This window comes from Dermacentor albipictus, chromosome 1, assembly GCF_038994185.2.
Source record: "Dermacentor albipictus isolate Rhodes 1998 colony chromosome 1, USDA_Dalb.pri_finalv2, whole genome shotgun sequence".
Taxonomy (NCBI): domain Eukaryota; kingdom Metazoa; phylum Arthropoda; class Arachnida; order Ixodida; family Ixodidae; genus Dermacentor; species Dermacentor albipictus.
In genome coordinates, this window is record NC_091821.1 from 244,307,313 (window position 1) to 244,379,401 (window position 72,089).

Consider the following 72,089-nt stretch of genomic DNA (forward strand, 5'->3'; position numbering starts at 1 on the left):
TTGAGCTAGATGTTGTCCAATACGCGGAATAATCTTGTCCACACAAAACGTTATCGCGCAGACACTTTTGGCACTGGCTTCAGTTCTCATAGGCCCTGGAGACGACCGTGTAAGTCGGTATCACATAGAAACTTCAAAAGTGATCTTATGGTGCGTTGGACATGGTCAACTCTTTTGCACGTGCCTAAAATATTGATATGTGATCCATTTTCTCGGGAGCCGGGAGTGTGACAGACGACAGTCAGGGTCACGTTACCCTCCAGTCTTATGAAGGTATCGGCGAGTGTACGCCACACTGAGCCGTAATCGATGGATGAGTGTTGCCTGCAGCCTCTCCGCAACCGAAGTGGAAGCCGGAATCGCAAACCAGCGTCAAGTCTATGGAGGCGATCTTGCCGATGTTCGGGGTTGTACCATCGTCGCGCTATATATATTTTGATGGAGATATGAAGCAAGGCGTTGATGTTATACCGGGAAAAAGTAAGATTTATAATCTTCCCGTCAGTGTGTGCCTTTTTTGCCTCCGCGTCAGCCTGCTCATTTCCCGCTATTCCACAATGGCTCCATTGCGGCAAGACGATATGCCCGGATTGAGACGCCTCAGCAAGCAGAGTCATGATGTCGAAAACCAGGTGACTATATGCGGTTCTGTGTTTCATATAATTGCTTATGAGTTGCAGCGCCGGTTTTGAGCCACAAAACACTGTCCATTTCGTGAGGCTTTGTTGCAGTATGCAGCGGAGTGCTTCCCGAACGCCTGTCGACTGAGCTGCCGTTGACAACGTTCTGTGTCCTATCTTGAACCGTCGTGTAATCCCCATTCGAGGTACCGCGTAAGCTTCCGCGGAAGAGGTCTCTGTTACCGAACGATATGCAAGAACATGTTCGCCATATCCATACATGTAAGAAATGTAGGATAACGCGAAATGCTTGAGCACAGCAAGCGGCATTTTCGACTTCTTCGTTATTCCGGGGATGGAGAGTCTCACCATGGCTTTGCCACTGTCCACAGTGGAACTTCCGGTATGTCAAGCGGTGCGAATTTCGACTGCAGTAGATCTTGTTGCGTCAACACGGCTTCTGAGTAGGCGACGTCAGGTCGTATGCTTGTGACGTTTGTCAGTGGATGATTCCTGTGCCTATAGTCGGCAGCCTTAGATCTAGATGCACTCGCACTAGCTCATGTTGCAGATAAACTCGATCTGGGCAAGCGTGCGTCTGCAATAGTGTCCCATGTAGAAGAGCATCCTGGTAGTCCTAGGCAAATTCTTAGCGCGCGCCTGAGTACTTTCAAGTGCGCACGGCAGATGTACTAATCTGATTAAGTACAAGCACACTGTAGCGGAGGTATCCAACAAAAAGTGCCTGGTAGAGCTGCAGAAGAGATTATTTGGATGGCCTCCACGATTTTCCAGACATATGTCGAATGATTTGAGCAAAGCTGTCTACTTTGACAAGGTAAGTCACGGTCGATGGTGACTCCAAGAAACTTGTAGTGGGATAGCGAAGGTATAACCATCCGATCAATCATAACGGTGTAGCAGGCCATTGACTTCCCTGTAAATGTCATGGCTACGCTCTTTGTCAGTGAGAGCTGTAGTCCACGAATGTTTAAGTATGTCGGCGTTATTGACAGTTCACGCTGTAGCTTCGTTTGTACTTGCAAGTGCGTTAAGCTCGTGGACCATATGCAGATGTCACCTGAGTACACAGAGACCATGACTGTGCCTACGAGTTCTTTGATGAGTCCAACTAGAAAAAAAGTTTAAACTTTGGCTCAGGAGACCTCCTTGAGGCAACCGACGATAGACGGGATCGTTCCTTGTGTCACCGTCTAGAGTTGTCATAAATATCGTTTTCTCTTCGAGATAGCTGGCCATCCACTGATGCAGACGGCCACCAATGTCATATTCTTCAATGACATTTAAAACTGCATCATGTAAAACATTGTCAAATACACCCTTGATATCAAGAAAAACAGCAGCCGTCAATCGACGGCGGTGTGTGTGTACTCTTCAGCCTCTATGGGGCACGTTGTTTGGAGTCGTCTTGTGAGGTGGAGTCTGTGGATGTGACACGCAGTGGGAAATACTGGAAAGTGTTGCAGGGTGTCTGCGTGGCTGCATATGTGTACGAATATAGCGTAGGATAGAGTCTGTGCATGATTATTCCGTTTACATAGACGTTTTTCTGTAGGCGGCGGAGGATGACTCCTTCCTCTTAGCTTAGGTTCTTGTGTGGTGAAGGGTTCGTTCCTCTTCCGATCGCGAGTCGGTAGTTTTGCGGAAGCTACGAGTAATTTAGGGTGATGTCATCAACGTTGGTGGCCGGTCTGGTGTGGGATATGGCAGGAAAGCCCAACTGATATATGCATGCTTGATCACAGAGGCAGATCATCAATCCTAGCAATAGACATAAAGGACGCATTAGATGACGTGAGCCGCGAAGCCATCCTCCACGACATCGAAGATACAGGCTGCGGAGAGCGGATCTACAATTACATCAGCAGCTGTTTGACACACCGAACAGCAACAGCAGGCGTCTGCAACCCCGCAGTGATAATTTCGGCTACTCAAAAAAGAAACCCCACAAGGATAAGTTATTTCATCCCTGCTTTTCTACATCGCAATGATCATGCAAGCTACCAAAACCACGCCATCCCAAACTTACGTCATGCCCTTTACGCCGACGATACCACGCTCTGGACCAGAGCACCTACTACTGGCAACAAGAACGCAATGTACAAGAAGCCGTCGATGCTATCGAAACGTACCTCCGAGACAGCGGTCTCAATTCGCACCCGAAAAGTCGGAGTTTCTCGTCCTCATAGCACCGATACGAGGAAGACCATCCAACTATATCGAACCCGATCCTAGCGTCTTCAACGGAACCAAGATCCGTACAGTCGACTCCCTTCGCGCACTTCGAGTTCACATCCACAAGGACGGATCAGGGGCGGCCACTGTACCGCGTCTCCATCGCACAGTGCCACAAGTTATACGCACCTCGTCAAGAGAATCACAAACCAAGCTGGAAAAAAAAAAACACACACACAGAGATGAAAAAAACTGGCACAATATGCGGTTATATGAGTGTATAAGTAACACCTATAACTTAAAAAAAGGAATTTGTTTAAATAATCTTCTCTAACAAGCCAGCTAGGTAATTAGTACATAAAATTATACTGGTGACGGAAGCGGACTGGCGACCTAACGAGATATCGTACCTTTCGCCATCTTTTTTTATCGCCTTGGCTAACATTAGCTAGGATATTCTGTGTATCTTCGAGTATGACACTACCTTAATTGGGGAAGTGGTTCGGCTGCAGTTGTATTTAGTTCAGAATAGCGGCAGTCGACGTAAGCAGAGCGGTTGCTTTTGCTGATTTGTTTTACGCTGAACATTTACGATGGAAAGAAACAGTGAAATAAATAGCCGCAGTCGACGTAAGCAGAGCGGCTGATTTTGCTGATTTGTCTTACGCTGAACATTTACGATGCAAAGAAACAGTGAAATAAAGCAGGCAATTTCTGCTTTGATAACTTTATTTTCGAACCCGGCGTCGCATTCAAAAGCGCCGCCACGCAGTGCTGGCAGCTCTCCAGCGGGCTCCATTTCGCACATGGATTTCGCCTCTAACCGGTCCCCCTGGCGCGTCGACGCGATTGTTTTCCTTCTCTTTTGAAAGCGCTCTTGCCTCTCGTTCTTCCGTGCGAGGTTTATTTAGCCAAATAGCGTGCTTTTCACTTAACCGATATTTTACTGCCGAAGGTGTGTGGGAAAGTGATGAATTACAGCTAAAACCTGAAGGAGCTTTCACCGAACTACGTTGTGTTATTATTAGTGAAGCGGGCACGATCAACAGGCGAAGCCGGAGATAGGACGGATAAGCTGGGTGCTATGGCCACTCGATGGATGACTAATAAAATAAAGAAGCGCACACAATTTACAACACGCGTTTTTTTTTCGTTTGTTAATTTATGCTGACTTAACTTTTCGTATTGTCTTATGCGCCTGAAACAATTACAGAAGACATAAGATGTCTTTCAAAAGAAGGCGCATTTGAATGTATATACGTGTATTTAGCCTGTCTCCGGTGTAAGGCAGGCAGACAGCGGAAGCCAGCATCGATACACAGGGCTATCAACGCTCTAGGGCACTGCGGTAATGGCAGGCTCCTTTTGGATGCCGGCCAAGTAGGCACAAGTTTCACAAAATACGTGCGAAACACGGTGCTACGCGCCCTACAAATCGCCGTTACTGCCCCAACGCTCGCATTTTGCGCGCGATGCATCCGCTCAACAGCGCGAACAATTGAATAGCGAGTGGCTGAATTATGAGTGGCGAAATAAAATTTAAAAAACGAAAACATTTTTCCGAAAAAGAGTGTGCCCGACGGGGCATTTAAAATCGTGCCTATGAATTTTCTCAAGCTGTATCAGGCACCACAGTAACCAACACTACTGATAGGGACTATGTTATTGAGCGGAAGGCTTCTGTTGCGCATGCGCTGGGCGTCCGGCCGGCATCGTCATTGTTCGTTTTTTTTCTCATGTGAGTGCTTATGGCGGGAGAACCAAGGAAGCGCGAACCTTGAAGAATAAGTTGAGGATTCCATTTTTCGGTAAGAACATTTGCAAAATCTTGCAGTATATAACACGTATGTCAAGTGTGCTGCAGGACCTACGGGAATATTAATATTGTGCGTCCTTTTTCTGCAGGAAATTCAAACTTGACCGCGAAAACCGTTGCGCGCGCAACGGCCGCGCAAACCAGAGTAAGTGCTGTTTCGTTTGACTTAAACTATCATTACATAGCTCATTTTTAAGATTTGGCCTCATAAGTTAACGCTACGCATTCTTGGAGTCTGTATGTGTTCGTTTATTTGCGGTTGTAAGCAACGCTTGTGCTACGCCGGCCCATGTGGTAGCCTTCATGTGTGGTACCTTTTTTTTTTTTTGCGCTGTTGCTTTTCCTTGCTGAAACGCTACAGACGCAGTAACAGTAAAAAGTTGTCCGGGCCTTCGATGCTGTTGTTCCGTTTGATGGATATTGAAATTGAACTGTGTACGCACTGTGTTGTAACAATCTCACCCGAAAGGTAGCTGTGCGAACACGTTCAGATTTCCTTTGTCATAAGGTGAACTCAGGCGCTACAAGTTCTGAAGCAGGGACTCTATTCTTGGCTCATCATTTTCGGGGATGCTGTCACGTTTGCGTGATAACCATCACGACGCTTTGCTGAAGCGGAAGGCATCTTGTCCGTTGGCTTATCCCCGAGAGGGATCGATCGATAAAAGCGGCTCAAAAACCATCACGTGCCTATTTTCAGTGTCGTCTTACTGAATTTGACTGTCTAGAAAGAGCTATGCAAAATGGATGCACGCCGTTCGGTATTCAGACGCATGCAACATTTGCAACTGCAGGGACGGTTTGTTTGGCGAGAAACCAATACACGTATGGAATGGCGGCTCAAAGTGCGATTCCACACGTTGTTGGGTGTGCACGAAATGCTTTACTAAGTGCATGCAAAACGTCTGAACTGTATGCATCCCTTATGCCCTCGAAGAAAGGGCATGACCAGTTTATGAACATAATGTTGGAGTTTCTGCTTAACTCGTTAGTATCATTGCATCAATGTTGAAATTGGTGCGACAAATTTTTACGACTATTAAAGGAGCACCAATAAGACCTCAGAACAAGTGCAACATTTTTAAGTCCTATACTATAATCTGACAGAGCTAAGCGAAGTTACTAATCGAAACTGTGGCCATCACCTAATGCTATTAACAGAGCAAGACTCTGAGAAACTTGAAGATAATGGCTTGTAGATACTAGAGGGGAAAATGATGCAGTAGCCTTGTGCCGACATATTACAGGGTTTGTACACCTTGAAATCATTGAAGACCCTTAAATTTGAGGGGAAAAAGAAAGATCCCATGGTCCTTAAAACTCCTCAGAAATAATTGTGCTCCTTGAAAACTGGAATTGGGGTGCGATTTTTGCACCTTTTGAACCCTTATGAGGGCACCTTGCTGCGTATTGCGCTTGGTGCGGATCGAAGCCTCCGTTTATCACACCCATTTGCTGGCCAGAAGCCGCAGAGATTAGGAACAGGAATTGTGTTAGTTGCGCGTCAGTCTCGTTATCGGAGAAAGAAATGGTTTTGTCGCATTAGCCACCTGTGTCAATTGAAACTTGCTGGGTTGATTTGTTTGTCTTCCTTCTCCCTTCATTTTGTACGGTGATATATAAGATCTGCTTTTGTGCAATAAACACGCAGTTGTTAGTTAGCACTGTGTCCCGTCTGTTTCTTTCATCGTCTATGTGCTTCTGTGCTACTGTCTAAATAATATATTAGGGTTATTTTTTTACCTGCACTATCGCAGATGAGTGTAGTGTAGGGCAGAGACTATGATGTTTTGTGCTTCACTAGGCTTACTGGGTTGTAGCCAATCGGAGCGAACTGCGCGTCCTCCCCATTAACAGATGAAAAGCGCCTGACTGCACTTCACCTGACTTTGCATCCACTGGCTGCATATATACTCTTGCGTGATTACGTGCTTTCTGCAATAAATGAAACTGCGGCTAAATATATTGTGGTATGCTCTAACACTCTTATCACTGTGCTATGACACAGCACTGAGTCTTAAACAGCCTATCCGTATACACATGATCCCCGAGTAAGATAATTTATTTTCTTGGAAGATAAGTTCACCCTCCTATGTGAGGAATGTTTGTGCTAGCACTTCGCTGCTGTGCCCGCCGTGAATATTCGCGGTCGTTGCCATATATGTGTACTGACAATTGCAGACAAAATAGCATTGCATGTTTGTGTGTCGTCTGCTGCCTACACTCATTGAAACTGCATTGTAGAAAGTTTAGTTTCTATGCTACACTTGTGCCATAAAAGATGACTTTGTGTCGGTGGACAGAGCTACACTTTTTCTGCACCAAAAAGAAAATGTGACTTATTGCACTAGCTACACGTGTAGCCCTTGGAGGGAAAGAAATAGTTTTATTGGCATGCCGAGAGTGATGGTAGACTTCTAAATTAGTAATCTATCAGTCTAGTTGGGTTTTTTCTCTAGTGTCCTTTTCAAGCTTTCTTGTCACTTTTGGTGTCGTATGCTACATATGCAACTTTCACATGCTTGTTTTTGGTACTTAATGAGATTTGCAACAGTAGCAAGTGAAGTCACTCTTAGTGATGTGGCAAGTAAACTGCTCTCATAACTTGAATAATTGTATCCGAGTTGTGTGTGACACAGGAAAGTTATGCTGTGTAAAGCATGCTATGTTTCTGAAATATAGTGTGCTTACTTTTTCAGGATGGTTTGGTATCCGAAGATTTTTGCCATTAAAAAGAAAGGGACAACGGGCACGGAGCTCCCGTTTCCATCGGGGCGTTGCTCAATCGGCGGGTAGGTGTTAACCTTTGGACTTTACATGTTTAGGTGGTGGGGGTGTTGAAGCTTCCATGTCAATCGGGGTTTCCACATTGTACCCTCAAAGAACTGAACGGGTCTTATCCTCACCTGCAATCAAATGCTTACTGGCTGCTTTGCTGCTGTGCAGAGAGAATTATTGACGAATGCTCAAAATCTTAGAAGAGGCTTATAATTCTTTTGCTTTCACAAGTCCTGCACAAAAAGTAGCGACATAATGGACTTGTCACATGAATGTTGCATTAGTCATTTTCTGGAGTGCTGACAGAAATATCCAAAATCACTTTTAATTGTTCGATCTTGAAAGTGTGAAGGGCATAAGAAATCCATGTGTGTCTTCGCAATTTGGCTCTGTTTTAGTGCATCAATTTGTATGTATCAACAGATTTTGTGAGAAACAGTTTGGGCTCTTCGGAGTCACTAGTGGCAGAGGCAATAAGGTTACCTAATTTGGCAACATGCTGTTTTATTTTTTTTAAAGTACCAAAATCCAACCGGTTTTATGGAACATGTACTGTTTTGATATTTTAATGAAATCTTTCTTGAACTTCACATTTTGCTAGTTCTGGGAAAACGTGGAGTGTAGCACTAATGCACTTTTGCACTACATTTTGCATACATATTTATAAGAAGTTGCAGTGGCCACAGGAAATTAAGATGGGTATGGTCTGTGTTCTGGCTGGCTTTCTCAAGATTGCATTTAAATTTATTCAGAACCTCGTAATTATTAGTTAAGCTGGTAATGAGGTACTTAATCTGTTCATGCATTGTTGAATTGAGTTGTGGATCTGAGGCACTGTTTAATAATTCTCTTACATATTTTGTGACACATTCAGCATAGTGATTTACTTACATGCATGCACATGGACTTGTGAACTGATGTCATTTAAAGAGAAAAAAGGAGAAATATGTAAGCACACACGCCTTAAGGCTAAAGCTAAAAAATGGAGGTTTAAAAACATTATTGCCACATGGAAGAAAGTAATGCGTCTGCTTACCTTTCATTAGATGACATTGTGTTAGTCGTATGTCAATGACTGTGGATTTTACAGAGAGATAGTTGCATTCATGTTTGTTTGTTAATATGCCAGACATAGGAAAAAAAAAGAAAGATAAATTCTTTCAGACCCAAAGTAAATGACACAGGAACATCTGGCTAGCTGTGTTACAGTGGAAGCAGGAAGCGTTGCTATGCCAAATTCTAGACCGATTATAGCAGGGTATCTGTTTTGCTCCATACTTGACAGGAAGTCACTAGTGTAGTTCTAGGGTAGGGTTCATACTCAGTGGAAATATCAAGACACAATATAAGTGGCATTATTTTGATCATTTTGGTAGTGCAGTTTCATTGTCTGCTGCCTGCTTATGTAACAAAGTTGCCTGAAATGGCAACTGTTTTCTTAGAGCTTGCATTTCACAGAAAATATGTACCTTGAACCTTGTTTTTTGGCTGTCTGGGGATGCTGTGCACTTGAAAGAGTACTGATGCAATTCTTTTAAAGTCAATTTTGCAGCTGCATATCAGAATTTTCAGTAGTCTTGCTCTTCGAAAATTTTCCAGCAGAATCCATCTTGGATGACTCTCGATGGTTAATCTGATTAGCATTGAACAGGGTGTGCACAGGTCCTTGGCACCCTTGAAAAACCATTGGATTTCTTGAGTTATAAAGTGTGAGATCGATCATGTGACCCACTTTCCATTGGCGATAAGCGTGAACCTGGCAAGCTTCCCATTTTAGAAACAGTGGTACTGTATAAAAAGTTAAAGCCGTGGCGATGGAAACAACACATTCCGGTTCGTGTGATGACTTGTGTGGAATTGTAAGACCGTGCACTGTGAGAGAAACCCTGGCACTTGGTGCTGGTTCCCCTCTCCTGTTTATGCTGCTTTTTTTGCGCCTCATTATGAACCTAAACTTATGAACTTAAAGCAATTAAGGCTGTAATTTACAATATAATTTTTGTACACCTACTGCAATAAAGCTGACATTGTTACAGTTAAAATTTCTACATGGGACGGCATTTTGCACCCTTGAAATACCTCTGGCAAATCCTTGAAAGTCCTTGAATACCCTTGAATTTTTGTCTCTGAAATCTGTACAAACTCTGGTTGAAGCAATGTGGTGACACAATGTATTTCCACCACTGAAACGCGTCATGAATGAGGCGTATACTACAGTGGGACTCTTCTCTCAAGCTTCCACTGGGCACGCTGTGGCACCTAGTGTCGCCATCATGAGCTCCTTGGTGTGGCCTCCGAGACTGCACTGGTGGTGCGCCGGTGTGTATGAGCTGTGTACTGTAGCTGAACTCTTTTGTGCTTCCCTATGGATGCACTGAGCCATTTGGCAGCGCCGCCGTGAAGTCCACATGTGGCATCTGAAATGTTTTGCGCACTGGTGCGTGCAAATGCTGAAAAATGCATCGTGTAAGAGGTGTGTACGACAGCCAGCCTCCCCTCCCACGCTTCCCTCTGGACATGCTGCACCATCTGGCGGTGCTGCCGAGGAGTTCAGGTGTGGTGTCCTTGATGCGGAGCACACCAGTGCGTGTGAATGGGAAGATTTGTTCCCTTACTAGGTGCATACCCAGTGAATAAGTTGGTGTGAAGGAAGCTCATTGAAGAGTGGCACGTACCATGTGAAATTGTGGCGCAGCTCGCTGAAGTGTTGGCATGAAAGAGGTTCATTGAAGGGAGGCACATACCAAGTGTATTCGTGGTGCAGCTCACTGAAGTGTCGAGCTGCTGTACTTAATGAATCCAATGCGACATGGGTTCGATTCTGCCCAGCAGAGGAGAAATTTTAAAGCTTTTCTTTTTGATTGAAGAGGTAGAGGAAAACGTTTAGATACCCAATGGTCGCTGAGCAAAAATTTATGAAGTAGCCCAAGAATGCAAATCGTGTTCTGTTTGCTGTAGTGGATCCCTGCTGGAATTTTCTTTAGGATGAACGTCAAGCATGTTACACAAGAGTTTAAAAGGTACCAAATGCTTGAATTTTTACTTCTGTAGCCATAACAATGGCATTTCGTATTTGTTCTTTCTCAGACGAACCTATGTCCCAGAAAAGGGAACTTAAAACTGAAGTACAGGAGTGTGATGAACTGCACTGGTTGGTGCATGTTGAAGGGAATTGAACTGCGCAAAGGAGGGTGCACAGTGTAAACGACAGACACAGCGCTGACTAATAACCAATCTTTATTGCCCATTAAACACAAATAAAAAGACAAACTTTGCAGATAATATAAAAATACCAATTCATCATCACCCACTGCTGCCGGCGGGCGATCACTCATTTTATAAGTAGCATATTTAATTGCACTGTACAGATGCAAAATGCACACTAACACTTGAATTGCTGTGTTGGTATATGTGAAAAGCTTTTGTAATCACATGGGCACATTTCTGAATTGAAATTTTCTGCTAAATGACTGGCAACTGAGCTTTTAAGTGAGTTCTGTAAATGCTCCTTTTTCCTGTTACATCGGGCAAACAGGTCAATGTATTATTAATTGTTTACGGAGCGTACAGAGAGGATGCTACAGGGAGCAACATGCCCATTCAGATTAGTGAACTTTCCACATATACCAACACAGTGATTCATTTGTTGGTGTCCCTTCTATATCTCTACATTGCAGTGAAATGCGATACTTGTTGAATGTGTGATAGCCTGCCAACAGCAGTGGGTTGTGATGAATTTGTGTTTCTATGTTTTCTGTGCAGATTCTCTCCTACCATCATCAGCCAATTTTTGTGTCCACTGCAACAAGAAGGCCCCTTCGAGTTACCTCCAATTAAATCTCCAATTACCCCTGTTTTGCGCTAGCTTATTGCAATTTATGCCTGTAAATTTAATTTCATCACACCACCGGTTATTTGTCCTATGCATTGCATGACCTTCCCAGGTCCATTTTTTACCTTTTAGCCATGTTTACTCTCTGATCCACTCCGCTCTCTTCCAGTCTCTTAACGTTATGCCTAACATTTCTCGTTCTGTTGCTCATTGCTAGTTCTTTGTTAACCCTACAAGCTTCTGCCCCATAGTTTAGTACCTGTAGAATGCTCCCGGTGATGATTTGGTATTGTCTGGTGTATGCACTTCAACCGATTTTTATTCCTCTGCAAATTTTCTTCTCAGGATCAGGGTCCCCTGTCTCACAGTCTGTACCATATATCGCAGTTAAAAAGTTATTTATTTGTATATTTGTTTATATTTTATATTAGTTGCAGTTATATATTGTTTTGCCTGAATGTTTTGCCAGAGTACCTAATGGTGGCTTCTATAGGTACTTGAGAATATAAAGTTATTTAAGAAGTTATAGTAACGAGTAGTCATGTCACATCTGAGCTTTGCAGTTTATCATGTGCTCCCTTGGGCTTGTCACTTGTTTCTGCTTGTAAAAAATAATGTACTTGTTTGCAGTGTAGCTATGTGGTGGGCTGTGAAAATGTGATCAGTGTGTTTTATGTCAAAGTGTGTCTTATGAGCTAGATTCAATTCTTTTTTAGGGACCCCTCCTGTGATGTACAGATACGGAGCGCGGGATCAGCACACTGCCTCCTTCTCATTGACGCAAACAAGCAGGTAAATATACAAACTTCTCTTGACTGATGAGTTGTGATTGTTTGAAATAATTGCCAGCATAGCTGTTACACTTGTGCTGATAAGTTGCCCAGTACTGTGCAAAGTTTTTTTTTGTGTGTGTATGTGTTTTTATCTATTTTGTATTTTGCATAATGTTAGCATTTCATGTAGTGCAGCAAAAAATGCTTTGGCATGAGCCAACGATGATTTTCTCACTTAGACCTCCAGTTTTTTGTATCGTTATGTCTTTGTCAAGTTGTCCATGTCCAAATTCATTTCCAGCATTAAATTTGAATCTTACACACCTTGAGTTTGGTGATTGCTAGTAACCTCATAGGCAGTTGTTTTGTTTGACTCTCCATTATGGCTCAGTGGCTATGACATTCCGCTGTAGAGCATGAGGTTGTGAGTTCAATTGTCGGCTGTGGCAGCTGTATTTTGATAGGCAAAATCCATATGAACTTGTAAATACTAGTCACTATGGGGCGCTTTGAACAAATTTACATGGTTAATTCAGTGCGCCGCGCTTACGTCCAAAATGCTTAGAGGTAGAGACTGGCAAAATAGAAATTATTCAGCCTCACTGAAAAAATTTACCTAGCTTAGGGCCAATTCAGACTCATTAGACCTAGCTAGGCTCACCCAGACACGCGGTGTCATGGTTGAGATGGAGCAGTATGGGGATGGCCATAGAGGAAGGAAAGTGTAGGAGAGGCCCCAGCCAGCACGAGTTGGAGAAAGTGTGGCAAAAGTTGCATGCCATTTTTTGCAAAGGAATACTGGGACTGGCACCTCAAACGTCAAGGTTGCCGTAGCAACCGCACTCCTGAAGCTCTTGCAGCTGCTCTAGGCCTCTGAAAAGTGAGATAAGTTTTTTCTGGTCCGTGTCTTTCTTGTAATGCATTCTGTTTGCAAGACATGCTGACTTTGGAGCATGGTGTGTAAGTTTGAAAGTTGTGTTTTGGGTCTGTGAGTGTGAGTGTTAGCAACAGACATACTCAAGTAATCACGGTGCAGGTCTTCGTCGTCTTCAACGTGCCATGGAAAAGCATAGGAGTGTGTCTGCTTTACTGAACCTGTTACAGACGTTTCGTAGGCTTTGACCTGGTGCGCGTCGGCAGCACACACTTCCAGCGGCTCATAGCAATGCAAGTTCAAAGCTCGTGCCTACCTGCTTCGGCGAGCTGATTGGAGGCACAAAGGGAGATGGCACACCAACATGGGTGCATTTCCGGCTTCAAAAACACGACGTCAGGGCCACTCCTATATTGTTTCTTTCCTCCATAGGGATGGCGCACGCTGTCAATGTAAAAGTTGCATACCATATTGTTTCAGTAGTATTTATTCCCTGTGTTAGCACTGAATTGCCTACACAACCTTACACTTTACATAGACAGCATTCGATAAATGGTCACAGACCCTTTCTTTTACGTAATCCTCACTCAGGCATACTCGTTCCATTTGAGTTTAATTATGTATAAGTAGTACTACTCAGCCTTGCATACTGTCTTGTAGACTCAAAAACATTAGCAAATGCATGTGATTAAGATTTATTTGAGCTTGCTCAAACTTGCACATGCTACAATTCGTGGGGAATCCTTCAGAGTAATGTCTGCTTCAACACTCGTCAACTCTGAGAGACTTGTCCCTATGCGGATGCACCTCAACTCACAATGACTTTTGCCAACCTCTTTTCGGTGGCACTATTACTTTCAAACAAGGAGCTGCAACTGTGATCTTTCCTGTCATGTGGCTACTACAACTTGTGCGGTTGCATGGCATCTACTTTCATGTATTAACATGAAAATGGTATAGCTCATGATGCCAAGGTATACATTCCGTGCCCTGCTCCTGATTGCGCAGAATTGCTAGAGTTCGATATGGTGCCTCAATGTGTGTGTGCCGCCGTGCACTGACAGAGGGCGGGTGCTCACATTGAGGCACCCTTGAGTTCGAGACAGAGGGGAGCTGCGTCAAAGAAGGATGTCCGAGTGTGCATGTGCGCCCCGGTGTTGATGCAGCCCTAGCGTGGTGTGATAACTTAAGATTCATAATGGCAGCCTGCCATGGTGTCTCAAGACAGCCGTCTACGCTGAAGAGAGTAAATGCAAGTGCTCAGGCTGTGCACGCTCTACGGGCCGATAAGAGTGCCGATGCGCATGAAGCTCATGAGGCCTGTCTTGCCCAAATGCTTGGAGGCCCTAGAATAGAACAGTTGCCCAACACAGATGCATGGCTGCCATTACTCTTGAAGATGTAATGAGTTTCTTCTTGGTTGCAGTGCACCCACGGAGACCCGATCGGGGTCGACGCAATTGCATGTGAAATATGATTAAGATACGAAATTAGTAAATAATGAACATAAAAAAAGACAGAATAGCAAAATATAATCAACATTTTAGCGTCAACACTTAGTTGACCCTTTGGTGGGGGTTTCCGAGTGCACACCTTGTATGTCTGCCATGTTTCTTTACAATAAAAGCAATGTCGATAGGTTACCGCTCTCAACTTGATTGGTCTGATAGGTAGCCGCATGTTTGGCTTGAACAGGCATCCCATGGCTCCAGCCTTGGGCAGGTTCCACACAATTGCAGTTGGAGTGCGGCTGGAATCGGTGGAATGTACCGTTAGATTTAGTTGCATGGTAAAGAACCCAAGGTAGGTAATCCTACCTGTGAAGCCCACCACTATGAAACTTGTGTTGCTTCATGACATTACACCTTGTAAGCCAGCTAATCAAAGATATCAGTCAGTCAATATAATTTTCTCTGCATTTTTAGCACATGACAAGACACTAATTAATGTCTAATTGTATAATTTATGCAGGCCCATGTTGTCAACGTCGCTGGTACAAAGGAAGTTCTAAGGAATGATGAACATGTTCCAAATCAGGCTTTCTTGAGCCATGGTGACATTGTGACAGTTGGCTCCCGCCAGTTCCGATTTGAGTGGGTGTCCTCGCAGAAGAAAGAAGGAAAGCAAGCTTCACCTGCTGCCACTGGTTCTCAGCAGCACAAAGGTAACAACTAATATTGCAGTCCTTTGTTTATTTTTACTTTTTCAGAAGTTATGGATAGGCTCAATGAGGTCTGAATTGTTGTTCTGTCAGCACACTCTTATACATAGCTTCATTAATGCATCTTGTAAGTGTTATTGCCGCAAAGCAGTAGGTTGCCACTGAGGATGCTTTGAATGCAAAATGAGAAGATGGTTTCTTATCGCTGCTGCTGATAGAGTTCTTGAACACCAGTGGGAATTTGTTGCAGGTGTATATGCTGCCAGTGTTGCAGCTTCATACAAAACAATTCTCACCGCCATGTATGATGTAATGTGCCTTAAATATTCACGTTTTGTACTGTGCTAAATTGTACCTGGAAAACCATAATATGGGTACAGAACATTTGATTACTTCATATGCACTATCATGTTCAGTATGAGCTGCAACGCATGAGCCGTAGTCTGAGCACTCTTCTGGTCGAGCGGGTGGCACTCGAGAGAAAAGTGGAGTTTCAGCTTCAATTCCAGCAATGCGCATACCTCCGTGCCTTTATCTTCTGCTTTCTTTGCAGAACAATGATACACTATGGAACATCTCAAGACTGGCATTAGCCTTGATGTTCCTAGGGAATAAACATGTCTTCAGCACTGTCTATCTTTAGTCTTACACTTACAGATGGACCAAATCCTTAAAAATTACAAATGGTAGTTCTCATAGTTAATGACTTTATTAGTGATTATAGCACTCTTCCCAACACCTTTTGCATTGTATTATATGTCATAATGTAAATCTCTCCTTTTTCTCCACTGCAACCTTTCTTTTAAATTAGTTTTTTCATCCATTTTCATTTCCATTAATTTATCGATTTAACTTTATTTAACTGTATTTAATTATGAAGTCCCCTTTGTTGTTCTTGTCTGTATGTTAGCTTCTCGTGATATATGATTAATAAAAGAAATTAATCATTCATACAGGGATAACAATTCCCAAATACGGAGTCACCAGTTCTAACTTGACCTCCAAAGTCACGTTTTAAGTAAGTTTAAAGATTTGTATATAACTTACAAGCCTATAACCAGTGCAGTCAAACTCGGTTTCCACACAGAGAAGAACCTAATTATTTTGAACTCTGAATTTTTTCCAAGTGATGTTCAAAGTAAAAGGTGCATTGAGATGTACTGCTAAATGCACCACAAAAGTTAGTTCATGGTGGCTGTGTTGGATGGGCTTGACTCGATCCTAGCTGAGGTTTGGCTGCAAAATTTTGGTCATGTAATGCTGCTGGTTGAAACGGTAATGCAGTAAAACCTCCACGTGGGGTGATCATCTTTTAAGTTTTTCGAAATTTTTAAAGATTGCCTGTAGCATATGTGTTGCAATTTACAAATTGTAGCTGGTGAGTTTGCAAATGTATTTTTAACATCATTTAATGTTTATTTTTAACATCCTTTAACAACCTTAATCTTTAAACAGTGAGCTTGACCATATTGTTTCATAGTGTTCTTCCAATCATTTAATTATCAATCCTTCAGAAACTCAATTCCTGATTTTCCGTTCTAGCCAAAGAATACTACCTAGCTTGCCTGAGATAAATCTAGATGGTTATCACATTCCCGTCTCCGACTGTGTATCATTTTTGGGTATCAAATTAGATTCTAAGCTAAAATTTGTGAACACATTGCCTTCATTAAGCAAAAGTGTACCTTTGGTATTAAAGCATTTATCAAATCAAGAGCATATTTCTCCAAAGACATGTTATTAGCATCATACTTTGCTTTCATTCACAGTCACATTAATTATGGCATTGTTTCCTGAGGAAACACATATCACTGTCATGTCTCATTTATTCAGCACTTAAAGAACCAAGCAATATGCAACAGTGGGTTTTTCTTGAGTGCTACTTTATTACTGAACTTGTTCAACTAATATCTAATAATTATGTTTTATAAGTTGCTTACTAAACAGCTTCCATACCAAATCAATGATTCCAGGTACCTCATTAAAGGGACACTAAAGGCAAATACTAAGTCGACGTGGACTGTTTGAATACCATTACAGAAACCTTGCAATGCTTGTTTCTTGCCAAGAAGAGATTTAGTTTACGAGAAAATTGCACCTGAAGGGTCCGAATACTTTTTTCAAAATTCAAATCTCCTGCCACCCAATCGGGGGAGTGGTGACGTTGCATACGCCATCACTGTCCTTTGCTGCCGTCGGGGAGTAAAAGGGCACCCGACAGACGGCGGCACCGAGCCACGACAGAGTGGCGGATTCGCCGCTGCAGCTTCTTTTCAGTCAAGTGGCGCAGACCGTTTTGGCATCCCGCGACATCGCATGGAAGTTGAATTCTCTACTACTTGCAGTTTGTCCGAGTTTCGTGAGTCGGAAAAACCAGTGCAGCACTACGGGATAATTACTGAAATGCGAAAGCGTGGGGGAGGCAGAGTGGAGCGAAAACAAAACCTTTCGACCGCCCGCATCGTTGTCGAGGGAACTTTCAACGAGTTCTTTTTTCTAAAGTGAAACAGAACTGCTTAAGTAGCATTTTATTTCATCTTATAATACTAAACAAGGATGTTTTGTGGAACGAGTGGTTGAGTACTAGCGATAGAATTTAACTGAGGAGTGCTTTCGTCATCGGGCAAGTACTTGAATGTCCCGGGTGAGTCTCTAATCATGCCCTGCATTTACCTCAATTTCTCGATTATTAAGGCTCTGCTCGCAATAATATTGACACCTGAGAGATTCTCCAGAGCTAATCTACCACTTTAGCTTGACTTAATATGTGCCTTTAGTGTCCCTTTATTAATAGTAATACCAGGTTTGCACGTAACTCCAATTTTCTATTGCCTATGGTTCATTCTAACTATGTAAAAATGACATCTTCATTCGCTGCTATAGAACTGTGGAATAGTTTACCCAACACCATTAACTCTTCATCCTTTCAGGTAATACATCTCTCCATTGTTAATATAACCGGAGGGTCCCATTGCAGGCGTTGACTTAGGGACCCTCGTCTGCACATTGTCTCTTACTCATTCATTGTATTTAAAGAATAAACTGAAACTGAAATTAATGTTCTGGATGACACCGGTTGATGACACCAGTTCCGAGATATTTCCCAAAGTGTGGCATGAAATACATAGGCGTTCCAGTTAATTTTGTGTTTCAATGCATGAAAGAGCATTTTCTTAAAGAACAAGTGAAACAACAGTGCATTAAAATTTAATTGTGGGTGTTTACGTGGCAAAACCAGGACATGTATCTGAGGCACGCCATAGTGGGGGACTCTGGAAAATTTTTGACCACCAGTGCACGGGTGTTACTGCATTTTGGCCCCATCAAAACGCAGCCGCCGCCACTTCTGGGATTTGATCAGGTGCCCCCGGGCTTAGCAGTGCAATGTCAAAGCCACTATGCCACCACAGTGGATAAGTTTTTTTTTTTTTTTTAACAGCGAGTTTGATCGTGCATATCATCAGACTGCTGTCATTCTGGAAATTCATTCCAAGTAGATACACCTTGCAAGCCCACCAGATAAATTTAGTAAATTACAATATGTGCTTTAAATTATTTAGGAAGTTAATTAGTGATCTTTTTAATTAGCTAAAAATGTGTTTTGATTTCTCATGCAAGTAATGTCTGCCTCTTACCAGCTCAAGAATCCAGGTCAAGAACTAGAATTATGTTATCTGCAGCAGGCAGTTTTTATAAATTCCAGAAAACTTAAAAATTATCGCCCTGTAAATAAAAGTCCTATTTGTAGCAAACAGATTTAAATCTTTTTTTCGCTGAGCCAATGTTTCTGTTTCAGCAGTAAAATGAGTTCCTAAGTGCTTAGAACAATCTTTTTGAATAGTATGTTGTCAGTAAGACTTCTGAACAGAATCCAGCAAGAAACTTCAGCAATAATTGCTGAATGAAAGGCACTGGTGCAGGTGGTAGAAATCTGGTTGAAATCAGAGCTTTGGAATAAAATGTACCTACTCATAATGGCTGTCTCTTCTCAGCACTTGCTTCTTTTTTGCCACTTGCAACTTTTGCATATTAAAAGATGCGTGCAAATGATGAACCTATTTTAAGGCAGCGTCTTGTTTGTCACCAAAACTCCAAGTTAATGCATGCAGTATGTATGCAATTTTTAACTTGAAACTGGAACCAAATTATTCTGTTACGTCACGAGAAAAAAAAAAATGTGATCTATAATTGGGAGATTAAAAAAAAAGAAAAAGCTTGCTACATTGTAGATTGTGTAGAATTGAGATTCATTATATCGAGGTTAGACTGTATTTGCATGGCAAACGGACACTGGGAGCATTGGTTATGTTGTCTTTTCTGCTGTGCATAATACGTAGTTGACATTAAGCAAGAGCAATTTTTGTGAGATATGCAGCTGTATACCACTAATTCAAGAGGCTTGTCCGCAACAGTAGCACTCAGTAAATGAATTACCAGAGACGTGTGTACCTGAAGTTCTCTTCATCGCCTGCATAACTGACATTGCTCCCTTGTCAGGACTTCAAAGGCAAGTTTAAATAAATTTCACTTTGAGTGTTACAAGCCATTTGTCAGCAGCAAAGGAATATACAATCTCGTTTTGAATGGAGCTGCCAGGGCATCACTGTGCTGGGGTCACACACTTTGTGTTAGGTAGTTATGAGTAATCATGCTACAGCATCCGACAGAGTATTGGCAGTGGGAAGATATGTGCTACTGCCCACTCAATTGTATTGAGAACAGTTTCTTACAAAGACACTGTGATTACCACTTGTGACTGCTGCAAAAAAATAGCATGCATTAGTAGACAACCATACTTAATTGTCACCTTGTGCGTATCAGATTACCGACAGTTTTTCGTATTCAGTATCATGCAGCTGGGGCAGGACCCAAGTGTGCGAATTACCAGGTTTGCATTGTATGTCCAGCGTGGCAATAGCCACTGCACACATTTGCAGGCAGAGGACACATTGCTTTGGAGAATTTTGCACTGCTTCAGTGTTCATGTTCTTGCAACACAGTAACCAGGTGTAGTTCTTTTGTTACATTTGACATTTGACAAGAGCTTCTGGTGCACTCTGAACACCAGATCATATCAAGTGGCTGTCTGTTCAAGTAAATATATAGCTTACTGTGTCAGATCTTGGTCACTTGTGACTTAACTGTTGCGAAGGAAGTAAATAGTACTGGTGTAAGCTAATATAATGATGAACTGGGACATGCATCTGACTGCTTTTTCACCTGCAGGAGGCCCAAGAGAGAGTTCAACAATGGAAAGTGACATGGGCAAAGAGAGTCCTGCTGTGCAACAGGTGCATGGGACACCTGGTGTCGCTACACCTACAACTAGCTTCTTTGACCAATCACTTTACAAAACACCTTGTATCCCAACAGAAGTGTTTGTATCACCTCTGTCTGCATCCAACTCAAGTAATGCTGGCCATCAAATTGAAAGACGAAGCCGTTCCAGGAGTGCTACAGTGCATGGAGCTGCAAGGAATGGTGAAGCCACTGTGCATGCCAAGAGGCTGTCTTGGAATGATGGTCTGCCAAACTCTCCTAGTGAACTGTCAGACTTCACTGGTTCTCGTAAACTCTTGAAAGCAAAAAGACAAAGTGCTATTGCAACCACCTTTCTCACACCAACGCAAGGTGTAGGCTCTCCTAAAGGGTGTGATGGTTCTGGCATTGACCCAGTTGCCGAATCTCCAGTCAATGGCCAACTGTATGACTCATCAGCTTCAACACCTTTGATAGATGAGCCAAGAATGCGTGCAATGCGCTCAAGAAGTTCTTTAGCTAGCATGGCAGATACCTCTGCTGAGCATGAACGGTCTGCATCACTCAGGAGACTGAGCAAGAGCCTGGTGAAAAGACGCCAGAGTTCTGAAATTACCACAGAGGAGAATTCTCCCAAAGTGAGGCGGCAAAATGACTGTGAAGATGCACAGGATACGTCTTTGGCCAGTCACAATGATTGTAATGGACAGTCTGTTTCCAGAAAATCACTGGGCGAAAACTCTGTGGAAGAGTGTACAACACATATCAAGGGTCTTGTAACATCAGGCACAGCTAGTGGAATTCTTGTTGCCAGTACCCCAGTTGCAGGTGTGATTTCAAGAAATAGGATGAAAACTGGCAGTGCCCGAAAAAGTAACAAGTTGCTGTGGCAGGCGCAGGCAAACAGATCTGTTTATTCCACTCCAGAGGTACAGAGCAGCTGCCCAGCTTCTAGTGCTGCCACACCTGAACTGTCATTCTTAAGTAGCCGTAGCAGTTCTCGCATGGCACTTCGAAGGTTCAAAGGGAATCAGTCACTGGATGGGTTGCAGACATCCAACATTTTGGATGACACCTTAGGCTGTGAGTTAATGTTCAAAACGCCTGGATCATCATTTAACTTGAGTGCCACAAAAGAACTCAACTCTAAAGGAAACGGGATGGTTCATGATGTGTCTGATTCTTCAGCGCATAATGAACCTGCCCACAAGTCATTGGTGAATGCTTCACAGGCCACAGATACAAGCTTATTGCACACCTCTGGAAGAAGGCGAAGCACTGCTTTGACAAAGATGTCTGAACATAATGATGTGCCAGAGCTTGAGATGGTTGGCACATCACCAAGTTTACACAGCATGAACACTGCTATGGAAAATAGCTTCAGCGTGACTCGTGCAAGGTCCAGCCGCACATCAGTATCAAAGAAAGTGGACTCTGAGGTACTAGAGGGTGGTGTGTTTGGCACACCGAATGCTTTGAATACTTCAAGAGCTAAGCGCACTCCTGCATCTAAAAAATTGGGTAAAGAGACCACAAAGCAAGGAGTGGTTGCCACTCCGCAGTCCCTTAAAGTTTCAAACCCTAAGCACACTCCAGCTTCAAAGAAGACAAAGGAAGAAGAGGTCCCAGAGCAAGAAATAGTAGGCGCATCATTGTCAGAACATGTCAGTTCAGGCAATGTCAATGTTGCTCTGGGGGATTCCTTTGAGTACGGCAGTGCTCCAGCATCAGTGAATGTCAGTGCAGGCAAGCCTGAGGTAGGTAGCACACCTAGCAACTTAAGTGCTTCAAGGTCTAAGCGGACACCGGCTTTGCAGAAGGCTAACAAAGAAACAACAAAGCAAGAGATGTCGGGCACCACGGAGTCTGTGAATATTCTTGGAACAAAGGGAACACCAGCTGTGAACCATGTAAATGAAAAAGAGCACGATGCCACAAGTATGTCTTTATTTAAAGATGCGAGTTTAAACGACATAGATATTACTCTGGGAGAGCCTGTCAGCTCTGCAAGGGCCGCTAGATCTGGTCGTGTGTCGGCTTCAAGAACACCAGCTTCAAGGAAACCAAACGAGAAGTTGCCTGACCAGGAGATCATCAATACTCCACGGATGAAAAATAAACTAGTTTCAGATAAAATGGATGGAGAGAACCCACAGCAGGGGATTGGTGACAGAACTCATGGATACACGACTGTGGAAAACAGGGATGCTGTTTTGGAAGAATCGTTCAGGTCAAGGAGCACGAGATCTAGCCGCACACCAGCCTCGTACGTGGTACACATGGACACCCCAGAGCTCGTAGCTGTAGGCACGCCAAACAGTTCTAATGCTTCAAAAGCGAAGCGGACTCCAGCTTTGAAGAAAGCAAGCAAAGAGGGATCAAGCCCAATAGAAGTGGACACTCCAGGGCCCTTGAACATCTCGGGACCTCACGAAATAGTTGCCTCAAAAGAAGTTGGGGGTTTTGAACAGCACGCAGTAAGTGCTCAGATATCGGACAGCATGGATGTCGCTGCAGGCGAGCCTGTGAGGACAAGAAGGTCCAGTCGCATGCCCGCCTCAAAGGAAGCAAATGAAGAGGTACTGGAGCAGAAAGCACTTGGCACGCCAGGTACACTTAATATTTCATCGGCAAAGTGTACGCCAGTATCTGCGAAGACAAATGACTCTTCAAGGCAAGAGGTGGTGAACACTCCGCACTCCAAGAGAGTTTCAGTCTATAAGCAAACACCAGCTTCAAACAAGGCAAATCGAAAGGCTTCAGAGCAGGAGACAATGGAAACATCTCCATTTAAGCATTTGACTTCAGGCAACACAGATGTTTTGAAAGAACCTGCCAAGACTAGAAATACAAGGTCCAGCTGCACACCATCCTCAAAGGAAGCAAATACAGAGATTCCAGAGCAGGACGCAGCTGGCACACCAGGCACAGCCGCTTCTTCGAAAGCCAACTGTACCACACCATTTGGGAAAGGGTCGGAAGAGACAAAGGAGGGAGGTGTAGCACAGTCCATCAGAACTTCAGGAGCTAAGCGGACACCTGCCTCAAAGAAAGTTCAGCAAAATGAGGCTGCAGAGCTGAATTTACTGGACACATCACCATTGAAACAGCCGACTTCAGTCAGTATGCATGCTGATCTGGAAGAGTCTGTAAGGACCAGAAGTGGCAGGTTGAGCACTGCTCCGGCATTAAAGAGTCCATATGCAGAGGTGCCAGGGCAGGACACAGTCAGCACGCCAAGCACTTTGATTTGCTCAAGAGATACACGCACACGAGTATCTATGAATGAAGAGACTACAAAACAAGGTGTGGCAGACACTACCAAGTATTTGAGAGCTTCAGGAGCTAAGCATACTCCAGCTTCTAATAAGCTGTACCAAGAGAGTGAACCCTCGGAGCAGGAGTCATTAAGCACATCGCCATCCAAACATGTGACTGCAGGTGTTACTGAAGTTGCTGTGGCAGAGTCTATCAAGAAAAGGCACTCAAGGACCATTCGCACGCCAGTCTCAAAGAAGGCCAGTGCAGAGGTGTCGCAAGAGGAAGCTGTTGGCACACCAAGTACACGGAATGCTTCAAAGGCTGAATCCACGCTAGCATCTGATAAGAATTTGCAGTCCTCCAGAATTTCAGGAGCTCGGAAAACACCAGCTTTAAACAAGAGAAATCAAGAGGGAAAGGCAACTGAACAGGAGACAAGAGGCACATCACCATTGGAAGATGCAACTTCAGACAATACATATGCTGCTGTGGAAGAGTCTGTCAGGAAGGGAAGTGCGAGGTTGAGCCACACAATGGCATCGAGAAAGCTGAGTGCAGAAATGCCAGAGCGGGATATAATCCGAACTCCAAGCACTGCGAGTGGTTCAAGAGCCATGCGCATGTCTGCCTCCACGAACGAAGAAATTGCAAAACAAGATACGGTGGATACTCGAAGGCCATTCAGAGCTGCTGAAGTAAAACAAACACCAGCTTCAACCAAGGCAAACAAAGGAACCCCACAGCATAATGCAGGAGGCGTATTTCCATCTACAGATGAGACCATGGGCTTGTCACCGTTTAAGCATGAGGCTTCAGGTGGTGGAGATGTTGCAGATGAGGGGTCTGTAAAAACAGGTGGAAGGCCTAGCCGCACATCAACATCAAAAAAACTGAATTCCAAAGTGTCACAGCAACACGCAGTAGACGCACTTGACACCTTGAATGCTTCAGGAGTTAACAGCACTTTAGTATCCATGAAGACAGATGAGACAGCGCAGCTAGATGTAGGCAGTCCGCATTCTTCTAGAGCCTTAAGGGCTAAGCGGTCATTGGCTCCAAACAAGGTGAATGAAGTGAAAGAGGCACCAATGCAGGAGACAGTTGGCGGTTCCCCATCCAAGCACATAATTTCAGACAGCACAGATATCGCTGGAAAAAAGCTATTTGGGCGAAGGAGTGCAAGGTCTAGCAGCTCAAAAGCTTTGAAAAACGGTGAGCAAGAGAATTTGCAGAACAAGGCAACAGGCACACCTAACACAAGTTTTTCAATCGATAAACAAGGTACATTTGTGAGGGAGCCAAATGATGTGAGCACAGAGCACAAGACTGTAAATGCTCCAATCAAGAGAGCTAAACTTACACCGGCTTCAACCAAGCTATGCAAAGAGCAGGAGGTACCTGGACAGGAGACTGTTAATGAACCTTTATCTGCTGCTGTGGAAGAGTCTGTCAGGCCTGCAAGAAGTCGGTCCAGCTGCACATTGGCATCAAAGAAGGTATCTGTAGGTACCCCAGACCCAGAGGCGGTACTAGGAGATAAGGAGGTAGCATTGTCAGGGAAGGCAAATGAGGAAGAGAAGCAAGAAGCATTTACTACTCCAAAGTCTTCAAAAGTTTCGGGAGATATGCAGAAACCAGCCTCGGGCAACGTGACAGTAGAAGACACACAGCATGAGGCATTGGAGTCGCGATCTGAATGTGGAACTTCAAATGGTGCAGATGTTGCTGTGGAAGGTTGCATCATGAAAAAGAGTGCAAGGGCTAGCGGCACACCAGCTTCAAAGAAGACAAATTTAGAGACAGTGGAGCTTGAGGCAGTTGGCGCACAAAGCAGTTCAAGATCTAAGCGGACAGTTGCCTCGAAGGTTAGTGGAAAGCTCACAGAGTCGAATGCTGGAAAATCCAGACGTAAACCCGCGTCATGCAATGTGAATGACCAGGATGAAGCACCAGAGCAAGAACTGATAGGCATGTCGCCATCTGAACATGTGGCTGCAGACATAACAGATATTGCAGTGGCGAAAACCCCCACCAGGAGTGTCCGGTCAAGCTGCACACCAGCGTCAAGGCACATGGATGCAGATGTAGCAGAGTTTGAGAGTGTGGGCATGCGAAGTTCTCCAGGAGCTAAGCGTACACCAGCTTCAAAGGTCACAAATGATCTTGACCAAGAGAGAATTGACACTCAGAAATCCTCGAAAGCTGCGGGAGCTAAACGAACATCAGTTCCTGAAAATGTCAATGAAAAAGAAGAGACATCAGCACAGATAAACAATGTCAATGTTGGATTGGAGGGCTCTGCCAGGCCTGTAAGAAGCACAAGGTCATGCCGTACTGTGGCTTCAAGAAAAGTAAATGTTGAAGTCTCTGAACAGGAGACTGCAGAGCAGCCACACCAGAAGAAAGCATCTAGAGCTAAACGTACACAGGTTTCAAGGAAAGTAAATGAAGAATGTGAGGCCCCAGTTTCATTAGTTGAACCACTTGCAGAAAATGTGGTTTCGTCCGAAAAGGAACCCGTTCAAAGTACTGTAAAGGGTCGAAGAAAGCGTGCAACTGCTGTCGAACAGGAGAAAGAACGAGACCAAAACTGTGAGCCAGCTGAGATTTTATCCTCTCCGAAAATGCCTGAGCAAGAGCGAGAAGATGAAGTGGTCACACTTCCACAGACCTCTACCACAAAGCGAGGGCGAGGAAGGCGTGCAACTGCTGTCAAGCAAGAGAAAGAACAGGACCAAAACTGTGAGCCAACGGAGACTTTATCGTCTCGGAGAATGCCTGAGCAAGAGCATAAAGATGAAGCCACACTTCCACCGACCTCTACCACAAGGCGAGGGCGAGGAAAGCGTGCACTTCTTTTGCCAGAGGAAGGTGTAGAAACTAAGCTGAGCACTGTTGAAGACAATGTTGGCACCATTCAAAAGAAAAGGGGCCGTCCACCAAAGCAAGTGGCTCCTTATGTGGAAGTATCGGAGCAGAATGACGCTGAAGAGTCAAGCAAGAAAATGGGCGTATCCTCAAAGAGCACAAAATTGCGCCGTGTTGCCTCATCAAAGCAAGAAAAAAATGATGAGGCTCCAGCAAATGGTGTTTTATGTTCCGAGGAAGCAATGTTAGCAGCATCATCGCGAAGGAGCAAGCGTAAGGTCGCTGAAGTGACTGCCACTGACATTGACCACAGCACGGCGGAGGTTACCCCAAAGAAAACCAGGGGAAGGCGTGCCAAAGCTGTGGAGAGCGTGCATGGTGAGTAGCATTTTTTAGAACCTGTACCCAGATTCCGTAAACATGCTTTTTCCAATCCACTCTTTTCATTATATTCATTGCTGACTTGTGGGTTGACATGCAGCTTTTATCAAAATCGGCCGCTGGACATACTGTGTGATAAAGGAATGGAGTCAAGATGAGGGAATGATTCAGAATACAGTGTCTGTGTGTGTGTGGTTGGGGCTTTTACAACCCATTAGTGACTGTAATAGTTGACATCATGTGCACCAGTTTCATGAATCATTTTATTTATTTGTACATTACCTATTCAATTTTAATATTTGGCTCTTTCTATCGTGCTATTTTCGGATTTAAACTTTTCACTAGCAGATGGGGCATCATTGTAAATGTTAAAGATCAGAGGTTACACAAGTCAACAAGGCTGTACTCACAACTGCCAAACCCAGTTTGGTGAAACCTTGGTGAGGATAATATTTAGGCCTATGTAAACTGCTTCATAAGCTTAATGGTGCCTACGGTTGCACAAGAGCAAATTGTATTTTTGCTCAAGTGAATGAACATGGTGATGGCAGTTTTCACACTTGCATTTTTGGTCAACATGGGTTCATGGACTCTAAAATCAAAATTATATTTTGCTGTTTCTTCTCGGTCATATTTGACGTACGAAACCTTTGCAAGCCTTAGTGACGACTGGTGTTTGTGGTGCAACTGAAAAAATTCATGTGTAGAGTGCTCTTTTTTTGTTTATACTTTTGGTGACAGCACTAAAGTGCAAACAAGTTGTACTATAATGACATCTTGCACCCCCCTGTTCCTAGAAGTGATCTAACTATGCTGTGACATATTGGGGCTAAGATTTTTCATATTTCAACATTGTAAAGCTTCGTTATAGAGAGTGATGCACAGGGGTATGTATTTCGTTTTGATTATCTTGTGCATTGCAGTGAAATGAGGGTTAAGTTTAATGAACTGTGCTCATATCCACTATTAAAATACTTTCGCTTGTTTGAGCCCTCTTTAATGGCCGCTGACCAGGCCTATTTGGAAATTTAGGTTATGTATTGGAAGGTATATCTCCCTTCTAAGAATTTTTCAAATCGGATCATTATTAGAGGAAGGTAAAAGAAATTTAAATATTGTGTTGCATTGCTGTTAGATGAGCTTCACTGCCAACATCCACGCTCTCTTCCTTTGCCTCAACTAGCATCTGAACACAGCATTGCTTGCACCACTTCTCCCATACGTAAGCCAATGTACTAAATCTAAATCACATTTATGTCACGAGTCTCACCTCCCTTTCTTTTATTTTTTATTTTATTTATTATTATTATTATTATTATTATTATTATTTTGCTGCTTCCTTTCTTGCTATGGGACTTACTTTCTGTATCAGTTTTGCGCTTTCTCTATTAGATGATTAATTGAAGTTGCATGCATTATTCGGTGACATGGCAGGCAGTGCGTCTGATGTAAAGCCATTTATGCATTTGACCTTGACTATTGTGCAGGAAGCAGGGCTCCTTAGAGAGGAAGGCTCAAGGCATTTAGTGTTAAATTTCAGTTGTTTTTTCACGATGCAACAGTTTCCTACTTTGCAGATTTGATCATCGGCATGTGATCTACACACCATGCTTGTCTGTTTGCAATGCCCAAACTTGGTGAAGGGTCCTTTAAGTATTGCCGCGAGAGCACTAATAATAATAAAATAAAAAAAAATAATAAAAAAGACAGAAGCTTTAAGCACATTCTCCCCTTAACTCTTCCTTGGACAGCGGGTCATATCAGTCACACTTTTCAGGTCAGTTTTACAGTGGCTTCACTACTGTATTTGCATGATTCTAATGTGCACTTTTTTTGAAGCTAAGGTGCATTCAAATTTGCATGCGCGTTACAATTATAACTAATTCTACTCCAAATAAAAAAAGCAATTCTTACTAAAAAAAAAATCATGAGCCATTCCACTCTGAAGGTGGATGACTAGCAAAGCTCTTTAGCACACAACACAGAGGTGACACAGACTTTTGAACATAGGTACGAACTCATTTATCATCATTTTTATATACATTCGCATGGACGACTGGCCCAAGGAGCCAGAAGAAAGTACACGCGTGATGTTTCGATGGGACCACCTCCATAGGAGTGCGGGAGAAAAGGAAAGTCGATACGCAAGCGTTTGGAACACCGACAAAGAAAGGGCAGTGTGAATGTAGGCATGGCCTACATTCACACTGCCTGATACTGATATCTGATACGGCTTCTATTTATACTTGAGATATTACACTTACTTTTGAAAGTTGGTTGAATCATGCTTCACCTCTGCCGCTGGTCAGCCCGGTATTTCACTCTCTGGGATCGGCCCATTGTTTTTGCGCATGCAGAACAAAAATGCACAGAACCTTAGCCATAAAGAGCTTCGCTGCAAAAAGCTCGATGCAAGGTAGATAACCACACTGCCATCGAATGGGTCACCTGAAGAAAGCAACACTCGGAGACATCGCAGAGTGGGTCCCTGGTACGTGGAATGCCCTCCTGCAGATGATGGTTGCACGAGCCTCCAGAAGTGTGGCATTTCTTATGAATCAAATGGAACTGAAGATGACTTTCTGTATTCGGTCAACAACGAAAAAGAGGGGTCGTCGGATTCCCATAGTCACTGGCCGCTGAGATTCAGCTGTGTGCGTGTCTGTGTACCTTTGTACGTTCCATAATATCGTTTCAACAAGGTACACACCGACTCTGGTTTCGTTGCTTGATGTGTGCAGTAGAAACGGCACCAAGTTAATTTCTTGGATATTTGGGCAGTAATATAACTGCCCGTTACAATCGGTGGCGCGGTAGAATCGTGCAGATACGGTGTGTGTTACTCCTAATTGAGATTTTTGATATGGCTGCATTTCTGCTTTTTCTGGAAAGGTCATTATCTTTACATTTTCTGCCATAAGGAGTAACTGTATTTATTAGTTTAAATATTGCTCTTTTTCGACCATCTTCTATCATGTTTTTGAGCTTTCTTAAGCTTTCACTGGCTAGAACTGTTTTGAGTAAAGTTTTCACTTTTTGCACTGGATCAAGGGTTTAAGAAAAGCCTTCGCATATTGTTTGGCGAGCTTGCTCTTTGAAAATGTTTGACATTAGGTGTAGTTGATAAAGTATTCAGTCAAGAACTGTCTGTCTTGGCTTAAGTACATTACTATCTTGAGTGTGCCTGAAATTAGCCATACATGTGCCTGGGTACGATGAGAGCTATGAGGCAGATTAAAAACTGCAACCCGGTAAGACCCTGAAACATGATGGGGAAATGGGGGCTGAATCTGGTGCTCTGTAATCAAGCAAGCAGAGATGAAATGTAATCTAGCACATGACAGCACAGTACCCTCCTGACATGTATTGCCATTTATAATTGGCCAATGCTACTGCTAATAGGTCACTCATTGACTTTATCGTAAATTACACAGCTCATTGAGAAAAGCACACACTTTGAGGCATCCTCAGGAAGCATTGGTTTTCCAGCAACTCTTGCAATACTAGTCAACTTGGAATATGGATGTTCCTTCTGCTATTGTTCTACAGATTCAAAGGGAACTTGTACAGCATAAGTTCATAACTCTAGTTTAGTGTTCCATGGTATGAAGCAGTGCTTAAAGTCGGGGATGACCCCCCCCCCTTCATTTTTTTTTAGGGGCTCGGGCCCCCCTTGGCAAGTCAATTGTAGCACTGCAGCACCCATTCGACAAACGCAGGAGGTGATTTTATTACCAGTAGTGCCTTGTGTATGCATTTCTAATTCTCATATTTTTCTATTAACGATTTAATCGCTATGTATCTGTTATGTAACATAAGCACACCAGGAAAGCAGAAGATGGGCATTTGATGCATGCATGCATGTGACCTTCCCGCTCACCCAGTCTTTCTTGCTGTAAGGAGGAGAGGTGAGAACTCATATAAGAGGGGAAGAGGGAGACTGATGAGCTGTGCCTCCAACGCTGCTGGAACCGCCTCTGCGTTTGGCACTTTTGAGTGTGGTCATGCACACCCTATCTTGCAGTTAACTTGCGGAGGGGACGGAGATTGTGGAGATCTCTTATGGCTTTGTGTGCACTCTGTCCTCGTGTGCCTAAAAGTAATCTCAAGCTTCAGAGACGCGTTAAAGGCAGCATGAAGCGTTCGTTCACCGCTGCTGCCACTCTTCATCACGCCATTGTTCCGACAGCGAGTTTCCGTGGTTATTGAGTAAGATGCTTTCAGGTTTGCCTGTGCATGCAACACCATGCTTGGTCATTTATCCAGTAAGCAAATATTTACTGGAATTTATATGGCCGGTAAAACTGCCAACCTTACTTCTTGTAGCTGCTTATTAATTTGCTATTGCAATCAATGCTTAACCTTTCGGGTGAAACTGCAATTTTGTCCCTATGTGCTTCTTGTCTCTTTTGCCTCCTCTACTGCCGTAATCCTTTGATCCTGTGCTTCACTTTATATACGAGGGCTATACTTATTTTCTAGGTCCGACTGGTCGCAAAATGAAAACTGCAGTTAAAGTCAAAACTGTTTTATTTGGAACATTTATATACACTTTCCAGCTACTTCTATACATAGTTTCCACTCTGATTCAGACATGTGTCATAGTGTGGTACCAACTTTCCCTAAACCCTCATCATAGAAGGCAGCTCGCTGTGCTTTCAGCCAATTCTATACACTTGTCTGCAGCGTGTTGTCAGAGTCAAAATCCTGTCCTCCTAGCCAGCATTTCCTGTGACCAAAGAGATGGTTATCAGATGGAGCCAAGTCCGGGCTGCATGGTTTGGTGATGAAAGAATTCTCATCGAAAATGCTGCAGGAGTTTCTTTATTGCAGCTGCACTGTGCGGCCATGCATTGTCATGAAGAAGGACAATGCCTGATACATTTTTCTTCGCTTGTTCTGAATTGCCTTTCGTAGACGTTCTAGAGTCTCGCCGTACGAAGCTGCAATGATGGTCGTGCCACATTCCATGCATTCCACCAAGAGAACGCCATAGCTGTCCCAGAACACAGTAGACATGCATTTTCTGCTGGAGAATGTTCCCTTGAACATCTTTGCCTTTGGGCAATCAGAATGCATCCACTGTTTGGATTGCTCCTTTGTTTCTTCAGTTTCGAAATGGGCTCATGTCTCGTCCCTTGTGACGATTTTCTTCATAAAAACCTTCCCCTTAATCATGGCAGCACTGGAGAAACATTAAGGTTGTGCCCATTTACTGTGTTTTGTGATGGTCGGTCAGCATCTTGCGAACCTACCTCGCACAGAGTTTGCGGTTCTGGAGTCTCTTACTCGCTATGGTATAGACCCTGCAGGGGCGTCTGCGTCAGCAGGTCTTTGGTGTGTTGCGACACCACGTACCCGAGCACATGAGGGTTGGACCCTCCCGCGTTTAACTGTGCGTGGCTTAGCCGTGTCGGGGGAAAGGGGATCCTGGTGGTTGAGCTGATGCTGAGTCTCGGGACCTTTAAGGCTCCTTGGCGGAGGCAACACACCCCTTTGGCCTCGACTTCACGTAGACGGCACCCCCGGAGTGATCCACCCGGGGGAAATCGGTAGTTGCTCTCTCTCTCTCTCTCTCTCTCTCTCTCTCTCTCTCTCTCTCTCCAACCTTCGTCATTCTCTCCCTTTCCTGTCTTCTCCTGGCTTCCCTTTACTTCCAATTTTTCCAGGCAGCAAAGGTTAACCTTGTGTGAATAGCCATCCTAAGTAATTTCATATTTGGTTATTGTGGTAACGTACAGCTCGCGTTTGCAGGATCTGTTTTTACAGTTCCTGTAGTGTTCCCGTGTAGGGCTCCACGGTGGGTGGCTGGCGTTATTGCCAAAAACTACACATTCCTATATGGCTAGTTCCTTTCCCCAACTCCCTGATTGCCCTCAGAAAAGAGGGCACACCAATGAAATATAGGTTTTTTGGTCGGCAAAAACTCCTTCCCCCTTTTCCATGTCATTCATTCTGAAAAACTAGACAAACTAGTTAGAACAATTTCACTCTTCCTTGTTTCGAAGTCATTGACTGAAGTGTTTGGGGAAACCCAAGTAATTGTAACCCTGCAATGTACTATGAATACCACTCATGGCGTAGTATCACATGATGATCTTTTGGAGCTAACTGAAGTGGAACTCCTGGAGGGCTTCAGTGAGAAAAATGTGATCAATGTCAGAAGAATTAAGATTAGGTGGGACGGCAAAGAAATCGAGACTAAGTACCTGATACTCACCTTCAGCTCAAGTGTTCTGCCCGAGTCCATCGGGGCTGGGTACATAAAGCTTCGCATAAGGCCATACATGCCAAATCCCCTCCGATGTTTTAAATGCCAGCGTTTCGGTCACAGTTCAGAGCTCCCGACGCCGCCAAACCTGTGCTTAATGCAGTGTCCATGAACATACCTCTGAATCTTGCGAGAACGCTCTCCACTGTGTAAACTGGGATGGGGAGCGTGCTGCGTACTTGCGATCGTGCCCATCCTGGAAAAAAGAAATGGAAATTGTTACAAGTAAAAGAAAACGAGTTTAAAGGAGGCACGCATGCGGGTATCCTTCCTGCCAAAAAATACTTTTGCTGATGTGACGCGTCAGGCGGGAGTGACACAACGGCTTCCGCCAGCTGTCCAGCCCACACGCAGTGTGCTGGCGGTTATGCCATCTGCCCCCTCCCGTCGGCTACAGCAAGCACTGTTCCGCCACCCCAGAGGAAGGGACCAGCGACCTCCGGGCCAGTGGCCTCGAAGGTCTAGTCGGATGTGCCGAGGCCTTCGTGTCAAACAAAGTGCTCGGAAGAGCGCGTGTCCAATGCCTCGCAAGAGGTGATGGACACGACGACCACCCAGACAGCGCTGTCAGTGCCATCTCAGTGCCATCTGGGTGGTCGAGGGCTCGAGAGTTGCGAGCCACTCTCGAGCCCTCCAAAAAATGCTCCAAAAAAGCCAAAACTCGCGTCACGGCGCCTGGAAAGGGCCCGTGAGCTAATCCTAGTCTTTTAAACACACAGCACACAACACATTTATCACAGTGGAGACATACTACAGTGGAATGCCAGAGGACTCCTTCGTAACCTCGACGACATTACAGAATTACTACACAAACACAATCCAAAGTTGCTGTGTGTTCAAGAGACACATCTGAAACCTAGAACAAAAATCTTCTTTGTAATTACTTCATCTTCCGGAAGGACCGCGACGAGGCTAACGCCTCTGGCAGTGTAGCAATAGTAGCCGACAAGTCGCCCTTCTAACGCCCCTTGAGGCAGTGCCAGTTTAGGCCATTCTTTTCAATAATTTAATCACTGTCTGTTCCATTTATATACCCCCAAGCCATAATCTTGAAAAAACACTTTTATAACCTCATTAGCCAGCTTCCCGAGCCTTACATACTTGTGGGAGATTTTAATGCTCACAACATGATGTGGGAAGACTCGCAATGCGATGCGAGAGGTCGATTCATAGAGGACTTTTTAGTAAACACTGGTGCATGCCTGTTCAATAAAAATGAACTTATAATAACATGTTTCACAATTATCATTCTTCCATAGACCTCTCTGTTGGCTCAGCAGCTCTTATTCCTTACTTAGAGTGGAGCGTTATTAAAAATCCTTACGGAAGTGACTATTTTCCAGTTTATTTATTTATTTCTTTATTCAGAATACCCTTAAAGGCCTTCTCGCAGGAGGGTATTACATAGGGAGGGGGGGGGGGTTCAGTAATGCATACAGACGTAATAAGTTAGTAATAAGTTGAAAAAAAAAATACGGGAACTGATAAACAACAATCACAAAAAATAATAATACAAGACCAAGAAGATTGTTGTAGTAGTAATACTAATCAGAAATGTACAAAAAGAGAATACAAATCACAAACATGAAAAATGGAGGGTAATCTGGGTCATAGAAAGCACTCGGACCATTAATGTATAACAAATCAGAAAACAATACAACATGTTAACTTAAAAGGAAAAGGCAAAACACCACAATAAAAATAGGAATAATAAAAAATTTGCATGTTAAATAGAGGACAAGAACATCTTTTAACATCATTCATAGTGGAAAAAAAATGGGGGCGGGGGACGACATGACACAAGAAAGGTTTATGCACTTTCATTAATGATTAGAAGTTTCTGGAATTCATTTATGTCTGTGACGGTTATGGTGCGCGGTATGAACGATCTGGCATAAGTTAATGTGCGACATGTGAAGCGTTCGGTTTTAAAGGAGTGATCACGGCGGCGAAAGATGGCAGAGGGTGGCTTAAAGAAGTCCTCGTGATGTGATACATGATGGTAGAGCTTATGAAGAAGTGATAAGAAAGCAATTTTACGGCGACATAACACCTGCAGTTCAGCCCGATTTTTCAATGAAGTGACGCTGGTGTGACGTGAATAATCCGAAAAAATAAAACGCACAGCACGGTTCTGCAGAGCTTCGATGTTTTGAATAGTGTAGTCTTGATCGAGATCCCAAATGGCTGAGGCATACTCTATTTTAGGACAGATTAGAGTGATATAAGCCAGTTTACGTAAGTGCAATGGGGTGTGTTTCAGGTTAGTTTAAGAAACACAAGTGAGCGGTTGGCTGAAGCAAGGGTGACGTTAATATGGTAATGCCAGGACAGGTCAGACTGAAAGTTAACTCCAAGGTATTTGTACGTGGTCATAAGTTCCACTGAAGTATTACTTAGCAAGTAAGACGTTAGAATGTGAGAAGCTTTTTTAGTGAAAGGCATCAACTTAGTTTTTGAAGGATTTAGTGTCATTAGCCACGTTGTGCACCACGAAGTTAAGGAGTCAAGGTCAGATTGCGGATTGGCGGTCAGCTTCAGAAGAGATGTTGCGGTAAATAGCACAATCGTCAGCAAATAGCCTAACTCTAGATTTGACGGAGGAGGGTAAGTCATTTATATAAATTAGGAAAAGCAATGGACCGAGCACACTTCCTTGAGGAACACCGGATGAGACTGGGACGAAAGGAGAGTCAAAGTTATTGACCGACGTGAACTGTTGTCTATTAGGAGGAAGGCTTGCACCCATGCCCGAACAAGTGGGTGAATATTGAGTTGTCTAAGTTTTAGTAAGAGAAGAGCTGGTGGTGAGGAACTCGATTGAACGCTTTTGAGAAGTCAAGGAATATGGCGTCAATTTAGATGCCGGCGTCCAATGATGAGTGTAAATCCTGAGTAAATCCTGCAAGTTGTGTTTCGCATGAGAAGCCCTTGCGAAAACCGTGCTGGTATTTGAGGATGATATTGTGTTCCTCTAAATATGTAATTACTTGTGAGTGTATAATGTGTTCCAATAGTTTATAGATGGTACTAGTTAAAGATATAGGTCTGTAGGTAAGTGGGGACGAGTGATCCACTGATATAAATATGGACACTACTTTTGCTATTAGCCAGTCCTGGGGAATGGTGCCTGACGATATTGATAGAGAGGAGATAGCTGCCAAGCAATGATAGAGTTCTTTTAAGTTCTTTTCTTTTTTAAGTTCTCTTGTCTTTTCTAAAAGTTTTCTTTTCTAAGTTCAAAGTTCTTTTCTAAGTTCAGAGTTCTTTTCTAAGTTCTTTTAAACTTAATTGAACAACATTAATGCCCACCACGTACGCCTCGGTGGAATCTAGCTTCTGCTGACTAGGACCATTTTAAGAAATCGACCTACCTATCCAGACATTTTATCACTGATTTTAGTATTGGCGACGCAGCAGCATATTTTACCGCTTTTATTATCGAGACAGCGAATAACCACAATCTAACGGTAGCTCCTCCAAAAGACGAGTTCCCTGGTGTTTCTTGACATGGAAAAGGCATACGATACAACTTGGCGGTACAGAATCCTGCGCGACCTGTTGGCGCTGGGCATTTGCGGCAATGTTAAACATTATTGAAAGCTACCTGCACAACCGTACATTTCGGGTGAAAATAGGTGATGCACTGTTGCGTACATTCATACAGGAAACTAGAGTATTCCAGGGTGGCGTACTCAGCTGCACGCTCTTTGTCGTTAAGATGAACACGCTTCGTGCATCATTACTACTAGCAATTTTTTATTCTGCCTACGTAGACGATATACATATAGGTTTCAAATCCTGCAATCTCACAGTGTGTGAGAAACAGGTACAGCAGGACTTAAACAAGGTGTCCAAGGGGGCAGACGAAATTGGATTTGAAATCAACCTCCACAAAAGGTTTTGTGTTCTCTTTACAAGTAAGAAAGGCCTGCTTCTAGATCCTTTTGTAAACCTTTGCGGACAACAAATACCTGTCACCAAAGAGCACAAATTTCTAGGTATTGTACTCGACTATAAGCTTACTTTCATTCTGCACATAAAATATCTTAAAGCAAAATGTCTAAAACAATGAACTTACAATCCTATCTCACACAACATGGGAAAGTGACAGGAAGTGTTTATTGAATCTTTACAGGAGCCTAGTTCGATCATGACTGGACTATGGTGCCGTAGTTTATCACTCTGCCGCCCCGAGCACGCGAAAGGTGTTAAACCCTGTCCACCCTCTGGGTATCCGCCTGGTCACTGGTGCATTTAGAACTAGCCCTGTCGAAAGTTTATACGTAGAGTCAGAAGAGTGGTCGCTCCATTTTCAGAGAACATACACCAGCTTTACCTATTTTCTGAAAGTGCGCTCTAATAAGGAACATCCTTGTTTCACAACCGTTAACGACTTGACGTGTGAAACATTTTTTCGTAACAGACCCTCCATGACACACAACCTTTCTCACTCCGTATGAGAGAACTTAGCGAAGAAATGTATGTCCCAATGCTCGAACATCGCCTAATGCATGCAGCTAAGCTATCACCGCCCTGGGAGTGGCAGGTGATCGAATGTGATGTATCCTTTTAGAGGTCATAAAGCGCACTCTTGAGTTTGAAATTCCTATGCATTTCCGTGAGCTACAATCGAAGTACTCCTGCTGCGAATTCTACACAGACGCGTCAAAATCACATGCTGGCGTATCTTGCGCTGCTGTTGGTCTCCCTTTTCCGGATTTGCTGTGTTGAACCCCCCTAACAAGTATCTTCACTGCAGAAGCCTATGCAGTACTGTCTGCGGTAAAACAGATAAAGAAATTAAAACTTGACAGAGAAATCATATTCACAGATTCGTTAAGCCTTGTAAAAGCACTAATTTCTCTACAAATGTACAGAAATCCTATTGCCACACTTTGCTGTTGCTCTGTACCGCACACATTACTCATTCGTCGATGGATTTCGGCTGCATTGCACCCCTTAGCATGCAGAAATCGAATGACAGTACGTAATTCAAGTTTAGCGGGAGATTCCATTGTTCAAGGCATGTTTACAAGCTCACTTTGCGCTCAGAATTAACAACTGCGACCTCACGCGATCGACGGGCATGCTAGAAACACTGCGCAACACATAAGCGCACAGCATCATAGAATTTTCACTGTGGTTTTCTTTTCGCGACCGATCGGACCTTGAAAAAAATAAAAATAAACCTCGTATATACATCGATAGCCGTAGCATAATTGGTAGTGCAACGCTCACTTAATGTGGCGATTATAGGTTCGAATCCTACCGGCGGCATCTTATATTTTTACTCTACATTCATTTCCTTTCGGGCCTTTCTAGATTTTAATTTCAACAATAGCAGTTGATTTAATCTATACTTTCCTTGGCTTTGCAGATAAATGCCATGAACCCAATTTTCATGAAGTGGAGCTCATGTTATCTAGACGCTAATTTTTTTTTCGTCATTTTTTCATCCACATTAATTTCTACTAATTTATCGTGTCTTTATTTCATTTATTAAGCACAAGTAATTTCCCCTATGTTGTCTTGGTGTCAGTGTTTGTTGGCTTCTTATGATATGACTAATAAAAATCGGGCCGCTCGGTTAACCCCCTTTCTTCTCGTTTATTACATAATGAGGGTCTCGTATCCGGCAACATTGATGCCTTCAGGTAGCATATGTGGGTTTATTGACCAGTTGCCTTCACCCAAGAAGATCACGTTCTTGTGACACCTGCGGCAAAAAGGACGTTCCACATCTGCCGCCAAGGCTTGTGAGTGGTGACGCTGGCTGACACTCCCAGGGTTCTACTAGGACACATAAATACCCAAGAAAGTGGATGGGAAAACGGCACCGTTGTAGCTCAATTGGTAGAGCATCGCACGCGAAATGCGAAGGTTGTGGGTTCGGTTCTCACCTGCGGCAAGTTGTTTTTTCATCCACTTTGACTTCCACTAATTTATCATTTCATTGTTTAATTTATTAAGCACAAGTAATTTCCCCGATGTTGTCTTGGTGTCAGGGTTTGTTGGCTTCTTATGATATGAATAATAAAAATCGGGCCCCTCGGTTAACCCCCTTCCTTCTCGTTGAAATTTTGTTGAGTAATGCAATGTCTCTATTGATTTTTTTTTTCTACCCTTGCTGTAATCCTGTTTCTGTACCTCAATAATAAGCACCGATTGTTAGTGCAAACTTATATCAAACAAATCCGCATGGTGCGATATCTGCACATGCTGTTCTGATCTTTCTACCGATGAAAACATGTGACATCGCCAAATAAGTGCAGTCAAAGGCGCCTCAAGAAGTAATTGTGAATTTATTGATGGAAACGCGTACACTAGTCAACAAAGTCAATAAACGCTGGGTTAATAAAAACGTGTGTTAGCGCTGTACCACCGATGCAATGTTGCTGCATACGCCGAAGAACTGCTGTTCTCAGCGTGGTTTTTGCAATTGTAAATTCCCCAAGGGAGTTGCTTGGAAACGTGCAAAGCTAAAGTCTGATGAAGTTTTCAGTACTCATTTTTAATGTTACCAGAGAGACACCACAATATATATTTCAAAGCAAAGCGGCGCCAGTCGAAGTAGAGGAGCGCTAACGGCAAGGCCGGGTTTACTCCTCTGCGGAGTAAGCATAATAAGAAAGAATTCAGTTGAGTACGAAATTCACATGCAAGAGGGACTATGTTGTGAAACAAATAAATCACTTGGCGTGTTAAGTCTGTGCACACAGCATCGAGGTGTGATGACTTCCCAAATGTGAGGCGGACTTTTCAGCGAAAATGGCTGGCACGTTTTTGTTGGTACAGTGAAAGCTCGTTAATTCGAACTTCAATAATTCGAATTTATGGATAATTCGAACTGTACGATTTGGTCCGGCCAAGCTCCACAGAAGTCTATGTATAAAGAAGTCCGTTAATTCGAACACGAGAAGGTTCCCTCACGGATAATTCGAACTACGCTCACCTGGCACACGGCCAGACAAACGCGCCTACTGCCTACACACAAGGCTGTATTGCCTCCAACGGAGAGAACGGCGAGAGAAGGCAAAATCGGAAAAAAATCTAACCGACGCGGGGTCAGCCAGAAGGCAGCGGCGGCTGCCGCCTCTCCGTTCTACTTAACCTCCGAGACTTCTTGCCCGCTGCGAATCTCGGAGGCTTCGCAAATCTTGTACAGCTGCTAATGCTGTGCGGAGATGGCACGGCAAGTGCCAAAACACAGCGAATCAAGTACGTCGCAGCTGCGCTTGCAATCAAGAACCAACGAATCAGGGCCTTCGCCACCTTCACATGTTCAGCGTCTTTGTCTCGGCAGTCTTCATCGGTTGTGCACCTCTGTTTTCAGCTTAGGTGGCATCGGCCGTCGCGATTCATTGTGATGGTGTTAAGCCTCGGCTAACGTTCGTTTCATTGGACAACGGTGGTGTGGCACAGTCGGACCCAGAGCTTCGACTCGAAGATGGCGTGTGCCCACGGCACACGCCATCACATTTTGACTCGCCAAATTTCTGACATGCCCTACTGCTTCCAAATCGCAATGTACTGTTGCTCTCCTTCACTTTCGTTAGTTCGAACTTTCGTTAATTCGAACTGAAGCGGCTTCCCCTTGCGGTTCGAATTAACGAGCTTTTACTTATTTGAACCCCCTACCACGCAACAATTTTTCTTCGACATTCCTTGAAGCTTTCGCCACCGCACACATTCGAAGGGTGTTGCTTATTTTGCTCTGAAAACATGAATAAGACAGGGAAGCACGATCAACGATGCAGCAAACTATGGCGCACAGCTGGCTCCTTCCCCAAGTGTTCTGCACAAAGTCACCACCAGTGGCACGTCCATCGGCGTGCACTACGTGAATAGTCGAGAACACTAGCACTTTAAGCACACTGCCGTAATACCATAGATAGTTTTCGTTCCATTATCAACAGTTTCGTGGCAAAATATTGTAATACTGTCAATAGTGCTATCGATAGTCTACTTTTCTGCACTATTGAATAGTTTAAAGAAACTATCGGTAGTCAATTTACTAATAATTTTGCATCACTAGTATGTGAATGCTTGACAGCTGCTCTCCTGTGACTAGTATCCCAAAGTGTGCACCACCTTTATTATTAAACAGAAAATAAATACAGAGAGCCACCCAAGCCTTGCCAACCCCTCCCAGAAGGGTATTGCCAGGTATTGCTTCCATCCCTCGTGAGGTCGGTGCAACCCATGAAAACAGGAAAAGCGTGCACAGGCATTCGTCCCTCTGGGCGGGAGCTGTGCTGTGTCTTGGCTTGTCCTCTGACCATTCGCTCTCGTACTAGGGCGAGAACTGTTTCTTGGCATAGCTCTGACTTCTCTCACTCGCTAGTGCCGCCATGGTTGACGCTTGTGACAGTTACCACTGTTCTCGTCGATATGGAGGTTTCATGGTGGCCCCTGCACTATGTAGTTGTAGTCTGCTCTTGCCATGTGACTTTCAAGTCTTCATTGCTTTCTTCAGTTCGCAATAAGTCAAACATTGGTAGACAGTTCATCTGTTGGTAGATACCTGTTGCTTTAGCCATATGTGACATTTTCAAGTTTCCCTTCCATCATTAGCCTTCACCAAAATTTGACCTAGTCTCTCTTATCCTGGCAGCACTTCAGAGCTCAAGGTTGAGTTAATCATGCATGAGCTGCTGAGAGGCGCTGTTTGGCTGATTGCTGGGATATCATTCTCTTGTTACATTCAGACGGTGAGCAAATCGAGAACAAGGTGAAAGCAGGAGCCATTGTTTTGACAAATGGACTTGTCTTCTTCAAGGCGACACATGCTTTCCTTGCCACAGTATATATAGGTGGGGTTCTAAAGGGGAGAGGGCGTAAGGCGGGTAGGTGCAACAAGGAGCACATGTGTGTTAGCAGCGAAGGTGTCGAATTGAGAATAAAGAAGTGCCGTGCACAAGGCCAGGGATACGGCTGTCAGTCACGTGTCAACGCCTGTGTGTCAGCTGGCATGTCAACGGCATGCACAGCAGCCCTTTATTACCTGTTTCGCTGATGGTTATGGGCTATTGTGTCTCTGAAAGAGATAATAGAAGGAGCGACAAAAACCGGGGCTCGTAAAAAAAAAAGAAAGAAAAAGGAAAATAGTGAAGAGGTATAAAAAATAAAGAAGAAAAAATGGAAAGAAAAGAACTCTAAAAACCCTGTAGCTTGCCTATAGCTTAAATTTAGGTGCTATAGCTAAATTTATGCTTAAATATAGCTGACTATAGCTTGAAATTTAGCATAGCACTTATTCATATGTCTCCTTGAAGAAGAGAAGTACACTTGTCGAAACGTTGGCTCCGGCTTTCACCTTGTTCTCGTTTTGCTCATCGTCTTGAATTTCCATCTCCCACCTTCCTCGTGTTTTCACTTGTTATGTTAAGTATCAAAGAGTGTACACATGACACTGAAATGAATGTGATTCACTCATTTCTTGTTATTTTTCTTTTCAGTTACCGAGCAGGGCTCTGCTATTAAGACATTGAAGAATGAGCAAGCCGAAGAGGTGAGAACACAGTGTATTATTTTTTTGTAGATACCAAGTATTCCAAATGTACATGTGACACATGGGTGTTAGTGTATAAAAATGTTTTGTTTGTCCAGTGCTAACTGAAGAATGATCAGCAAATAATGGCATCACTACAGTACAGCCATCAAGTTCCATATCATGCTAGAATAGTTTAAATAATTTTTGCTCATTTTAAAGCTAAAGTAGGGAGCAGCACCTGTAGCATCATTTTTTTTTTTTTTTGCAACCTTGGGGGTATTTTCTATTACCACGTTTCGGATGCTTTCACTTATGCCTCACAGTGCGAATGGTGCAATGCCTCATTGAAGCTGTCGGTTTTCTGCTCACTGGCTTAATGAACTAGCATGTACTGAAAGTAATTGATTCAGAATACAGCCTTCATTATCAGTATAAACATCCTTTCATGGATTTCTTTGAATTGCTTTACCCATGGCAATAATGACAATCCATTTGCGAAAGCATCTAGGTTCTCTGCACAGCTATGAACCTTAAAGGGCCCCTCACACGGTCTGGCCATTTTGACAAGTGCAGAGCATACCTTGCGCGATAACAATTGTGTCTGCAAAGTATTACATCTCTACGTGCTGCGGAAAGGCCTGAAACTTCAATCCGAACGCCGTTTCCCTCTTCACTCGCGGTGAATCCGCCCAGAGAGGGACGGTGGCGTAGTTGGGCTCCTGCACCTATGTAATCGTTTCTGCAGTGTGAAATCGCTCGTGATGACTCGTGACTTCGAGAATTATTCAAGACATCGGTTATCGGTGCGATCTGTTGCTTGAATAGGTGAATTGAAGTTTAGAGAAATAGTAAAACACACGAATGGAATGTCTGCGTGTTTTTTGTTTTACTTTGCACCGAAGCAAGAGAGGTGTTCTGCTTCGTCTGCTTGTTCCCTTAGTCGTGCGGTCATGTGCGCAGGTACCGAAACTGTGCCATTTTCTACTGTGTTCCAGCGCATGATCACGCTCTGCGATTCACTTGTTCTGCCTCGGTATTCGTGTAGCACTGAATTATACTGTTAGTCATGTTTTCTTGTGCGCAGCGTGCAAAATCGTGCGTTGTGCGAACGAGACAACAGCTCACGCGCGACGCCATCGGCGGTAATGCGTAGCACCTGGAAAAAAAACAAGCAAGGAGCAAAGAAAAATGAAGGCGGGGCCTGTGATGTATGCGTCAGGCGATCCTTGAGGTCAGGTATGGGAGAATGCAAGGAAGGAATTTTGCTCGCGTAGGCTAGACGGGGTGAGTAGAGAGAGCGTCTTGGCAGTGGAGTCCGCCTGCTAAAATCATGGGTTCGCGGCACTGAAATATTTTTATCTCGGCTATTAATGAGCCGATCTGAAAAATTTTTGCAGCAGAACGCTCCTTAGAGGACACGTAACAACTTCCAGCATATAACCGAAATTTGCTATGGGGCCTGGTGAGGGGCAGTGTTAATGGGAAGGGAGATTCTTCGTAGGTGGAGATCTGCGTTCCCACTTACGTGGCTGCACAGCCAGAGTACTAAGTTTACGTACGTGCCATGGCATACCTGCCAACTTTCCTGATATGTTCGAGATTCCTGAATTCTGATCAATCCTCATGATTTTACGGGTGCAGCCATAAATCTGCCTAAAAACTGCCCCAACTCTAAACGTACATCATTATTTCCATTTTGCGCTAGGTAGCTAGCTGATGTCAGATTTAAATTCAAGCCATTTGTGTGCAGGCCTATAACTCGGTTTGCTTCAGATTGAGACATGCATTGAGGAGTGCGCATAATGCACTGCGTTGCAAATAGGCGATTTTCTAAGGTCCGCCTGGCCACTATGCAGCTGTGTCATGTGGAGAAGCATATTAGAAGTACAGTCGAACCCACTTATAATGATACCGGTTTGAACAATAGATCAGTTATAACAATGAAAAGCTGCTGCACCATGAAATATTGCATGTTCTATACGGGGAAATTACCCACTTAATACAATGTCCCCATGTTGCATTATCAGTTATAACGAAGTCTGGCTGCTGGGTGTCTGTGTCGAAAGGTAATGGAATGCGAAATCCTTGAAAAGAAAAAAGAAAGTGAAATACGAGCCGCTGCATGATCGCCCACCATGCCAGCCCCGCGTGCCTCTCTCCCGTCACCCTTCCACCCCTCCGAACACGAATGGGCTGTGCCCCCATTGCCTCAAAGGGTTGACCTCAAACGGTGTGATGTTTGATGCTACGATGACTTGTGGCGACGAAAAATGACGCTCCGCGAAATCTCAACTTGAGCACGTGAGCCGTAGCCTCACTGATAGGCCGTACTGTTTCTCATTGCACTTTTTGAGCTTGATAGTAGCCATCCCACACTTGCTGCACGTTGTGGACGCGAAAAGTGTCTGCAAAGCTTCCAATGTCCACAATGACGTACTCCGTGCCGCAATCGTCGTCGTCTCTCACCGCGCCGACGCCTAAAAGCTCGAACTTCGAACACTTTTTTGTCAAGGAATACTTCATCTTGTCTGCACGTTCTTTGCACTCCGCACACTCAGTCTCACTGCAAAACGACGTGTCGATGTGATGCGCACGCGAGCTTGTTGCAGCTGCGCCCACCGACGATGCCGAAGTTGACGGTCTCAAGGAGCTTGAAGCAGCCACGTCGACCCATAGTGCCGTGGCTTGCGGCAACACCGAAGTTCTCGCGGAGCTTGGAACAGCGGCGTTGATCCGTGGTACGATAGCTTGCGGTAACACCAAACTTGAAGATCTGGATGAGTTCGGCGCAGCAGCCCCGGGAAACCGCGGTACTGCAGCTTGTAATGACACCGAAGCTGCCGTAGTTGTTTTCAACGATGCAGTTAACTTGTTCCAAGCACGTCTCCTTTTGCCGACCACTTTTCGCATGCTTGATTTCAAACCCGAGTCCCGCCCGATCAGAATAACTGCACAAAAGCATGCACGCACGGCGTGGCAGCCTGGCTAATAAACATAACAACGGAAGTGCGAGCTAAAAGGGAGTGAATTAACGATGAAAATATTTACATAAACAATGCGAAACGATGCTGTGAGGCGCGAAACACTGCAAAACAAAGAAGCCTCGGGCGTACGCAGACTGCACAGACGACGCGAAGGCACCATGCCGTCTGCACGCGGCAGCGCCGGCTCAAGAAAGAGAGGAGGTGCTCAGCAGGGCCAATTGGAAAGCTGCGCCTCGGTGAAACGCGCACTTCGCCAATCAGCGTCGCTCTTTCCGAATTTCACCCTTCGAAAACGTTGCTGATGACGTTGCTTACAGAACGACTTCGTGATGTTGAAAGGCTCCAAAATGAAGTACGGGAAACCAGCTTTCAAACGAGACCAAGATGGCGGCGATTGCCCTGCATTGTCCGGCGCTTTTGTGGCTTGAAATTAGTGCAAATTTTTGAGCTGGGCCTTCAATTCCGGTCCACCGACGCTTAAGAATTGCCATTTTTTTAATACTTCGAAAAGGAATTGAGCAGTAATACTTTGTGTGGTGATACTTTGGACACTGAAGACTTCAAAATCGCGATTTTTGAAAATTTGCTTTTTTTAAAATTTTTTGCGATTTCAAGATCTGCGTCACCCCTTAAGGAATGAGCCTCGGGTAATGTCCGACTGCACTAATTTATTTATTATTTCATTAAAGAGGCACTCAAAAAGTTATTTCACATGTGTAAATTACCCTTATACAATTCATTTTCTCTTAATTCTCGTTATTTTCTCTTAATTAACCCTTATACAATACTAAAAATGGCACTCTTATTGTGAAAAGAGGCTTTGTAAGCCAGAAAAGGTTAAAGAAAAAGAATAATGACTGGCAACACAATGTAGAAGTTCCCTTACGAACTCTGTCATGTCATGGATTTTGACACAGTCTGCTGTGGCCTAGTTAAATGCGTATTGGTAAAAAATTAGTTACTTTGTGTTCTGAAAAATTTAATGTGCTAATGTTTCAGGAAATTTTATTGAGCTAACATGGCCAATACGAAAATATATTTTAAAATCCGCTACATCATGCTGACGTAATGGCGCTGAGATCTTTTGGTACGAAATTCATAATATTGCCCATTAGGTGTCATTTTTTTGCCTGATAATCATTGTGAAATTAACAAAAATAAAGTTTTCAAAGAATACTTGATCAGCCTAAACTGATCACATGTTTCTCTTCAGTGGCCCCTGTAATATGGAGACCATATGATGTGAAAGTGTACATTTGACATTGCAGTGCAAGGGCTTATCACTGCACCAAATAAACTTTTTCTCTGCTCTAAGATTGGTGCCAAAAAGTCATATAGCTGTTCCACCACTGACAATTGTTAGCAACAAATTGGCATGATTATGCTGATGCCATAGCCTCCCTCCCCCCCCCCCTTTTTTTATATCTGAAAGGACATCTTCAACAATATTTAAAATTGACGGAATTAGCTTTAAAAAATCCTTTTATGTTTGCATGCAAATTTCTTGCATTTTGTCAAGCTGGAATTCGTGCATTGCTACGTAACCACATAAACAAATAGTAGGTGCCTCACTGCAGAAATATTACGCATATTTTTTTTTACTGTGCTGGATACCTTTCTTGAATGTGAACTGATCTTTCAATGACAGCACTCACTTTTATCACTTCTCGCACTGAAATACTCTCTGCAGCTTTAGGCTGCGTGTTATGAGCAGTTTAGTTTTGCATAGCCGTTTTGCATAGCCGTTTTGCTATCATAGTGGCTTTCATTTTTATCTTAGCACATTGGGACTGATGAACTGCAGTTTGGCTACTTCAGTTTTAGTAAGCGTTTTTTGAATGCAAAAATGAAATGTTTGTAAAGCATATCAGTGGTTGCGATGCAACTTGGCGATTCACGCTGATATAATACTTGTACTGTTTCATACTAAGCAAACAATTCGGTGTACACTAGAACAACTTCTTAGGCTACTCATAATTGAGAGCATAAAGACTTGTGTTGAATAATTCAAATTACTTCACCATGAAACGCACTGAGCAGTGCATCTTTATGAATTTTCTTGTATAATGTTCACAGCATTGCCTCTAAGTATGAAAAATTGTCTAGTTACCCAATATTGGGCCTGGGAACTGGTGTGCAAGAACTTTTGATTCTTTAAAAATGTGAAGGCTTGCAAAAGTCGTACTAGCTGTGGCTCCTGCGTGTCAACATACCGGTATCACTTTGAAACCTTCGCTCATTGCGTTAGTTTTATGGAGTGTAATTTATGTCTTCCTTCCCTGCTACATTCTAACTGTGCTCTTCCCGGTGCTGCAAAGCCAAGGACTCTTGGCTTCCTGAATTTTGCACTTTCTGGGCCTTTCATTTTTATTCCTGTGCTCACCTGAAAATTGTGTCTATGGCTCTTTAGTATTGTATTTTGATGCAGTTACTACAATGTACTTGAAAAATGTTTAGTGCTCACTTTTGCATGAACAATGCTGGCCAGCTTTCGGAGAGGTGTGTGACCTTAACATTTCTTTTCAGATGGCACCTGCAAAAAGGACACGGAAGAGGTTGTAAGGATACTTTTGCTTCCATTTTTAATGTTTTACTTTTTAACTTGCAATAAAGGCATATACTTCCATACAGGACTATATGTATTGGTGATTTCATGTCTTTATGCCCTCAAATGGACAGACATTCTGAACCAGGGTGTGCACAAGTTATTGAAACCCTTGAAATTGAAAAGTAATTTTCAAGGCTTCTTGAAAGACCTGGAAAACTCTTGAATTTCTTGAGTAGTACAGCTTCAGATAGATTACGTAACCTTTTCAATGGCGGATAAGTGATGAACTGGCAACCTTCACATTTTAGAAACAATGGTACTGTCCAACCCACTTGTAACAATACCGGTTCTTACAATATATTGGGTATAACAATGAGTAGTCATGGCACCATTAATTTGGAACAATAAACCGCTCACTTCTGTGCTACCGTGGCGCAGTATTGGTTGTAACACTTAAATATGGCAACAAAAGGGAAAAGCATACAAAATGCGTGGGAAAAACATGCAAACCGCTGCACATCCTGCACGGAATGCATTTGTCACACCCTCATGTATTTCTCTCTTGTCTCTCTTCCACCCCTTCACCATTGGCATGGTTGGCGCAGTCGACTCATGTTTCAGAGGGGTGGAAAACAGACGGGAGAGAGGTGTGCAAGGCTGGAAACAGAGTGAAAATGTGACATACAGTGTCTACGGCAGTGACATGCAGTTTTTGCGGCACAAGGGCACCCTGCAATCCGGTTTTCTTTTTGTTCCCAAGATTTTGCTTTGCTTTTTCTTTTGGCGCAGACGCGCAGTGGCCAGATGTATTGGTGTAGGCAATGATGCAGCGTGAGAGTTTTGAAGTAAGCAGTTAATTTTACTATAGAACACATACGAATGTAGACGGTGTGTGTTCCCCAACACTCGTTATGTACAGGGTTCTGTGTATTTCGCTTAGCATGTTCGAAATAAGATATTGCACTTACCGCTGCACTATTGCTTAAATTTTGCATAAGAATCGCATTTTGGAGTGTATGTTCAGTGTAACTTGCTACAGTTAATTGCCTGGCTTTAAGAAAAAACAACAAATTAGCCTTCGCTTGTGAGGATGCGAGCTGCTGCCATGATGACGCAAGCATAAATTTGTATTGCTGCCTGCCCGCAGTTGCAGAAAGCAATGTTTCAGGGACGTCTGTCGTGTGTTCCAGGAGCAGGTAACACGCGGTGGCCCTCTCCGAGTGGATGCTTTCTGTAGCTGCCGGCAGGCGGAGACACTTAAAAGACACTAAAGGCAAATATTAAGTCAAGTTAAAGTGCTAGATTAGTGTTCAAGGAGCTCTAAGGCATCAATATTATCACGAACAGCCTTAATACTCGAGAAATTGAGGTAAATGCAGGGCATGATTAGAGACTCCCCAGGGACATTAAAGTACTTGCCCGATGACGAAGCACGCAACTACTCATTGGAAAAAACATCCTTGTATTGTATTATAAGACGAAATAAAATGCCACTTGTCCAGTTCTATTTCATTTTTAGAAAAAAGAACTCTTTGAAATTACCCTTGACAATGACACGAATGGTCTAAAAGTTTCATTTTCGCTGGACTGTGCGCCGCCCTCGCTTTCGAGTTTCTGTAGTTCCGTTATTGCGTAGTGCTGCGCTGGCTTTGCTGGCTCGGGAAACTTGCACAAATTGTAAGCAGCAGAGAATTCAACTTCCATGTGATGTCGCAGGATGCTCGAACAGTCTACGCTAGAGTCTGCCACTTGACCAAAAAGCAAGTGTAGCGATGAATCCACCGCTCTGTCTAGGCTCGGTATTGCCATCTCTCGGGCGCCGTTTTGCTCACCAACGGCAGGCAACAAAGGGTGGTGATGGCGTATGCAATGTCACCACTCCCCTGGTTGGGTGGAGGGAGGTTTGAATTTTGAAAAAAATATGCGGATCTGTCAGATGCAATTTTCTTGTAAACTAAGTCTTTTTTTTTTTGCATGAAACAAGCGTTGTGAGGTTTCTGGAATGGTACCATATTTACTCGCATAATGATCGCACCCCTGAATTTTGTCGTCAAAATTAGATTTTGTTTATTTCCCGTGTAATGATCGCATTCCGAACTTGCCGCAGTGATATGTCGTGTGCCAAGTCTAGCTAATTATGATCGCGCTTACCATCTGTCAAATTCTACGCGAACGACTCTTCAAGACAAACCAAGCGGTCTGCACGCACCAAACATTCTTAAGTAGATACCCCATTTCATTACTTTCATCACTTTCCGCACTTCCATGACAAAAAGAGGTACTACCACACTTGCCTTTATTATGTGTAGGCTTTATAAAGGTTGTGGTCAACAACAACAACAAAAAAGGTGCCTTTCGAGTCTTCTCATCTGCGCTCGTTGGCACGCAACAAATCGCGAGCGGCAACGATAGTAGCCACGTTTACACTGATCCGTTGGAAGTGTACCCTATTCATACGCCAATGCTTGTAACACAGCTAAAATATTCACCCACCCTTATTGGAAATGTGCCGTTTTAGGATAGTAGTGAAGAAACTGCAAAACTGCGACAGATGCCGCAGTTTCCGCAACATGCCAACCATACGTTTCTATGTCACTGGCAGCTAAGCGCGCCCATCTGTTTCTGTCCCCTCAAAGTGGACCATCGCTACTTTATTGCCGCAAACTTGCTGATATTAACGATATTATTCATTATTGATACGGAAGAAACTATTTCAATGCACGTAATGTACTCACGAGAAGAAGAAAAAAATTGCGTTCGACGCGTTCGGCTTGCTCCGCCGGCCGCCATTTTTGTTTTGGTGTCCCGCAATACAGGCAGCGGCAGCTGCCTATTTGTTGACCTGTTGTCATCCTGCAGCAAAGGTGGGATGAAAAAAATTTTTCACGGGAAATTTAACCCGCATAATGATCGCACCCCTGAATTTGCGTCAATTTTTTTAAACAAAAATGTGCAATCATTATGCCAGTAAATACGGTATTTGAAGAGTGCATATTGTCTTAGTATTTGCCTTTAGTGTCCCTTTAAGGCCAAACTAGATGTATGCTTGCCAGCACATGAAAGCTCCCGCCCCCTTGCCCTGCATTTGCCGCGCCTCCCAAGTAATGGCAGTTTGAACTTGCAGCGTGCATCCACTGGGCTTACATTTTTGCCTTGGTAGACATTGTTTTGTATTTTTGTGAGGCAGCCAGAGCACCGATATTTGTCTGGAGAGACACTTTTAAAATAGCATTTGTTGCCTTAAGCAGTGGCGTAGCTAGGTCGTCTGGCACCCGGGGCCCTTAGCTCTTCTGTCACCCCCTCGGGTGTAGTCGATGAAGGCGAGGATATCGAAAAATTTCGGGTGTCTTCAGACGTATATGACCCCCCCGCTACTGGCCCCGTGCACCCGGAGCCCACGGCCCCCCGGCCCCCCCTGTTGCTACGCCACTGGCCTTAAGTACATTAAACTCTAGCACCTTTGTGGAATGTTTACTGTATGTCCATTCAAGACTTTTAGTTTAACATGCGGGAACGCAAACACAATGAAGATTTCTTGAGTGTGATGTTAAAAACTAATTTTGCTCAAAGACGCAGCAGCCATGGAACCTTCCACTTTCAGATCCAGTAACCGAGCATTATGCAACACGTATGCGATGACAAGCTCAACATGTGCCAGCATAGAAATCTTGACGTTGTAATTTGTGCAGGGTTCTTTTGCAGCTTGTTGCTTTGATCTTTCAGAGGGTTTGCAGTCATCACATTGTGTGATCACAGCCCCGCCCCAAAATGTTATTTTCTCGGGCATAATATTATAGGCATGAGCAGAAGCACCATATTACTGCATCTTTGGTAAACATTTCTTAGTTCACAACATGGGTTAAATCACGTTTGAGGAACTGTTCCTAAAAGCTTCCTCGGCCACAAGTGGTGTAATTTGCTGGTCTTGTCGGCACTGAGAGCAATACTGCTTTAGGCCCCCATGATAGTTCAGAGTGAAGAAAACAGTGTGCTTGTAGATCTTCTCTTAAGCAGAAATACCGCCACTATTCAGTGCGGACTCTGCTTATTCGCCATCGGAGATGAGCTTCCGCTAACCATGCTGCTCACTTATTCATCGTAGAAGCTTCAACATATCTTTGAAACTTGAAAACACGCATTAATAGAGACCTGTATCTCCTGATTGCTCAAACTGACAGCTACAGATAAGTTTTTTGCTCTGAGTACCTCATCTGTTGCGTGCCGTTTGCCACAAGTACCAGACGACATGCATTGCTAGAACCGTTGTACTGACTGCAGTGCTAGTTTTGTGTTGTGATACGGAGAACTGGCAAACCGCGCTCCAGACGGGTTTGTCAAGTATGTCTTTCTCTATGGGTCGGTTGGCACAACTACTGCTCTAGCCACCATAATCCTGTTGCTATGAGGACGCGTCTCATTAAGCCTAATGATGCTGAAATCTTAAAACGATCTCGCGAATTGGACGCGCTGTGCACTAATAACTTAGTGTGTTTGAAGTAAGCGAAAGCCCATTTAAGTTGTTACTGGCAATCAATGTGAGTGAGAACGAAGCCATCACGAGAATTAATGCTGAAGGGGGAGCCATGGGTGCCGCCGTGTTGGACAACGCTATTTCTTAGCGTGCAAAAACATTAAATATCTGTGCTCACGCCGCGCTATCAGCATGATAGAGCGTTCTCGACAGGAAAGTAGCGAGCGCAGCGTTTTCAAGAAAGGAAACGCAAGCAAGGCAGGAAAAGTTTGAAGTACGAATTATTTGCAGCTACGTCGAGGAACAGTAGCTGGAGGTTATGAGGGCATGCGTGGGGCTTCACCGCAGGCTTAAGCTAATTGTATCCAACTATAGTGGCGTTTTTTTTATCATCTCTGGAAGAATTATAGATAAATATATATTTGCAGAACAATCACAGTTCTTTTGGATCCCTCATTTACTGCTCTACCAAGTGAAGTGCCAAAACAGATTCATATTGTTATTTGGGAAGTTGCGTAATGATGCGTCGCCGCCAGTCCCGTACAACCGCGTAGAGCTCGACTGATAACTGTAGAAGTGTCATTCAAATTACTCAGAATTGTTCTCCACTTCCGGCACCGTTTTCTCCACTTCCTTTTTAAATAAAAAGATGTTTATCCATAAATATTTTCATAAACAATCGTTAAATTTGTTCATTTTCGCTTTTCCTGCTTGTTTTACTGTTGCCTTGGCTTAATTTCTCAACTCCTTGCGACTCTTGTTGTCAGTTGCCAATTTTACACGAAACGCGCTGTAGAATTAGGAAAAAACCAGACAAAGTAACGGATGACAATCATAATGCTCATGGGGTTATTGCAGGGTTCGATGATGGACGCTGTTTCGCATTATTTTAATTTGCACTTTATTTAACCCATGTCGCGGTTATATGGTTCCGACGATCTGCCAGCGTTGCGGCGAGTCACCACTTGAGGAAATAATGAAGCAAAAGGAATAAACTCAACTGGCGTTTTCTCCGGTCGCAACTCGTTCCATGAGCATACAGACCAGCTGACTACGAACTGAATTCCTTTCCTGATTTCTGGATCGGTCTAAACAAAGAAGGTTGAACTAACGAAGCAACAACCATGCGCGTGACCGTTGAATAGATGGTGACAACTGAACCATAGAGAAAGAATGCCTGAACGCATCTCGAGTTAATCGCGCGGGCACGGAATCTATGAGAAAACTGGCTTTCACACCCCAGGAGATGCCAATAGATACCGTCATCCAAAAGGAGTGAAAAAGGCAGCAAAGTGTTGACCACCGAATAGCTGTCAAGTCTCAACATTGATTTGGCGGCATTTTAGGAATGTGTGTGAGGATTGGTGGCGTGGGCAGGGAGGGGGATATGCCGCTTGATTTCGGGGCCCGTACTGTAGAATAGCACGAAGCATTGAAGATATTCACAACCTCAAATGATGGCACTACTGAAATAATTAAGCTCCTTTTCTTTTATTCTTCTTCGCGATGCTCTTCTAAAACTGTTTTCCTATATTAGATATGGCCATGGCTACGAGTTTTATACACTGCACAGAAGAACAATTAATCGAGGACCAACTACCTTCTGCAAAAAAGTAAAACTCTGGCTTCTTGTGCCCAACCCTTCTAATTTCTTAGGCTTTTATAACATCGACACACAGTCGTATATAACTAAATACTGTAATATGGTAAATATGTAATATGCTTAAGTTATTACACCTCAGAAAAGGGAGCAAGATGCTAGTACTTTCAAACCGTAAAGGACGCGTTTAAGACATGGCTGAGTCTTGCGTTAGGAGCATCTAGCATGCACAAAATAAAACCAGTTCCTTAAAGGGACACAAAAGGCAAATATTAAGTCAAGCTAAATTGATAGATTAGTGCTAGAGAATCTCTAAGGCGTGAATATTATCGCGAACAGAGCCTTAATAATCCAGAAATTGAGGTAAATGCAGGACATGACCAGATTGGATTGGATTGGAGAAACTTTATGCCTGCAGTTGGGCGCTCGCGCGCCCCGACGAGGGCCTACGTCATCCTCGAAGTCGCCGTTACTCGGCGCGGGTCTCCGCTCGCCGTTGCCGGCTCGCTGGGTCCGTGCCTTTCGAGCGCCTCGAGGACCTGCTGGACGGCCCAGAGCTGATCGTCTCGGTCGTAGCTCTTCGCGGCTGTCTCGAGCCGCGGTGGGAGTGTTCTTGATTTAGCGTCTTCTGGATATTTAATGCAGTCCCACAAGATGTGTGTGTAGTCTGCGGTCTCCCTCCGGCAGACTCTGCACATATCTGTCGGATATGTCTCGGGGTACATGCGATTCATCAGTTTCGGGCTCGGTAGCGATCCTGTCTGGAGCTGTCTCAGTACTACCGCCTCCGCTCGACTCGGTCTCGGGTGCGGGGGTGGAAGAGTCCTGCGAGCCAAGCGGTAGGCCTTTGTGATTTCATTGTAATCCGTCATGCGGTCCTTGGTTCCGAACCACGTCGGACGGTCTGTCGCCGGGGCGCGGTTGGTTAGCGCTCGCGCTGCGGCGTGTGCCGTCTCATTATGGTGCTCATTGCGTTCCGACGCGTCGCCCGCGTGCGCCGGGAACCACTTGAGTCGTACTTTTCGTTCGACTAGTTTTACCGCTCGCAGTACGCGCTCAGCCTCCCTGCAGATTTGCCCTTTGGCGAAGTTTCGCACCGCCTGTCTTGAGTCACTCAGCACCGTGTGGCAGTCTGCGTCGGCGATGGCCAGGGCGATGGCTACCTCCTCCGCTTGTTCCGCTTCGGCGCTTCTCACGCTCGCTGCCGTCCTCGTGGCGCCGGTTGACGCCTCTATGACGACCGCTGCGAAGGCCTTCCGTTGGTGTTCGGCCGCGTCCACGTACCGCGCGTGTTCGTCGTTGGCATGCTGATCGATGAGAGCCTTGACCCTCGCCGCTCTTCTTCCCTTGTTGAACTCGGGATTCATGTTCTTCGGTATGGGGTCGACTCTGGTCTGGCGTCGGACATCTTCGGGGACGGGGAGCTTCATCTCCACCTCGTTCGAGCGTCTAATTCCCAGATCGTCTAGTATCTTCCTCCCGGCTTTGGTCATGGACAGCCGCTCCAGTTGAGAGGTCCGTTGCGCTTCGGCTATTTCTTCGAGCGTATTGTGTAGCCCGAGTTGTAACAAGCGGGTCGTGCTTGTGGACTCGAACAGGCCTAGCGCCGTCTTGTACGCTCTTCTGATGAGCACGTTGATTTTGTTTCGTTCGTGTTGCAGCCATCTGTGGTAGGCTGCAATGTACGCGACGTGGCTGATGACGAAGGATTGGACGAGCCTAATTGTGCACTTCCACAAGTGTGTGCGAGTAGGGTGGCGAATAAATGGCCTACTTTTCCTTTTCAATTCTGACTGAGCGGGAAGGGGGGGGGGGGCGCACACCTCCTCCCGAACCGGTAGATGTGCCTATGACAAGCATGGTGTCACGCACGTACAGGTAAACATAAAGACATCTCACTCGATGGCCACGAGCACTCGCTGTCACAACGCTGACGTGATGAAGACCGCCGGCAGCGAGAAGCGAACGCTTCGTGCTGCCTCAGTTTCACCGCGAGAACACCTTTCACGACCAAATAAGTGAAAGCAGTCTTCAAAGTTCTGGGAACCTCAATTGCACTATTGAGACTCCATCGCACTATTGACAAACCAAGCAGCCCGAATAAATGTCGAGATCAAAACTTGAAAGACTACTGCAGACTTAGAGGGGGGAAATTTATGAACTGTTACCGAGTGGACTCTGTGTGCTATATAAATACCACTAATGACTGATGAGCCTGATGAATACCACCGACGAATAACCAATGTGGCCGAGACTCCACGTGCAGCTGGTGGAGAGGCCAAATACCCATTATCAGTGTTTCAAGCCGCTTTCTATAGACCTGAGTGATCTTGGTTATGACTCTAGGCGCATATATTCCCGGGTTTCAAAAGTGGGAGGGGGGAGGGCAAATGACCTACTTTGTCCCCCCCCCATTAGATACGCCTATGGATCACTGCACTTTACCCATACGAATCGCTTCTACATCCTGCACTATGCTGTAGTTGGCAGAAAGTAAGAAATCAATTTAATTATTTGTTTCACCATTGGGGCTTTTCCAGGTCCACTTTCTGTTGCTATACTTCCTGAAAGATGTGTTCATTATTCGCAGCTTATTTCTTTCTGAAAATTCTACCAGCATCTCTCCTCTAGCGTTCCTAGAATTGACGCCGTAGTTGCCAATTGCTTGATCACCAGCCTGCTTTTTCCCTACTTTTGAATTGAAGTCGCCCATAACTACCGTATACTGAGTTTGCACTTTTCTCATCGCTAATTCAACGTCTTCATTAATCTGATCTACTTCCTCATCATCGTGACTGGATGTCGGAGCGTAGGCTAGTACTACCTTTAATCTATACCTCTTATTAAGTTTGATTACAACTACAGCTACCCTCTCATTAATGCTGTAGAATTCGTCAATGTTGCGGACTATATCCTTATGGAGTAGGAATCCTACACCGTATTGCTTCTTATCTAGGAGACCTCTATAGCAGAGGACATGTCCGTTATTCAGCAATGTATAAGCCTCATTATAGTTCTAATCTCACTAAGGCCGATGATATCCCAAACAATGTCTGATAGTTCCTCAAAGAGTCCAGCTAAGCTAGCCTCATTCGAGAGGGTTCGGGTGTTAAACGTTGCAAGGGTCAGTTTCCATTGGCGGCCTGTCCGGGCCCAGAGATTTTTAGCACCCGCTGCTGCGTTACAGGTCAACCCGCCGCCTTGGTCAGGTGCTCCGCAGCTGCTGGGGACTGAGGGCCATTGGGTAATTGAGTGAGTCATTTGGGAGAGAGTGGCCGAATACTGCACCAGGGAGGCCAATTCCTGTTCTGGTTAGGGAGTGTCTTGTTGAAGTCACGGGCCTTCCTAATTTGGTTGTACCTGGATTGGTATAGCCCCACTCGCTCTCGGCATCTTTTGCCGGTGACAGGCGTCACTCAAAGCCTGCAGATGCTGTGCACTGGAGGAGGTGAATTTCAAGTTCACAATCGGAAAAAAAAAAATTATGGAGGGATTCGAACTTCCAACTATGGCAACCGAGCATGTGACATAGCTCAGTCAGATAATCCCATACCTTATCGCCGACAAGAACAGCCTAGAGGGCCCTACATGCCTAAAAATTTTGATTTATCGCGTTGGGTAACTCACTATAGAACGATTCCTAAGCGGTTCTGGCCACGTAGTTCCGGAATCGCACGTGCGCAGACGGCCGTGAACTCGGCCAGGCAAACCCTACAGGCTGTTATGAACTCCAACCGGTGCCACCAGTGTTACGAACTTGCACCGCTGCACCACGATTACGGCTTTGTGGTCCCGTAGCGCTCTTCACCCGTTTCGTGACAGAGCGTTGGTAGCGAAGACTCCGAGCCTGGCGTCGATGAGAATAACAAAAGGGACTTTATACATTATATACAGGTTATCATACAGGACATAAACGGATCGGCACTGGGGCCGAGAGCTCACACAAACGCGACTGTTCTCGCACGACGGCGTCCGGCGAAAACGCGTGACACATCTCACCCCAGTCGGGAGCGACCCTCTCTCCAGGTGGGGTCGGCGGATCCTGTTTTCGAGGCGGCCTGTCGCGGCTTTTATAATCCCCGAGGACCATTGTCACTCAAACGGCCCAATACAAAGTCAGCACACGACGGTCGTCCGAGGGGTCCAACCAGCGACCGCGCTGGCCACCCGGTTCAAAGTTCGCGCGCGCGGTGACCTCCAGGCAAGGGAGGTGCGGCGCCGGGCCGTCTGGCACACGCGGACACGTCTAAACACGCTGCTTCGCCGAGGCTTCTCCCGCACGAAGGCGCAGCATCTTGACTTGTGAAGCGAGAATTATGGCGCTCGCAGGATAGATTCCGCATCTTGCAGATTCGGAATCCGGGCTTGTGGTAATGGCACAACAGCATCCCCGCCCTCAGATAAGGCGCCGGGAAGACGAGCTGCCTCCACGTGGCTCGGATGCCAGGCGCGCACGTTCGTCAGGCTCGTCCAAGTTCACGTCCAGTGTCGGGACGCCAGGTAACCTCACGTGCCCGGGTCCGACTCGCCAGGACAGGAGCTCTGCTCACCACGTCGTCGCCAAGGCACCTTGACCAGCTCCGCTCGGGTCGTTCCTAAGACCTTGCTTCTCGCCACTGGTCCCGCTTGGTCGTTCTGCAGCTTGCAAAACCGACCGGCAAAAGGCAACACCCAACACGAACAAGTGCCCTCTGTCTCCCGTCAAACACCAGACAAGGCCATAATTCAAATCAACCTAACTAAATTGTTTTCCCCTTTTTTTCTCCCGCTGCAACAAGAGGCAGGTGTACGATCTAGCACACAAGGCTTAAACAATCAGTTTTCAAATCATCAACATAACAAAATAGAAACAATTAATAATCAGCAAAATTAATTACAAATAGAATGGTCCCCTTGAAATCGCTTTGGACCGAAAACATACTTCTGAGGAAGCAAATGAGGTCATTCATTTTTCCCGGCGATATTTTCGCGGAATCCGAAGCTGCTTATATTTGCGACCCTGCTTATCCGTGTAGCGGCGGTACAATAAGCCAGATTCCTTGCCAAATGAAACCCCCTTTTCTTTCACTCCCCGTTTGACGCTCTTCCTCAGATCGGCTAGTGAACAATCTTCCTGTTGTTCGCGAATCAGACTTTTTCTTTCAACTGCAGCCTGCTCCTGCCGGCTGGCGGAAACCGGGGCGAGTGTGGAGCCCGCGTCGCCTAATTGCGGCGTCGAGTCTATATCGCGGCTAGCACTGCACGCGTCACTCCCACTCACTTCCAGGACCCGCTCGTCTAGGCCAGCCTCCGAGCTCTGCCTCTCCCGTGACTGCTCGCCACTCAAGTTACCGTGATCGGTCCGTGTGCCGCACCGCTGTTCGCTCACCGACGCTAAGTTCCCTCGACAGCGGGCGCGCTTTGGATCGCGTGGGGGCCACGTACGCCACGTCGGCAAAGAATGATTTGCCGTGATCCCTCAGCAGCTGCTCCGAGCTATTTGAGAAGAGGTAGGAAAATTGCTCCGGGAGGGCGGCTGACACAGCGGCTTCGGTGTTAAGTTTCCCAAATTCTCCTTCAATGCTAACCGTTGCGATCGGTAAACAGACACTCTCCTTCTCGGCCACTTGCCGTATCCTAACGCACTCTCCCGTAAAATCACTCGAGGAGACGAAAGACGGGTGAACAACGTCCATAGTTGCTGCAGAGTCCCGCAGTGCTCGGCACTTCTTGCCGTTTACCTTAATTTCCTGCACATAGGGCTCCAATAGACGTATGTTTTTGTGAGTTTCCTGTATCGTTGCAAAAGCAATTCTCTCTGGGCAGCTTGCAGCGATGTGCCCTTGCTTTTTGCAATTGTAGCAGGTTAACGGTCTCCGTTTTTCAAAAGAACACGTCATTTCGTTTCGCTGTTTCGGACCATCGTCATCATTCTGAGATGCATTCTGTCCATCCCTTACAGTTTCTTTGGGAAGGGACTCGTCGTCCCGAAACTCGCGACGCGTGATTTCCTTCCGTTCGTCGGGCTTCCCGTAAAACCCATCTCTTCTATCTGCTTTTTCTATGCGCACTGCCTTGCTGTGCAAGCTGCGGCGAGTGTAATACTCTTCCGCTAACTCTGCTGCCTTGTTTAGCTTAACCTCCTTTAGCCTATCTTGCAGCCAGAGCCGGACGTCCTCATCAATGCAACGGTAGAACTGCTCCAACGCGATGCATTCGACAATTTTGTCGCGGTCGTCGAAAACCTCTTCGCCCTTCAGCCATTCCACCAAGTCGGCTTTTAGACGAAACGCGAAGTCAACATTCGACTCCTTACCCTTTTTTGCATACCGGAACCTCTGCCGGAAAGCTTCGGGCGACAATTTGTACTTCCGCAGTAGCGCTTCCTTCACATCACTGTAGCTCTCAAACGCCTCTTTCGATAAGCAAGTTATTACGTCTGATGCCTCCCCAGGAAGCAGCGCTAACAGATTCTGTGCCCAAAGGGATCGCTCAATGCTATTCCGTTCACACACGTGCTCAAATTTCACGAGGTATTTGGCCATATCCTCTCCGACGACAAAGGGTGGAAGCTGATCTCGTATTCTTGGAACATTAGAAGTAAGACTAGGCGCTGGCGAGCTATTTCGGGTCTCCAACTCTTTCATTTTAAGCTCGTGCTCACGAATCTCTCTCCTTTCCTCCTTTTCCTCCTCGCGACGTTGCTGTTCTCTCCTTTCCTCCTCGCGACGTTGCTGTTCTCTCCTTTCCTCCTCGCGACGTTGCTGTTCTCTCCTTTCCTCCTTTTCCTCTTTTTCCCGTCGTTCATTTTCCTTCCTCTCCTGCTCGCAACGTTCCTTCTCCTCCCTTTCCCGACGTTCATTGATACCCGCCCAGGCCTCAGCGGCTTCCTCAGCCGTTACGTCCCCGGTCCTCATGACCTCAAGGATCGCATTCTTTCTTTTGGTTGAGCCCAACTCAATGCCCAACTCCTCACAAATTTCGAGAAGTTCCTTCACCTTGTACTTCTCCATCGTTCACACTGTCCTCCTGCTGTTTACCCTTTTTGAATATACCTGCCGTACGCTACTATAACACTACTAGTAACACCTATGCAAGTATATCACACACTGCCCTGTTTACCCCCTCAGCATCCCCTGGTTTTCAAAACACTCTTACTAGGCTTGAAACACACAAGGTTATCACAATGCAACACCAAATCCTTCCCTAAGCTACTATAACCTGTGTCAGAGAAAGTCTGGTGTTTGAGGTAAACTTCAGGCACTCACCGCGCCGAGGTAGCTGATGCCGGTCAATCCCGTAGCTGCCATCCAGTGTTATGAACTCCAACCGGTGCCACCAGTGTTACGAACTTGCACCGCTGCACCACGATTACGGCTTTGTGGTCCCGTAGCGCTCTTCACCCGTTTCGTGACAGAGCGTTGGTAGCGAAGACTCCGAGCCTGGCGTCGATGAGAATAACAAAAGGGACTTTATACATTATATACAGGTTATCATACAGGACATAAACGGATCGGCACTGGGGCCGAGAGCTCACACAAACGCGACTGTTCTCGCACGACGGCGTCCGGCGAAAACGCGTGACACATCTCACCCCAGTCGGGAGCGACCCTCTCTCCAGGTGGGGTCGGCGGATCCTGTTTTCGAGGCGGCCTGTCGCGGCTTTTATAATCCCCGAGGACCATTGTCACTCAAACGGCCCAATACAAAGTCAGCACACGACGGTCGTCCGAGGGGTCCAACCAGCGACCGCGCTGGCCACCCGGTTCAAAGTTCGCGCGCGCGGTGACCTCCAGGCAAGGGAGGTGCGGCGCCGGGCCGTCTGGCACACGCGGACACGTCTAAACACGCTGCTTCGCCGAGGCTTCTCCCGCACGAAGGCGCAGCATCTTGACTTGTGAAGCGAGAATTATGGCGCTCGCAGGATAGATTCCGCATCTTGCAGATTCGGAATCCGGGCTTGTGGTAATGGCACAACAAGGCGTACCGACGACCAAGCGCAGCACTACGCGATAACGAAACTGCTGAAACGCGAAAGCGTGGGCAGCGCAGAGTCGAGCTAAAACGAAACCTTTCGGCCGCCTGCGTCGTCATCAAGGGCAATTTCAATTAGTTTTCTTTTCATAAAAATGAAATAAAACTGGGCAAGTAGCATTTTATTTCATCTTATAATACAATGATGTTTTACGCAACGAATGGTTGAGTATTAGCGACAGAATTTAACTAAGGAGTGCTTTCGTCATCGGGCAAGTACTTGAATGCTGAAACTTGCTTGAATGTCCCAGGGGTATCTTTGGTCATGTCATGTCAAAGCAAAAGCAGCCAACGCGATTCGACTCCTCAAACGAGTCACTTCCCGAAAGGCTGGCATGAGAGAGGAGAGCCTATAGAATTGTCGACTGCAGCTCTATCAAAAACCGCAGCTCTATCAACACCCCACGAAATAATTGCACGAACGTGCGGGCTAAAAAATTTAATTCGCGAAATGGTCGCTAAACTACTCGCCTTAGCGGAACGTTTCATGTGGGGTGCGCTCGTGCTGTGCGTTCATGATGGGAGCAGGAGTCGAGTGAGGCGTTGTAAGGCGTTGGGGCTCTTGGGTCCCTCTTCCGTTCAGAACGCGCAGCGAAGACGAACAAAGACAGCAGCAAGAGGGCGTTCAACCAGCGCGCCCGGCGCTCGCGTTTACGGCGAAGCGTTCGTTGAGAGCGACGTTGCATAAGTGGGGCCTTCAAAAGTCGCGAATGGGATTCTCTGTATCGTCTTCAGTCTCGGTTCAGCCGAAGAGTTTGGCGACGTATCACTCAACAGGCTGTAGTCGCGGGCCCGCCGCGATGTCCGGCTCGCTTTAACTTCCCCTCTCCCGCTCGCTCCGAGAAGCCGCTGCGAAACCTGCCGTTATGTTTCACGCCTTCCTTCTTACCCTCGAAAGTTTCAGGGAACTGTTGTTGTGCGACTTCATGTCGCAAGTACAGTGTCCGTATCAGCTGCACAGAAATTTATAAAAAAAAAAGGTGAATTTTCTAAGGATATTTCCCGATCGAGATTCTATGAATCCTCTCCATTGCGAGTGCAGACCAACAGTAGTGCAAGCTTTCGCTGGCACAGGCTTCATCGTGGCCTTTTCTTTCTTTTTTTTTTATGGTGACGCCAAGAATCGACGTGAAGCGTGCTCTATTCTGTTCTCAATCTTGCGGTGGTACCGCAGCTCAGATAATCACGTTAATCACGAAGCCGCATTTGTATTGGCTGCCAAGCCTTACAGTCTGGCAGAAGATGTGCACATGGGCTTATCACACGTGCGTTATCAGTGCAGCACCCTGTGTTATTTGGCGCAGGAAAAACAGCGTGTATATTTGCTGCATTCGCGATCTCTGGGAAAGAAAGCGAAGGAGAGGGGGACCTAGGGAACGTGAGCGGTATCCAAGGCGGCTGTACTGGGGCTGAAACCCGGAAATTGTCGATATCCTCGCCTTCCTCAACTACATCAAATAGAGGGGGGGGGAGGGGTGACAGAAGGCCTACGGGCCCCGGGTGCCAGACGACCTAGCTATACGCCACTGCAGCGGAGGCCAAGTTTTCTATCAGAATTGGGCTCACATAGGTACTATTTATTTATTACGTATCCCCTGCATTCGGGCCTCGCCTTTGCACGTGCTGTAGCAGATGACGCGTTACTCCGTACTTTGCGGTGCGAGACGCGTGCGGGACGTGCCTTGCAAGCATGCATTGCTGAGAAAGCTACCGCTAGGCTGTCCAAAACAATTTAAGTTTAATCTACCATCACTTGCATCATCCCGTGTTTGTTGTGGCCGTCCTACCTAACCATTTTGAAAACACAAAATCAAATTTGCTTTTATAATTTACCGCTATTTTATCCGCGTTGTCATTTTAGCGATTTTGACGCTAGATTTTGTGACTTTTTTCTCTGTTTATGGCAAAGTTTGCTGTCAAGTAATCAGTGATATTTTTAGTGACTTGAATGAACAGTTGGCGATATTTTAACGACTTATGAGGTAGAAAGATTGCTTGGAATATGGCCTTCAAGAACGCGCTTTTATATTCGAAAGCCACATGGAAATGGCCGAAACTCGCTGTACGATGCATAGGCTCCTTGACCATGATGAACCAACGGTTGCCTTCACAATGGTAGCCTTCATATTGTGATATTGCTTCACAGCACAGTGGTCACCGCAGCCTTGAAATTGTGGTCACCAAGTTGAAGTTTATTCATTTTTTTACAAAACCTATTGAACGTACATATAATTGAATATGCCAAAACCTATGTTATCCCTCGGCGTTTAAACGCTGCGGGTTCAGCGATGTCACTAAATCAGTTCGATTTGTAGACGCTTGGCAAGCGCGTCAGAGAACTAATTTACCAAAACCAAGTGAATAACTTTTCTGCTCAGATTTAGAACAGAGCAGATGAATAAGACATATCAACTGCGTAAAAGCGTAAATATCGCAACGGCTTAGCTCGTTCACCGTGCGACTGAGCAAATATTCGCTTCCGTTTCTCACGCCTGTTGGACCAATCAGTACTTCTCGGCGGCTTTCAGCTAGATCAAGGGCGGAAATGTGGTATTAACCAGTACAAAGCTCGGGTAATTGTCATTCTCATGCTAACAACATGCGGACAGGCGCGTTCCACAGAATCTAGTTCTGCTACCGCGAATGTCGACGAGCACAAAAATGTTTAGGAGTAATATGCAGACTAAATGCATTTTCATACTAGGAAATCTACGTTGCCTCTATTCTTTTGAATCATGCTGTATTTGTAACCTTTAAGGTGTCGTAATCCAGTATGTAAATATTAGAGGTAGACGATCGAATATCGACTTCTTCAAATACGAGTCGAATACGAATAGTAAGTATCGAATATCGAACAGACAAACGCAGACGCACATATTTACAGCAGGAAGATTTGTTTCAGTATAATTTGGAACACGCTTACACTGTATAGACAGTCAACTATCAAGCACAATTAATATCGGTTCAAACACAAGATCACAACAGTCATGAAAAGAATAACACGAATATCCGCTTGACACCTTTAAGCCTGCTGGCAGACAAGCTTCCCAAGAATGACAGGCATCTTAAACTGACCAACTTTTCAGAAACACATAACAAATAGTTGTTGAAAAAATATCAGAAGTTATGGAAAAGGAAAATAGAACGCTAAGGAGGTGTTTGTGCGCCCTAAAAGAATACAGAGCCTTTTACAAGAAAAGAAACATCACTGGTTGTAACGTGAGAGATAAAACCCCTTCATGACTAGGCTGCAAGAAAAGCTAATTGGTAGGCCATAAGTACAATATAGTCAGTTGTCAAGTATTGGACGAAAAGGGAACCGAGGGGCCCGGTTTTGTAAGAACGCTCGCACGTATTTGTTGGTCAGAACCATATGAAAAGAACATATAATGAAGAAACGAAAACCATAGGATAAATTATTTGTAGTTTCTAATTGAAGTGCAAAAATGAGAAGCTCATGGGAAATGGAGGAAAACTCGACTCGGCTGACGGTGAAAGCCGAATCCACAACCTCTGCACTACTCATGCGTTGCACTAAATATTGTGTTAGGGTGACAATGACACTTACCACGTCCATGCAGTCTTGGGTGTTTATGTATGTATAAAAGATCTAACCCAAGGAGTTAACCACGCAAAACTTCCACCACAAAACTGAAAAAAATAAATAAATTATAGGGTTTTACGTGCCAAAACCACGATCTGATTATGAGGCACGCCGGCTCCTTCCCACCCGGAAGGAGCCAGGTGGGACGGAGATTAGGTAGATGTCGCTAACCTAACCTCCACTCCCCTTGGAAGGAACCCTCCGTGTAGGGCTTTGTGGTAAAACATACGAAAAACGAACATGTAGCGCAGAAGTCAGAGAGAGAGAGAGAGATGTTACTTGCCCCCCCACTCGCAAAATAGTTGGTACGCCATTGCAGTGATCATAGGTTAGTGAGGGCTAGGATCCACCTCAATTTGAAGAGAGGAAGAGTAAAATTGGTCAAGAAGAAGCGGGTCAACCTAGAGGCAGTAAGGGTAAAAGCAGATAAATTCAGGCTGGTGCTTGCAAACAAATATGCAGTCTTAGAGCAGAGAGATGATGGCATAGATGTAATGAATGAAACCGTAACTAGGCTGGCTTCGGAGGCAGCAATTGAAGTGGGAGTCAAGGCAACCAGTAGGCAAGCTCCCCCAAGTAACAAAGGACCTAATAAAGAAATGACAAAGAATGAAAGTGTCGAGCTCAAGAAATAAGATATAATTCGCGAAACTGTCAAAACTGATCAACAAGGCGAAAATAAGTGATATTCGAAATTATAACGTGAAAAAGACCGAAGATGCCGTAAAACATGGACGCAGCCTGAAATCAGTGAGTAGGAAACTTGCATAGGACAAACCAAGATGCATGCACTGAAAGATAAGTAGGGTAATATCATTAGCAATCTCGAAGGCATAGTAAAAGCAGCGGAAGAATTCTATACTGACCTCTTCTGTACCCAGAGGAGTCTAGGAAACCTCCACTCCAAATAGTAATGGACAGGATACAGAAACTCCTCCTATAACTAGCGATGAGGTCAGAAGGCCCTTGCAAGACATGAAACGGGAAAGAGCGGCAGGAGAAGATGGAATAACAGTTGATTTAATCAAAGATGGAGGAGACATAATGCTTGGAAAACGCCGCTGTGTCTGTCGACTGCAAAGGTCCCAGAAAACTGGAAGAATGCAAACGTTATACTAATCCACCAAAAGGGGAGACTTTAAAGAATTGAAAAATTATAGGCCCGTTAGCTTACTCCCAGTATTATATAAAATATTGACACGTGTACTTGTTTGTCTTTATCTGGCGACACGTTTCACCGCCTAACAAATTTTATCGCACAGCGCACGACGCGCCTGCATGTATCGGAAGTTTCTGGAATGTTATCGATGCTTCGATCCGCTGTCTGTGACCGAACCTTGTGTAATCTGATTGCATGTGTGCGCGACGCGAATAATGTAGAACTTTGTGGAAGGCACGCGGGTCCCAGCGATTACTCTGGAACCTTCGATGACTGATGTATAAAAGCCGACGCGCTTGACCCGCTGATCAGATTTTCGACGATCGCCGAGTGTGTTCGCCGCTATCGTTGTTCTTTGAGTGTAGCCTCCTTTTGAGGGCACAAGTTCGCCCAATGAAACGCTAGTTTCTATAATCACAGTTTGGCTGCCTTCTTCACCGTCACAACTACGTGACAATATTCACCAAGATAATTTCCAATGGAATAAAGGCAACACTGGAGTTTAGCCTATGAAGGGAACAGGCTGGCTCTACAATGGATCACATCCATGACATTTATCAGGTAATCGAGAAATCCGCAGAGTACAATCAGCCTCTCTATATGCCTTTCATAGATTATGAAACGGCATTTGATTCAGTAGAGATACCAGCAGTCATAGAGGCATTACGTAATCAAGCAGTATACAGACAGCTTACGTAAATATCTTAGAAAACATCTATAGAGATTCCACACCTACCTTAATTCTGCGCAAGTAGGAAGATACCTATAAAGAAAGGGGTCAGACAAGGAGACACAATCTCTTCAATGCTATTCACTGGGTACTTGGAAGAAGTATTCAAACTACTAAACTGGGAAGGCTTAGGAGTAAGGATCGACGGCGAATATCTCAGCAACCTTCGGTTTGCCGATGACATTGCTCTATTCAGCAACACTGCATGCATACGAGTTACAACAATTGATTGAGGACCTTAACAGAGAGAGTGCAAGAGTGGGGTTGAAGATTAATATGCAGAACACAAAGATAATCATGAATAGCCGGGCAAGGGAACAAGAGTTCAGGATCGCCAGTCAGCCTCTAGAGTCTGCGAAGGAGTATGCTTACCTAGGTCAATTAATCACAGGGAACCCTGATCATGAGAAGTAAATTCATAGAAGAATAATAATGGGCTGAATCGCATACGGCAGACATTGTCAGCTCCTGATTGGAAGCTTACCACTATAATTGAAAATGAAGGTGTACAATCAGTGCTGACATATGGGGCAGCGACTTGGAGACTGACAAAGAAGCTTGAGACCAAGTTAAGGACCACGCAAAGAGCGATGGAACGAAGAGTACTAGGCATAACGTTAAGAGGCAGAAAGAGAGCGGTTTGGATCAGAGAGCAAACGGGTATAGCCGATATTCTAATTGACATTAAGAGAAAAAAAAATGGAGCTGGGCAGGTCATGTAATGCACAGGTTTGATAACCGTTGGACCATTAGGGTATGAGATTGGGTACCAATTGAGAAGGGAAGCGCAGTCGAGGACGGCAGAAGACTAGGTGGGGCCATGAAATTAGGAAATTCGCGCTCGCTAGCTGGAATCGGTTGGCGCAAGACAGGGGTATGTGGAGATCGCAGAGCGAGGCCTTCGTCCTGCAGTGGACATAAAATAGGCTGCTGATGATGATGTACGTGTACAAACGCATGCACACAAGCTGCAGACACGATATAACTTCGGATTGTAATTCGAACAGCCGATAAAACTTCTGCCATGAAATTCTGCCTCAAGGAAACTCAGACAAATCCTCAATTAAAGGTATATTCTCATACTAAAAAGATTCTGCGCCAAAAACAACACACAAGAAAGACGACGACACCACGGCTACTTCAACTGTTTAATGAGGGTGAAAGCACTCGAGCTTCCAAAACACCGCGCATGCGCACGCATGTAAGCAGGGTAGAGCCGAAGGCCCCTGCATCCATAAAGTCACGCGCAGCCTGAAAAAAGCGGCTAACCGGTATAATGTACCGGTAGTGTTCTCCGCTCCCCAAAAGCTTGTCCAGGGGCGCTATTCTGGACATTCCGCCATTTTCTTCGGTGCGTGACGCAGGCGCGACGCAAACAAAATGGCGCTGGTGGCCCAGTTTTGCTTACGTAACGTGACGCTAACTTGACGTTTTGCCTAAGAAACTGAAATGAAGGCACTGAATATAGCGTTATCGGTAAAGCAAAACAGTTTTCCTCCGCAGTAAAAATAAAGCAGCTATCTCAAAGCGTATGATTATTCCGTCGAAACCGCTTCTCGCTTCCGTCGTCTGCTGCGTACAAGCCATCGTCTGCTTCAATAGCTAGGATGCGTGTCCCCGGAAAACGGAATGAGTCATGGCATGTTGGCGCCAACGCGCTTGTTTTCTTGCTTAAGACAACATACGCGACCTACCAGTGGTGATGCGCGCACGTTCTAGGCGACGTTATCGCTATCTCGTGAAACGCAAGTGACTCAGCCCGACTCGGCTGGTTGAGAAACGGCCGAATATCATCGATAGCGTTGCGCGCGCCAGAGATATCCACTAGAGCGACACAAGCGCCGGCGCTGCCATCTCTTGTTCATTTCGCTAGTTACTCGCACCGACGGTGGAAACTTCAAGGCGCCGCCTTGCGTACATTTCTTTTTGTAAATTAGAAAGAGGCCGTTGTCATAACTTTTGATTGTGCGAAAAGGCATTAATCTTGAATACAATACAAATGCAGCAGTGAAAAGTGGATAACATTGCCGAAAGTTTGCTATGTTCAACCAATATTATTTCGTATAAACGCGTTCTTTTAAAAAATGATGGCCCCAAACACAAATGCCAACACCACCCGAGAGCGATGCAAATACTATGAGCACGCGTTATGAACAAAAGATTTTCGTGGTGCCAAACGACGGGGAAAATGTGGCGATACGCATTCCTCTCAGCTGCCATTGCATATGGCTGCCCATTAGCATAATTCGCGCGGCTCGTCGCAGCAACAATTATGGCGGAAAATCTCAGCAATGGCGGCCCAGCGCAACGTCACGCATCATCAAAATGACGTTTACGAAACAGCCCTTCCTGTGACGCTCCTCATGAGATATTCCTTCAGCCAATCAGCAAGCTTGCATGGCGCATATCTTGAATCGCCACCACATATTCGCGCAATTGCAGATGCATTGCACTGGCTTCTGCACGCTACCGCTCACATTCTTTTTGAAGCGCTAACATCGCAATATATCTGCCAAGGACCCAAAAAATGTATTAGTCCATAACATTTTCAGCTCCACGTCACGTTTCGTCATCTTGATGAAAACGCAAAATTGCATTTTGCTATACTTCCGCTTCCCGGCACAAATTTCAAAACACGTGACCTTTCGACAGCCAATCAGAGAGTAAACATGGCGGATAATGGCGGCCGTCCAGCCGCCATGCGTGTCCAGAATAGAGCCCCAGTTAAGCTGTCGCATAACTTGCGAAAGTCAAATGCTTGGCTCTCAGAAGAAGCATGGCCAGCGTTTCGTAAAGTGTGCCACAAACGTCGTATATGTAATTCCTCTGTCCTGCGGGAAATCCTATACATTGGACAGACAGGGCGTACCCGCCGTGGTTGCTCAATGGCTACGGTGTTGGGCTGCTGAGGTCGCGGGATCGAATCCCGGCCACGGCGGCCGCATTTCGATGGGGGCGAAATGCGAAAACACCCGTGTACTTAGATTTAGGTGCACGTTAAAGAACCCCAGGTAGTCAAAATTTCCGGAGTCCTCCACGGCGTGCCTCATAATCAGAAAGTGGTTTTGGCACGTAAAACCCCATAATTTATTTTTTGGACAGACAGGGCGTTGTGTGAACGACGGGCTTAGGGAGCATGCAAAAGGTACAAAAAAATGATAATGAAAGTGAGCGACTTATGGATCACTGCAAGGCTTGCGCCGATTGTTTTCCACGATTCCGCGATGCGAGGATTTTGGGTAGAGGCAGGCATCAGACATCGCGTGAAACATTGGAAGCCTTCTACATCAAGAAAGCGGGTCCAAACTGTGTTAGTGACACATCGGTTTTCCTTCACGAGGCTGAGCTGAAGTTTCTATCGCGCGTACTTTGATAAGACTTTTTACTCCATGCTGCCTTGTACGCGTGCGCGGTGTTTTGGAGGGCTATATAAATCGAGTGCTTTCACCCTCATTAAAGTTGAAGTAGCGCCCTTGGTGTCGTCGTCTTTCTTGTGTGTGTTGTTTTTGGCGCAAAATCTTCTCAGTATGCAAGGTCACCAACTAGCCCAGTACAGTTAACTCTTCTAAAGTATGTTCACATGTATGCCGAAAAAGGGGATAACGATATCCGTTGTAGGACATCCGAAATAAGTCCATGCGTGATATCGGGACATCCGTGGTAAGATATATCCTAAACTGGACATCCGGCAGATGTCCTATTTGTCTCCGATATTGTGATATGACGATTCGCATGTCCTACGGACGAAGTGTTTTCACTTGGTGGTGGTCAAAATTAATACGGAGTCCCCCATCACCGCATGCCTCATAATCATATCGTGACTGCGGCACGGCACACGTTAAACTCCAGAATTTAATACTAGCAGCGTCACGTACATGGTCACTTTCGTTCGCAATCTTGCTTGATCCGGATCCAGACAATCGCGATCGTAGTCGGACTACCGTAGTTCTGAGAGAAATGTGAAAAGTGCTCCAGACCCGTTAAAGACAACTGCTGGTGCGCTAACTATCCCAAACTCAGTCCGGATCGATCATTGGACCGTGCAGCTGCGATCATTGTCGAGCCAGATCCGGATCGAATTTCTCGACCGAGATTGACTGACTTCTGCAGCTCGCGCTAAGGAGCCAATCGCGACCAAGAAATATTCGATCACGGTCGGGCTCGATCGCGATCGAAAGCGCACCGTGTGACACCCGTATCATTTCGATCAATGTCTTGACCCGTGAGTGCAATGTTCCAAAGGTGAAGCGAGCTGTCATGAATTCAGCACAACTTATTGACATCGGCAACGCGGATTATTAATTAGCTGTTCGTGGAGTTTATATACTAGCGGCTATGGTGTCGGGCTGCTAAGCACGAGGTCGCGGGCTCAATTTCTCGGCCGTGACGACCGC

The 72,089-nt window shown here is 45.0% G+C and overlaps 1 protein-coding gene across 2 annotated transcripts; it reads left to right on the forward strand.

The window, feature by feature from the left end:
* The first annotated feature begins 4,476 nt into the window (after nucleotides 1-4,476).
* Nucleotides 4,477-48,203, forward strand: LOC135907915 (streptococcal hemagglutinin-like). Of its 2 annotated transcripts, XM_065439693.1 has the most exons (9): nucleotides 4,477-4,624; nucleotides 4,722-4,777; nucleotides 7,332-7,424; nucleotides 11,959-12,034; nucleotides 14,861-15,053; nucleotides 20,277-26,816; nucleotides 27,955-28,041; nucleotides 42,552-42,604; nucleotides 48,097-48,203. In XM_065439693.1, exons 3-9 carry the CDS (start codon nucleotides 7,333-7,335, stop codon nucleotides 48,130-48,132), a joined length of 7,077 nt encoding a protein of 2,358 aa, XP_065295765.1. In that variant the 5' UTR covers nucleotides 4,477-4,624; nucleotides 4,722-4,777; nucleotide 7,332; the 3' UTR covers nucleotides 48,133-48,203. The 2 variants fall into 2 exon arrangements, with proteins under 2 accessions (XP_065295765.1, XP_065295766.1); XM_065439694.1 differs by lacking the exon at nucleotides 27,955-28,041.
* The last annotated feature ends 23,886 nt before the right edge of the window (nucleotides 48,204-72,089 follow it).

Excerpts from the sequence above, each read along its gene's own strand:
- LOC135907915 (XM_065439693.1), top strand. The coding sequence starts at position 7,333 with ATGGTTTGGTATCCGAAGATTTTTGCCATTAAAAAGAAAGGGACAACG. Across the intron at positions 28,042-42,551 it reads TTGCACCACTTCTCCCATAC|TTACCGAGCAGGGCTCTGCT; the intron begins GTAAGCCAATGT and ends TTTTCTTTTCAG. Across the intron at positions 42,605-48,096 it reads AGAATGAGCAAGCCGAAGAG|ATGGCACCTGCAAAAAGGAC; the intron begins GTGAGAACACAG and ends ATTTCTTTTCAG.